The sequence below is a fragment of the Notechis scutatus genome, chromosome 6, assembly GCF_049901735.1.
Source record: "Notechis scutatus isolate UNSWTSFEM ecotype Mainland chromosome 6, rNotScu1.2, whole genome shotgun sequence".
Taxonomy (NCBI): Eukaryota; Metazoa; Chordata; class Lepidosauria; order Squamata; family Elapidae; genus Notechis; species Notechis scutatus.
This window is the reverse complement of record NC_142014.1, coordinates 45,496,995-45,569,083: the sequence shown is the minus strand read 5'-3', so window position 1 is coordinate 45,569,083 and position 72,089 is coordinate 45,496,995. Positions and strand designations below refer to the sequence as shown.

The 72,089-nt window shown below is 36.2% G+C and overlaps 1 long non-coding RNA gene across 1 annotated transcript; it reads right to left on the bottom strand.

The window, feature by feature from the left end:
* Nucleotides 1–36,189: 36,189 nt before the first annotated feature.
* LOC148130198 (uncharacterized) lies at nt 36,190–68,635 on the bottom strand. Its single transcript, XR_015750077.1, has 3 exons — nt 68,509–68,635; nt 45,044–45,144; nt 36,190–36,669 (listed from the first exon to the last, which is right to left on the bottom strand). It is a non-coding gene; the product is annotated as an uncharacterized LOC148130198 (long non-coding RNA).
* Between the last annotated feature and the right edge of the window lie 3,454 nt (nt 68,636–72,089).

The following is a 72,089-nucleotide window of genomic DNA, read 5'->3' as shown; positions in this document are numbered from 1 at the left end:
GATCATTGTAGTTGTCTGTGGTTCGACTAGGAAATACTGGGCATGATCCATTGCTGTTTACAAATACTGAGCCAAAGAATGTGTTAAAGAGGTTGGCTTTAATAGTGTCGTTGTTGCAGTCTTTACCATGAGGTCCTTTCAGGGGTGGGATGGACCTTGAGTCTTTTAGTTTGTTGTTTACAAAATTGTAGGAAGTGCGGGTGGAATTGGTGCATAGAAGGCTTTCTTCTTGTTTAATGTGATAATTGGTGCATTCAGTTTTTATCTGGTGGCATACATTTTTGTATTGGCTTTTGAAGTTAGCAACGTGACCAGATTTGTTTTTCCGCCAAAGTGATTTCTTATTGGATTGAAGCTTCCTTATTGTTATGGGTAATTTGTTTTTTCTGGTTTTGGGAGTTGTTAATGGTACATATAGTTTGATGACTCTTTTGACTTCAAGTAAAAATATGTTGTAATGGTCTTCTACAGTATTGTACCCAGAGAATAGAAATTGCCAATCAAGGGATGAGAGATCGTTGTTTATAAGATCATAGTTGCCTTTTTTGAAGTTATAATTGGGGATTCTGTCATTGTGATGATTTTTGTGTGGACGTATGTTGAGACAAAAGTCAATCATGTTGTGGTCACTGTTGGAAAAGGGTTCTTTAATTTGTATTCTGTAAATTGAATTCAAACTATTGCAGAAGATGAGATCAAGGCTGTTGTTAAGTCTAGTGTTGTTGGTTACTAGTTGGTCTAGTTCCAGATTTGTTACTGCATTGTAGAAGGTTGCATGTGTGGGTTCAGTTGTACATTCATTAAGGGTCCAGTTAGTATGAGATAGATTGAAATCACCAAGAAAGATAAAAGTGTGTGGGCAGGATGCTGCCCATGTTAGTAGTGTATTTAGCTTGTTTGCATGTTCGATGTCATAATCAGGGGTTCTGTAACATAGTAAGAACTGAAATGTGATATTTAAGGACAGTTCACAGACGATGGTCTCAGGAATAGCAAGCTACTGGGTAACTTGGATGTTTTTTAGATGTAGGGACTTTTTATAGAACTTTTATAGGTTCTTTTATAGGACTTTTTAAAATCCTCTACGGATTTCACTATCTGAACTGTGTGGCCTTTTGTAATTGACAGATGGAAATTTTGTCAATGTTTAGATTTTCTAAGTGCTGTACAAGGATTGTTGGTATGGCACCCTGTATGCCAATAATCAGTGGGATCACCACTGTGAGTTGTTATTGTTAATATTATTTTATTACTATTTTGCTAAATGCCATTGCAGTATTCAGTCAGCAGAGGGCACAAGAAATGCGATGGATTTAGTTTCAGAATTCATGTGTAAGACAGACTGTGAGACAGCTCCTTTAGTAATAGCTTAGACATTTTTTTCAAGTGCTGCCTTGTTGCTAAGTTTGTTCCAATATTTTGATCCTCAGATGGACTACAACTCTTATCTTACTCAGCTCTAAGCTACCTGGGGGTGATGACAGCATATCTAGAAAAAGCAGTACCAATACAATAGAGAGAAAACAATACTGAAAACAGAAGCGAATAAGGCCTTCTCCCTTCCTTTCTTTGTTCATCCAATACATGATCTTTCAGCTTGTTTTGATTCATCAGTTTAAATTATTATTATTTTAGACATTCTCCTATGTTATTTTAGGGGCATTAATTAACAGGCACTGAAAATATTTCCATTGGGCTCATACTTTGACGAACTGAAAAATATCAGGAAACTATTTTTTGCTGTGGATTGATGGTGAAAAGAACACTATAGTACCACAGGAAAAACTTGGTTTTCTTTCACCAGCTAAAGGGAGGAAATATATTGATGTCTTGTCTGTTTATTGGATATATATATACAGATTAAGGAGCAGCCAATTAGCCAGGGAGGAAGCACACATCATTGAGTTCAATTGTCAGCTTATATCTAAACTCAAGCGTTTACAGAGCAAACCTTCAAGAGGGCAAAAGATCTATAAGTAGCTACAAAATGTCAGAATGACAAAATGTGTGTTGTGATATCATAATGCAAACCCTGCCCTTTCATATTTACAAGATAACATTACAACTGTGCCAGCAAACAGAATGGAAGGGAAGACTTATAGTTTTTAAACTCTTATCATCATCATCATCATCATCATCATCATCATCATCATCATCATCATCATCATCATCATCATCCCCACATCTCCATCCCCATCCCTTCCCCATCCCATCTCCATCTGCCATCTCTTTTCATTTTAGTAGGAGAAATTTAATTACACTTGCCTTAGTGTAGACCTGATGCTGGTTCTGGAGCATGTCTGAAACTGGGAGTGTTGAGGGTCCTGGAAATCCTTTAGCCTACCTGCTATAGATCTCTGGAAGATCTTTCAATTCTCAAGCTTTAGAAGCAATACAGGTAGGTACAAAAGAAAGGGTCAAGGGTCAAAGTTGTCTGTTTGACATCAATCTTTTTCTACTCTTGAACTAGCAGTTTATGTTCATGCATTCAATGATTTTTAATGTATTTTCATCATTTGCATGTATGTGTTAAAAAGTGAGGTATACATATTGATTTCAGTCAGTGACTAGGCCTTGGGACTGTTTCCTAGAATCATAAACTTTGCAGACTTGGATTCATTTTAATTAATTTAAAAATAAATTAATAAAATAAATCCCACAATGTTAGCTCTTCGGTGTATTAATATGAACTGTTTTAAGTTCAGATGTAATGGCTCAAATAGTTTAAAATTTCTGAATATATTTGCTGAATCAAGGAAGCCCAATAGAACCATGTTATAATTAAATACTGTAATTCATACCCAGAGGTCATGCAGCTGCTTAATAAAGGTAGAGAAACCTCTTGAATTTTTTTGAATCTGCAGAAATGTTTTGCAATCAGAACACTGATTGCTAAAACACTGGAAGTTTTTAAAAAGAGATTAGACAACCATTTGTCTGAAATGGTATAAAGTTTCTTGCCTGAGCAGGGAATTAGACTACAAGACTTCCAAGATCCCTTCCAACTCTGTTATTCTGTATTATGTAATTGGTGAATACTTCAATGAAATTTTGGCAAAAAAGGTGATGGCTAATTGGGAAGAATTAGAAGACATTAATTGTGGAATTTTTAAAGGTGATTCATTATCACCTTTATTTTATGTATAATCACTGATCCCTTTGATAAGAGTATTGTGATAAGAGTAAACTGTGGATATGAATTGGCTTTAAAAGGAGTAAAAAAAAACCACATTTATTCCATAAGGATGATTTAAAATTATTTGGAAAAATGGCTGAATTCGATGCTGCCATAATACAGAGCTGATAAATTAACTTGTAAATTTATGCTTAAAATCAAGATAGACTTGGGTTTGAGTGTGCAGACAAAATTATATGTGAATGCTGCAATAGGATTAATTTCCCTATAACCATTTACAGCAAATGGTTTTAAACTTTTAACATGCCATACTGAATTCTAAGATTGCCATTTTCCTTATAGAAATTCAGACAAGATATCAAGGGCTCTTAACACAGAATGCCAGATGTCTGACTATTTGTAGAAATGCTTTAAAGTTTAATAAGAATATTAAATTATGTGTAACATTTGAAAATAAAAAAGCAATGAAACTGAATAAAAATTCATCACTAATTCAAGATCTTAATCAATCTCCCAAGTTTGTTTCTGTCTAATTATATTGTTTTCAAAAGGCCATACTCTCCATGTGACCATCTCCTTAAGTATTTCATAAGAAATTAACTTTTTCCAAGATTACACCCATTTGTGAAAGGATCAGGTTAGAAAAGATGGAGCATCTTTTGATTATTATAGATTTAGAGTTTAATGTATGGCTCAAATGCTATCAAGGTACTAACACAATTCATTAAAGCCTTGCTAAAAAAATTGGAATGGGTGGACAAAATCTTTGGATTGTCTAAAGAACTTTCTTCATCTTGCAGTTGTGTTGAGCTTGCAATTTCCTCAGTTCTAAGCCAGAACAGCAAATATCCGTGCCAGCTGAGAATTCTGGGACTTTAGTCCTAACCTATTTGGGAAATTCAGGTGGGGAACTGCAAGGAATAGAATGTATTGGTCTATCTGATGGCTTACTTGTATAAAGACAAATATTAATCTCCTCCATAAGCCAAGATGGAATATTATTTGTTTGTTGGCTCCAGCTATTTTAGATATACTCACAGTTGCTATTAGCCATTAAGATTTAACTCCACTAGAGAAAGTGCTGAAGCAGTTTGAAGCTTCCAAGTAAGCATTAATTAGGCACAATATATATGTGTACTTATGGAGAGGAGCAGAGTATTAGTATTTTGTGGCTCAAGAGCCACTGTCATTAAGAAGTAAACTGTTTTGACACCTACACCATAATAATAATAGTATGTTCCTTACTTTAAAATGAGTCCCTTTAGAAATATTTACATCTGAAACCAGCTCCTCCAGATTGAGATTCAGTCCTAGCAGGAAAATCCAGCTACACAAGTTTAATTGGTTGATTTTGTAGAGTCCAAACAATGTAGTTCACTGTAGTTGTTTTCAGAGTTCAGCAGGGGTTCATTGACTCTTATCCATTTGCCTCAAGAAATATCACCAGCAGGCAAAAATGCTTTTGAACAATTAAGATTGTATACATTCTTATCTGAGAATAAGCTAATTATAGAGAATATGGTTTACTTTGGAGTAAACATGCTAAACCATGTCGAGGGGCTTCAAGATAGGAAAAACTGTCCCGCTTAAAATAACAGAGTATATCTGGTCATCATGTCTTAAAAATCTATTATATACAACATTCTGAATCAATAACTAATATTAATACATTGTGAATAGTAATGCCAAAAAAATCCCTGAATGCTATTTTATGAACTTTGGAAGGAAGAATAGCAACTAGGGATGAAGCTTATAAAGGCTCTCCAATGAAAATGCCTAGTTAGATCAAAGTAGCTTGGCATGAGAAATGAGTAATTCACAATGAATAATTCATCAATTGCATTTAGCATTTTATTGGCTTTGCAGAATCACTATGAGCAGATGCCAGCTCTTTAAAACATCTTCATTATTTTCATTTTTACTAACCTTCATGTATATATGCTCATTTTTTTTTTGCATTGCTTAAAATCTGGCAGCAAAAAGAATGGCTTAGGGTTACTGAGTAGGGAAGGAATAGGCTAAGGTAGGTAACAGTTGTCTCATGCCTTCTGATGTTCTGCAGGCAAAACTAGGGGCACTTATTAATAACTCTCCTCTCCTGCCAGGCACCATAGAGTGGGCTTCTATTCTATTTATTACTACTTGAAGGTTTTTATTTGTGTTATTTATTACCCCAAACATTTTCAGTAGCATTTCCTGGGCAGGGTTGCACATGTATGTCAGAAATAACACATGCATGTAGCTGTTGCATCTGTTTCCATCTCAGTCTGAGATGCTTAACCTGCACAAATTGTGAAGATGGAGTGAAAAAAATAACAATTTTACTGATTCATTCAAATGACCTTCTTTAAAGGCAGTTCTCCCCTGTCTTTAAGCTGTCTTAGTGCTGTAGTGAAAATCATTCGGTATATTTCACCTGCTGCTAATGGAGATATCTTCAACATTGGCCAGCTTCCCACTATTTGCATGAGTTTCCCTGAGGAAAAAATTACTTCACTGATGATGAGAAATGGGTTCATATACTTTTTGAATATTCTGGTCCTAATTCATAAAAGGTTTTAAAGATCAACCTTAGTATGTTCTAGTGGGTTGGAAATTCAGTCAATTATTTGTTATTTGTTCACATCCCATCTGTTTTCCAAAACTTCAAGGTCCAAAAGTCTATGATGTAGGTAAAGCATTCTTGTATTTAGGAATAACAAAAATACAAGAATGCTTTACTTACATCAAATGTTATACAAAGGCTTGATGTACGTGTCAAATAATAATAATTCTTAAGCATACCTTTATAATTCTTAGTTTCTTGGTTAGGATTTGAATTATTAAGTTTCCAGTAATCTTAGTCTATGAATCTAACTATAGATTACTCACACATCATAAAAATAATATAACAACAACATTTAAAATGAAGTGTTTGTGTCGTCCATCTGTTGAAACTAACAGGTTATCTTACTAGCCTTGGGTATCTGTGTCAACATGATTGTGGTGACCCAATTGTTACAAATGTGCATGTTTTAATGCTATAAAGGTCATTTTGGGGAGGTGGATTAACTCCAAAAGTTCCTAGTAGTTGATTAATATCCACATATAATTGGTTACATATAGATATTAATAGCAAATGGAGTCAAACAGATTTCTACAAGGCTGTTTGCATAACATGAACCCCAAGGAGTTCAGCTGTTGTTTCTCAATCCACTATTGAAATCAGTTGTGCTAATAGGAATGGAATCAGTGTAACAAAAGTTCCTGAAAGAATTGATTGCACACATGTTACCACAAGTATAACTATCTGTGCTATCTGTAAAGCTACTTTTTTGCATTCAGGATCACATGGAGAGCTGGGATAAGCAAATACAAGAACAGGTCTTTTCTTGCCTGAATATAAGGAGGATGGAGAATGATTGGGATCAAACTTTGTACATGGCATCCCCCTCTTTCAGCTTTATGCTTCCCATGCCAATGCCTGATTATAGCCCTGTGCTTTCAGTTGTTCAGCCAATCTAGTTAGAAAGACACAATATATAATGCAATTTATACGTTCTTTATTCTACTTTCTCCTACTGAAGCTTCTCAAATGTTGGGGTGCACAGAGGATTCCATATTTGGCTATAACGTTTTGAAAAATCTTATTTAGGGATGACCCTATATTAATGTAAAGTCTTCAAACCAGCAACATACAGTTGGGCAAAACGTATATATCATGATTGGGAGGAAACCTGAAGATTTCAAGCTTTGTGACCAATATACTGTTACACCAAAATAATATCAGTTTAACTGCATATACCTAAAATTTAAACTGATCTTTAATTATGCTAGCTGAGATCACTGAATTTGATTAGTCCTCAGTCAGGTCGGGAATTTGGCATGGTGGTTGGTTCAAGATGAAAAATTGCCACAGATGTTCAGACTTGGTGGTTTTTTCCAAATAATACAATTGCAATCATTCATTTTGAAATGTGATTTAATCACGTCTTCTGTTTATTCTTCAGAAAGGGACGTGGTGGCTCAGTGGCTAAGATGCTGAACTTGTAAATCGAAAGGTTGGCAGTTCAGCAGTTTGAATCTCTAGTGCCACATAACGGGGTAAGTTCCTGTTACTTGTCCCAGCTTCTGCCAACCTAGCAGTTCAAAAGCATGTAAAAATGCAAGTAGAAAAATAGGGACTACCTTTGGTGGGAAGGTAACAGAGTTCTGTATGCCTTTGGCATTTAGTCATGCTGGCCACATGACCACAGAGTCATCTTCAGACAGTGCTTGCTCTTCAGCTTTGAAATGGAGATGAGTACCGCCTCCTAGAGTCAGAAACAACTAGCACATATGTGTGAGGGCAACCTTTACCTTTACCCTATTCTTCAGAAGACTTAGGATGTATTAAAGTTTTTTTTCCTACTTGCTTCAGAAGAAGTTTTATCCAGCCTAGTGCCCTCCATATGGTGCTATTTGCACCATAACTTCCATATTTCCCAGGATAGAATAGAAATTTCTAGCACAACTAGAAGGTTTCAGGTTGGTAAATGCTACTAAAGAACCTGGGGCAAAACATTTTTCTCTTCCTAGAAAGTAATCAATTACTTTCCTTCCTAGGTATAGATTGATTCTACAGTACAATTTCATATTCAGATTTTAAATTTCTATCACTATATTTCTGGTGAAAGGAAAGATGATAGATAGATAGTATATTTGATATATTTATTTAAAGAATGCCCACAATATCTCAGCTCTAAGCTGTGAGTTGTAAAATGGGAGATGTCTAGCCTCTGAGAGGAGAGAGTCAATTTGACAGAGTTCCTTCAGGCTGTTAGCAGCTGTTAGCAGTAGAGTCTAAAAAAGAAGTAAAAAAAGTGAAGGATGATATTTCATTTGTGCTGCTGTGACTGTTATTCCCCTTGTGGAACTACCGGCTATTAACCACTACATTGCTTCTTCAGTGTATTGCAGAATTATACTGTGTCTTGTTTCATATTTCAACTTATGAGGTGTCATTCATTTGCTTTATTTAAGAAGCCCATATAGTGAAATCTCTGATGATTAATTAATGATTTTATATGAATACTTTGAAGGGAAAACTAGATGATACAGAAATGATGCATGGCACTGCCCTTTGTCCTGTTGTTATTTCATTAAAAAAACAACAACCCCAAAACATTAACAGTGAATTTATTGGATCAGCAGAATGTGACATTGGATAGGAAAAACAACAACAGCCCCTAACTTTCTTGTAGCCTTAAAAAAACAACAACTAGCAAAGCATAAGTGGGGATTAAATAACTGCATAGGCACACCATGGAGCTGAAAGATACATTTTTAAACACAAATGAGCTGGGAAGGATTAAGATTCCCCTATCAAGTGGTATCCATCTGGACAGAGTTCCAATTTTTTTGACAATAATAACGAGAGGATCAAGAGAGAGAGAAAGAGAGACACAGAGAGAGAAAACTGAAGCAATATTCACTATACATTTTATCCTGTCATTTACTTTGCTTCTACATACAACTTTGAAATTTCTTCTATGTATCGTCTCTATTTTATTAATTTAACTTTTAATCCAAACCCATAAAGAGCTGAAAACTCATCTGTGGCTCTCTAACATATGTTTACATTTATGAGGAAAGGCAAAATGATATCAATTGCTATTGAATTGGCATTCATTTTTTTAAAACCAAAGAAGCAGATACTCTATAGAAACCATAAAATCCCTTGCCTGAGCTGATTGCTTTGAGCTAGGGTCTGAAGTAGCAGCCAATTTCCTAAAGTGTTTTCATATACTAGCAATAGATAACTCAGAATTCAGGGAAATGGTACTAGATCCTTTCAAAACAGACTGCAGTGGTACTGTCTCTGATGCAAATTTCACAATTAAACTTCAATCTCATTTTTCTTGGTGCTTGTATTTTAAAATGGTTTGGATGAAATCTGTAGGTTATTGCCTGTTCTATGGCAAGGCACTATGGATTGGTAGTTTCCTTCATTTTTAAAAAAACATCATATAAAAAGCCAGTGGTGCAATTCAACCGGTATAACAACCGGTTTGGTGCTTTGTGCACATGCACACCATTAAAAAAAGCCCATTTTCAGCTATCATACTTACCTTCTACTGCAGCCCCAGTGAGTAAAACAGCTGAGGTGTTGCAAAACAACTCTGCTGTGTGAATCAGCTGTGCTCCAAGACAAGGAAATAAAGCACAGGAAAGAGCAGGGCTGGGTGCGCAGGCCCAAATGATACCGAACCGGTAGAATCTGTAAAAAGCATGAATTCAATTGATAGAGTGAAACTGAAACAGTGTTAGGACATCTCAGCTTCAATTTTCATCACCATTATAGATTCCCAGAAAGTTCGCATTATAATTTATTTTTATTTCTGTAATGAAATCTTTACCTCAGGCTCCAGGCACTTTTCTGTAATTAATGATATAAAATTTGCTCCAGGGATTTTGTTATCCCTCCAGTAAAAAAGTGTAACATTAATTATATTTAATTACTATATCAAATCAATGACATTTACACTTTAAAACAATGAAATGCTTTTTTATTATAGTTATTATTCTTTTTCTGTTAAGAAACACATACTCTTCAGCAGTACTAATTCTTGGATTTCTTTTCAAAATTTCAATGAAAAATAATACATTTATGTGAATCAGAACTGAAAGTGAGCCACAAATGCAGAACACTCTATACCTAATTGCCATTCAGACCAGGTTACCACAGTCTGTTATCCTGGCATTGCAAATCCCATGAGTTGTTTTATAAATATGCATTCGTTATTATATAGAGTCATTGACTGAATATATAGTGTATGCCTTAAAAATGTGTGGGCCTAAAAAGTGTTTATTTTGGAATGTAAATATTTCCTTTAAATGTAAATTTTCCAAAGTGGAAAATGTACTAAATTATCTAAATTATATCTAAAAATATAAACTAAGAACATCAACCTCACACAGCCTTGCAAACAACTATACAGAAACAATTAAAGGACCTATTAAAATGACCACTAAACATCAAGAACAAAAAAATGTATTCACAATTAACTTTGCAGAACAAATGCAAAAATCTAGATTAAAAGGCAGCAGAGGATAAAAAGGTATTTTTCTACCACTGGAAAACTGAGCTAGGGAAGCCACACATGGAACAGAGCCCTGATTGAAGGCCCTCTTTGAGGCTGCCTTGCAAAGTGACAGCCTCAGCAAAGCAAAGCCACATCAGAGCAGCTGCTTCAAATACCTTCAGATGCCCAGAAAACACCTCCACTGGCACTTTTGGCAAAGTGGCTGGTTGAAGCAAAGCATAAATGAGATAGGCAACACATTATACCTGATTATTATTAGGACTGTTCCATTTCAAAGGAGCGAAGGTGTTTATGAGTATGTGTGGTCATGGACATAGCCTCTGTCAGCAAGTTTTAAATCAAGAACTTTCCTGTTGGGGCGGTATCTATTTTTACATACCACGCTATTCACAGGTTCATTGGATTCTGTGGGCAAATTCTCAATGGATCTTGAATGCTATGTGAGCAATTTTGTAAAATAGCTTCTATTAATGCACAGAAAGCAATACTGAAGAGTATCTGCAAGCCACCATCCTTTTCTGGTCAAAATTGTATAAAAAGATTTATGCTACATATGTCAAAAAGATGAATGCTTGATGGCATATGTCAAAAAGATGAAAGCTGGTGGCAGCTTCTAATCAACTGTTTAAGGTCACAAAATGGAGCTTTTTAACTTGATAGTTAAGACTTTTTAGGGATCCACTGCATAGAAAAGTACCTCAGGAACAGAAATCTTGTTTAAGCAATCTCTCCACACTGCAAGAAAAGGGGAAGGAAAAACAGGACAATGGGTGCTTACTCAAATAATGCTGAATATGTCACTGAGAAGGAGAACTATGAAAGTTGTAAATGTGTGCACTGAATACAAAGTTACTTCATCATCATCATCATCATCATCATCATCATCATCATCATCATCATCATCATCATCATCATTGTCTGAGGCAGTTGCTAAAGGAAGATTACCTGTGAATAGCTTGCACTGTTTAGGTACAATTCAGATGAACTTTTATTTTGATGAAATATTGAGAGTTAAGATATGCCACCAGGTCAGAAGGTGTAATCCTACATGAGAAAAGGCTACTGTGAACTGAATTGCATAAAACGATAATAAAGAGTATTATGGCATCTGAAAGATTGTTGTGCTGCAGTAGACAACCATGGCTGCTCCTCTGTTAACCATCTGCATAGGAGTTATATACAGGGGTGCGATTCAACTGGTATAAAAACCGGCTCGGCGACAGCGTGCTCTGCATGCGTGCTCCGCATTAAAAAAAAAGCTAATACTTACCTTCAACAAGGAAATAAAGCACAGGAAGAAAACAGCTGAAGAAAACAAACTGCTCTGCTGTGCAAATCAGTTGTGCTCTAGCAAAAAGACATAAAGCACAGGAAAGAGCAGGGGCGGGTGGGTGGACCCACATGCTTGTCAGAGAGATAACAGATAACAGATAATCAGAATTGGAAGGGACCTTGTAGGTCATCTAGTCCAATCCCCGCCCAAGCAGGAGTCCCTACACCATTTCTGACAAATGGCAGTCCAATCTCTTCTTGAAAGTCTCAAGTGATGGCACGCCCACAACTTCCGAGGGCAAGCTGTTCCATTGGTTGATTGTTCTCAGTGTCAGAAAGTTTCTCCTTATTTTCAGGTTAGATCTCTCCTTGTTCAGTTTCCATCCATTATTCCTTGTCTGGCCTACAGGCGCTTTAGAAAATAGCTTGACCCCGGACTTCCGGTTTGAAGGGCTTTGGCGAAAGACAGAAATCCACGATCGTGAACGGTTTCTGTCTGGGCTCGCCGCTGGAGCGCCCTGAGCCGGCTGGTTTCAGGGCTAAGCCACCCCATAGAGGTGGTGAAGAGGGGGGAGACCACCAGCAGGGTTGAGGAGAGCCGCATCTCTCCTCCTCAGTTGGCCATTACTCCCTTTCCCGAAGGTGGTTGCAGCGGTGGTCAGAAATGGCCACCACAAAAGAGAACTCGACCGGAAAAGAATGTGCAGGAGGAAGATAAGAAGTGAAAGTTTTGGCTGACCGGGTTAAATTGTAAAAGCAACAACTAAGGTACCCTGGAATTTAAACTTACAAAAAATAACATCGCTCCCAAAGAAGAGTTGGAAGCAGCGAAGGAAAGTGAAACTGACAACTATACTGACAACTAAGGGACTTAAATAAGAAATTGGAAAAATCCGCTTTGACATCAATAGGCAATTAAGCTGAAAACAAAACAAAATGCCAAAGGGATAATAAAGATTTCTGGACATTAAACTTCCGGTTTGTCGGCTTTGCTAGCGGCAGGGATTTGCGATCCTGCGTGATCCCTGCCGCGCTAGCCGCTTTGGTGCCTCCGATCCACGGATCTGGAGGCTAAGGCTGCCACGAAGAGGCAGCCGAAGATAGGAGGGATCCGGACAGGGGGTTGGGGTTTTCGCAGACCCCTTCCCCACCCGGCTTAACCCTCTTTTCTCAAGGCAGTGGAGCGGCGGTCAGCAATGGCCGCCACAAAGAAGCTGACAGCTGGACAAGATTGTGCTGGAGGAAGAAGGAGAAAGTTTTGAAGCGAAAGTTTTTTGGCTGAACTGGGACTATAAGATACAAGTAATATCCTGAAAATTCTGATTTTTTGAAAGATACTTTGTTTCCAGAAGAGATTTACAAGCGGCGAGTGAAAGTGTTTAAAGAGAAAGTTTACTCTCCTTCCACATGGATTTAACAAATGGATATTGAAAATCCTGCTATTTTACAGAAGGTAAAAATTTAAAGCTTTCTGTTATAAGTGGGAAGGGAGAGGACAAAAAGAAAATTTTCATTAAGATTTTGTTGGAGGAGATGCCTGGAAGATTTTGAGATTGGAAGTTAATTGTAATAAGACTTTAAAATACAGATTGGCTTTTTTTCCCCTTGCCAATTGATATTACCCCAGGAAGGAAAAGTGTGAAGAACTTTGTGTTCTGTTTGGATTGTTTGATGACTTTGGGATTTTGGGGAATTGTTTCAAGCTTTGAATTATCTTGGTTGTTTTAAGAAGAAGAAGAAGAGAAAAAAGAAGAAGAAAAGGTTTATAATGGCTTTATCTGTTGATGAACTGAGAGAGGAATATGGTAAAATAAAAAAAGAAGGTAAAGACGGTGTGAGAGAATTTTTTTGCTTTTTAGAAATGGCGCTTGCCACTTATCAACAAACACAACAATTAATGAAGGATGAAGAAGAAGAAGAAGAAGAAGAAGAAGAAGAAGAAGAAGAAGAAGAAGAAGAAGAAGAAGAAGAAGAAGAAGAAGAAGAAGAAGAAGAAGAAGCAGCCATCTTTAATGAGTCTACAAAGTTGATCAAGAAAGGAAGGAAAAAGAGAGGAAGGAAAAAGGACATAAGACTTAAAAAAACATCCAAGAAAGAGAAAAATAAGATGCAAAATCAGTACAATGTTAGAAAGCAAAAGAAAAGAGAAATACAACAGAGAGGGGAAGCGAAGGGGGTAAAAAGACCAGATGGGACAAGATAGGAAGGAAGAAGGGGGGAAAAAGCCACAAAGGTATGAAACAAGATGTGGAAAAGAAATCTTTTTTTAGGGATAATGGGTAATGCATAACTTTGTTCCAAAATGTTTCTGCAAGGTACATGATAGCATTGTAGTATTTGTATTAGAAATAGAAAATTAGAATTTAATAAGGCTTAAGTAAAGATTAAAACATTAAAGGTTTAATAATGATAGATTTTAAGATTTAATAAAATATTAAAAGGAATGTTTAAAATATTTAGTTTAAGTATAGAGTTTAATTGACTATTGTGTGGATGTTTGTATGAACTTATTATTATGGTATTTGTTTTTGAAATAGGTAATTGGAATGCTATGAGATTTAATGTTTAATTTTATATTTAATTACTTTATGGATTTACTATTTTAGTAAGTAGAATGTACTAAGCAGAATTAGATAGGGAATTAGGTGTTACCTTAAATGTTAATTTAGGGGAGCGATGGAAAGGCATCATACTTCGATTAGTGATTTCAGGAGAAATATTTTTTTTCTAATATGAATGAGATAAATGGATAATTGGAAAAGAATGGACAAAAGATACAAATATAATGATTTAAATTAAGATGAAATAAATAAAATAGAATTAAGAAGAGTGGAAAGCGGGGAGAAGTTATAATGAAGATATAGAAAGGTAATAAGATAGGTAATGGCATATAAGCTGAACACGAATCTAATTGAAGTCCATACAAAGAGAGGTAATCCGGGGCCAAGCTACTTTTTAAAAAGAAGTTTTATGTTTTTGTGTTTTGTGTCTGTATCTTTGATTGAGATTTAATAAAACCTTGGGAGAAAGCGAGAGGAATATTTGTAAACAAGGCAGAGGGAAATATGAATATGATGAGTATAAAATGGATAAATATAGAAGAAATGTAATTGAATAAGAGCAAAGAGAAATAATGAGAAATCTGCTAAAAATATTTAAATGGAAATGGGATATATTAGAATTATATTGTATACAACAATGTTTTATCTGCCTTGTAAAAATTTATAATGGAAAGAGGTTTAATGTCTTTAATGTCTAATGATGCTTTGTTTGTCTGTAAAATTAATAAAATTTGTTTAAAAAAAAAAGATTTCTGGACATTACAATTTTTCTTTTTCATAAGCAGGAAGGGAGAGAAAAAGAATAAGGGCAGGATCTGGAAGAGGGAGGAGACTGCCTGGAATTAAAAAGAATCTACCGTAAAACTTCAACAAGACTTCTAAAAGATAAATTTTAACTGGAAACTTTGCAACTAAATAGTAACCCCAGGAAGAGAAAGTGAAAAAAAAGAGCAAAAAAGAAACAGCTTGCGTGTATTTGGATTATTTGGTGATCTTTGGATTCTTGGTTATTATATCTGAATGACTAAAATCAATCAGGGGGTTGTTTAAAAATTTATACAATGGCACCACTTCTGGATGAATTGAAAATGGAACTTAAAAAGTACAAAGAAGATACACAAGAAGGGAAGGGTTCTTTTGGCTTCGTTTTTCAATTCTTAGAAATGGAGATTTGGAACTATGAGAAACAACAAGAAACGACTACAAAACAAGAAGACTGGGACAAAGAAGAAGCCATTTTTAATGAACAAGCAATTTTATGTGGGGAAGAAAAAGGAAAGGGGGGAAAGAGAATGGAGAATTTAAGACTTAAAAAAACAACCAAAGAAAATAAAAATAATTCAAAAAATAAGTATAATACTGGAAAGCAACAGAAAAGGGGAATACAGAAGAGAGAAATAGAGGTAGAGAGACAAGGGGGTAAAAGGGGGAGAGAGAAGAAGAGAGGGAAGAAGGAAAGGAAAATAAGTTACAAAGGACCGGAGCAAGATATAGAGAAACAGGACCTATTTAGAGATAATGGGTGAAAATCTAACTGAAAAAGGGATTCTGTAAAGGTACATAATATTGTATTGTTATATTAGTAATAAAAATAACTTTAGAAAATTGGAAACAACATATGATTAAAATGAGGGATAAAATAGTGTAATTTAGTGAAATGTTTGCCCCTCAAATATTGGAAGGCTGCTATCATGTCTCCCCTGGTCCTTCTCTTCACTAGACTAGCCAAGCTAAACCTGTAGCCTGATTTTTGATTTTATATTTCTTGTCTTCAAAGGTAAGTTAGGAAGACAAATGCAAACATTCTGGAGTCATTTGCCTGGCCTTAAACTGGATGGTTCCAGAAATGATAGTATTTTCAAAATTTAGGTGGTGTTTAAAATGGAATTAGGAGTCTCATAGTAAACAGAAAATTCTAATCCACATGCTTATGTAGGAGTGGTAGCATTTGTTCTAGGGAATCAACAAGTAAGGGTCGTTTAATGTTTTCTGATGATAATTGATACTTCTCTACAGATCATGAATCTTCATCTGATGTGATTTTTTCTAAGCCAGATTCTTAAAATGAAAAAGAACCCCACACGGAAAGAATAAAATGCCAGAATGAGTCAATTAAAGGAAGAATCAGCTATCCTCCCATTCTCAAATCTCTAGACTCGTGTCACCATTAACCAGAAAAAAAAACAAAATATTTTTGTCTTTTATATGAGCTTACCTCATTCAGTGTGACTGAGCTCAGGATTTAGAAACATGTTCTGTTTCATTTTCCATTAGGGCTTTAGGAAAACCTTTTCTTTATCCTCCCAACAATAACTCTATGAGGTAGGTTTGGCTAAGAGATAATATCAGTCCCAAATATTTATTTAAGCTTCATGGTCAAGGGGGGATTTCAACCTGCTCTTCCTCGGTACCAATCTAGTACCTTCACTGTTATACCATTCTGACATTCTATGCTATGCTTCACTTTTTCTTGAATCTTTAAGATGGACTGTATAAAATAAATACATTATTTATACTGTTCTGTTTGACTCTTATTGATATCTTCTGATTTTTCTTTTCTAAACACTCATCACTTAAGGAAAACATATTTGATTAATGTTATTTCCCAACTTCACAGAAATGCAATAATTATATTTCCTGGAGACACTTTAAGAAGCCCTAAGCTACAACTTGTTTCATCAGGATTACGTGTGATGGCTCAGGCTTTGTTGCAATCTGCTTGAGTACATAGTGATTCCTATCAGGCAATTTACTCAAAACTGTCTCAGATCAAGTTTCAAGTTTTGCAGCCTGGAACAGATGTGATTTTCCATGCAGCATCACTGATTTAAAGAAACTTATGAAAGGGGTTCAAAATGCTTTGAAAACAACTCCAACCCACAAATGAAGCAACACTTCAAGTCTAGATGCTGATCAGTTTCAGGCACATTAACCAAAAATGTTGCCTCAGCTGGTTGTTAAATAGCATCAAGATAAAAGAAAGAGAAGAAAACTTGATAGATATATATCAAGCAAGCCTGCTGTCCTAAAAAGTGTGGCAAATTAAATACATAGGCATATACAGTACAGTAGGTATATGCAATGAAGAAGCTATCAGTTCTGTCTTCAGCTATTTTTATAAACCAAGGAACACAAACTTTCCTTGCCAAAGACAGTGCTTGGACTTCAAGTAACATGATTTGGTACTATACTCTAAAAAATAAGGGATAGTGCCAGGCCAAATATTAAATTTCATTTCCTTTACTTAATTAAAATTAAAAATAGTTAATATATCAATTCCTCATTCAGGAACATAATAGTTTTTGCCCTAACTGGCAAAAAATAAGATATCTAGCTGCACAAGGGATATTTTAAGAATAGATTTAGCCCCAGGGTCTTAAGTTGTCCACTTTTGTTTTGGGCCAATGAGAGAAATCAAAACCCTCTTATTAACCAACGTTTCATGAATGAAACTCTCTTTGTTAAACAATAAGGTGCCAAGCAGCATGCTTTAAAATCTGCATTGTATATACAGAACTTCTCTCATTACTGAAATTAAAATTATTTAGATTTGGAGGATGAATGGCTATCTCTAATGCCTAAATTTACTTGCATAAAGTAGGACCTAGCATCTTGTCATCTGAAGAAATCTTCATTTATTTTGTTCCACCTATTTTGCTTGGTTGATGGATAAATGTTCCTGCTTATATTCTGCACTTTTTCACCATTTCAGTTCAGTCTCCTCTTATTTTACATTCACTCAATATCCATTCTTTGAAGAACTTTTGTTTATTCATATTACTTTGGGATTCTGCTTTGAATTCTGCTCATCATCTGCCTATGTTCAAACAGATTCTTTTGTTAAATTGGAGGAATCATTTTTGCAAGTCTGGAGTTGTTCTGTTCTGAAATAAGATCCCTGGGGTTTGATTTTGGAAGAATCTAAAATATGAATTAAGCTCTGATCAACCCAAGACGTCAAGTATCAAGCTGACCCATAGCATTTACTTTTAGAGTTCCATATTCTTTATTTTCCAGATCACTCCCATCAGTAGATATGTCTTCAGCATCTACATTTCAAAAGGCATGTGTCTTTGCTTTTATTTCATAATTTATCTCAATACCTTTGAACATAAGCATCAATTCCTCACTGCAGTGAAGCCAAAATGGTGAAAAATACATTGTGATGTCACACCATAAGCTTTGCTCTTTCATATCTGCATTACAACATGACATGCAAACATATGAGGGGTAGGTTAGGGCTGTGATGTCACAGTGCACATTTCATCACTTCTATCCTTTGCTTCTTCTGTCTGTGGTTATTTTGTTGAGCAAATGCAAACAGTAAGAACATGTCAATCCTTGTGGCCTATAGAACAATTGGTATGTCTTCTATGAATAGGAAGATAATAGGCTAAATCAGGGTTGAGCTTTTCTGGTTGCCTGTAGGCAATTGGAACACAATTGCAATAATCCCTTACTATATAAGCTTGGGTTGATGTGAATACCAGTCCAAAATATCTACATATTGTTTATCCCTGGAAAAGGTGGATTTCCAATTTAATCCAGAACAATCAAAGGCAGGCTGGATTACAGTTCTGATATATTTGGAGAGTATCAGGTTAGAGAATACAACTATAAATTGCTTTTTTTTTCTTGTTTCTTAACATTCTGAGCATGACTGTACTTCAAATGGTGAAATAAACTTATATTCTTTTTTCAACAGAGCTTTGGGAAATATGACGCTGTTTCCAGCTTCATATGAAAATTTGGCCAGTGTCACAGCTGCTGCTGGTTATCACGTCTTCATGGCTATGAGTCATCCAGAATCAGTTCTAAATTCTTATGCATTGTGGGAATGTGGTATACAAAGGGGCTGAGACAGCAGATCCAGCAGGAAGCCACTGAGAACATATTCACAATTATATCTGTGTAATTTGATGGCTTTTTAACAGAAAGAATATTGTTGGTAAAAATCCAAGAAACCTAATCTGCTAACCGACATCTTCTGTTCTCTTAGATGGTTCTTGATTTAGGAGTTATGAAACAAGATGCAGCCATTAGTCTCTTTTAACCAACTTGATGAAGGGGATATTACGAACTGATTTTGAACTGGCTTGATTTCAAGTATGTTATATACCAACTATGATTTAGTTGACTTCCAGCTGCTGAACATTTTTCAATCACTTTGGATTTAGCATAATCCCAGATGTTATTTTGTCCTCTTGTATATTACAAACAATAACATTCTAAGATCTTCTGTTTTTCTCTGTAGGACATTCCATCACAATAGACCTCTTGTCTGGGCTACTGCTTGGCCCTGAAAAGATTCATCTAGTGTTTGCTTGTTATGTTCACATAATAGGTCTAATGTAAAGCTATCCATGAGAGAGTTCTCTCAATCTAGTCTCAGGAGAATTAAAAAAAAGAAAGAAAGCCAAGGAATACACTTAAAGGTTTCATTAAAGATTAATTTGGAAATGAATTAAAGCTTTTGGTAGCTTATGTTAAGCCCCTGTAAACAAACGTTATATGGAAAAATACATGGAATAGTGTTAGCTTAGGGAAATTTTCCTGACTGATGCTGAGGTGTTGAATTTCAGCTTTTATAATTTTGCATTGACCAATATACAGATGTTACTGAGTATGCCACAATACTATTTTGCATTAAGATAAAATGCAGAAATACACAAACAAATACACAGAAGTAAAAATGTATGGACCAGGTTGGGGAACTCTGCTATAAAGGAAAAAGCAAGTCTCACTAAAGAAGGAAAGACAAAATTTAGTTGTGGTTTGTTTTCCCATTTACTCCAGTGCTGCCTTGACCTTTCCTAACAAAAACAAAATGAGGTTGGCTGCACTGAGAGAGTTTTGTAGAGTTTTCTTGTAGCAGACATGCTGACTCAAACAGAACCAGACTTGTGCTGCTCTGTACTGGCCACATAATAGCTCCTTTGAGAAGCACAACCGAAATAGCACAAGAAGCCATGGACTCTTAATTGCCACTTGCAGTGAGAAACTGGAAGCAAAGTATGACAGGACACAGGAATATGTGGTTTAGTAGTAAAATTACTAAAGGAGCTGGGAAATGAAGCTGTGGGATGTTTTAAATGCAATATTCTTGCACATCTGTCACAGGTAAAACTCTTAAAAACATCACTGGCTTCAGCAAACCTCCTTCCCAGGCAGAAAGAAATCAACAACTAGCAGATGACCTTAATGTGTTTTACTGCAGGTTTGAAGGGGAAACTACAGCCACCTATCTCCACAACCCCCATCTCAAACACACCAACAACAGCCAAGCCTTCTACAACTGGCCCCAATCCATTAGGTTCACAACCTCTGGTGATTACAGAAAAAGAAGCGCAAGAGCTATTTCAAGGACAAAATCCAGGAAAAGCACCAGGGCCAGACAAGATAACTACTTCTTGCTTAAAAGTCTGACCAATTGGCCCCCATATTCACCCAAATCTTCAATAGATTACTAGAAATGTGCTATGTTCCTTCTTGCTTCAAATCCTCTACTATTATCCCAGTGCCAAAGAAGCCCTCCATCAAGGAACTGAATGACTACAGACCAGTTCCTCTAACATCTGTAGTTATGAAAATCTTTAAAAGGCTAGTGCTATCTGACCTGAAAACCATCAGGGATCTGCTGTTAGATCCCATGCAGTTTGCATACCAAGCAAATAGATTGACAGATGATGCTGTTAATATGGCTCTGCATTACATCCTACAACATCTTGAATCTCTAAATATCTACGCAAGGGTCCTCTTTGTAGATTTCAGTTCAGCATTCAATACCATCATTCCAGACATTCTTCTAACTAAATTAAACCAACTAGCGGTACCTGAATACACTTGTAAGTGGATCATAAGCTTCCTAACAGACAGGAAGCAGCAGGTGAAACTGATACCTGTACAGCCCCCCACCCACAAGGCTGTGTGCTTTCTCCACTTCTCTTCTCCCTATATACCAATGACTACATCTCAAATGATCCATCTGTTAAAATACTGAAGTTTGCAGCTGACACAACAGTGACTGGTCTTATTCAAGACAACAATGAATCCGCATACAAACAGGAGGTTGTACAACTTGCCTCATGGTGTAACCAGAACAATCTGGAACTGAACACACTCAAAACCGTAGAAATGGTGGTAGACTTTAGAAGAAACCCTCCTATACTACTACCTCTTACAATACTGAACAACACAGTATCAACAGTAGAGACCTTCAAATTTCTAGGTTCTACTATATCACATGACCTGAAATGGACACCTAACATGAAAAACATCATCAAAAAAGCACAACAAAGAATGTTCTTTCTGCGCCAACTCAGAAAGCTCAAGCTGCTGATCCAGTTCTACAGAGGAATTATTGAGTCTATCATCTGCACCTCTATAACTGTCTGGTTTGGTTCTGCAACCCAACAGGACAGACACAGACTTCAGAGGATAATTAGGACTGCAGAAAAAACAATTACTACCAACCTGCCTTCATTTGAGGACCTGTATACTGCATGAGTCAAAAAGAGGATTGTGAAAATATTTACAGATCCCTCACATCCCGGACATAAACTGTTTCAACTCCTTCCCTCAAAACAATAATATAGAGCAGGGGTCACCAACCTTTTGGACCTCAGGAACCACCAAACTCATAATTTTAGATCCCAGGGACCACTAACCGGTTCTGTGGGCATGGCCTAATTTGTGGGTGTGGCTTGGTGGTCATGTGACTGGCTGGGCATGGCTTGTATGTAAATATTATAAATATTTATATAAATATTGAATTTTTTTATAAAAAAAGAGCAACTTTTACCCAAAATTAGGCAAAGCAGGCAGATTGAGTTGGTCACAGAATCACAGATTCATTCAGAGATCTATCTATCTGCCATTGGCTAGCTCAGTCTGTCACATAAACTTTGCTTGCAAGCAAACTCATAAAATTTGCTAGCAAGCAAACTCACAAAATTAACTCACAACACACCATGCATGTAAATATTGATTTTTTTTTAATAAAAAAGAGCAACTTTTACCCAAAATCAGGCAAAGCAGGCAGATTGAGTTGCCCACAGAATCGTTCAGTGATCTATTTATCTGCCATCGGCTAGCTCAGTCTCTCAAATTTGCTTGCCATAAGTCTGCACTGAATTTGCTTGCAAGCAAACCTTCAGTCCTAAGAGAGGTTTAGCTGTGCAAAGCTGAAGATCTAAACACTAGCTAGAAAGCAAGAAATCCAACCATTTCCTGCTTCCTAGCTAAGCTAAATCTCCCGGCACAGCAGAACAGATGATGGTCGGAAAAAGGAAAAATAGCAATTTAGCAGGTAAGTTTACCGGGTAAGGAGTGAGTGGGCAGGGAGGGTTCCTGTGGGCCATGTGGGCCATGTGGGCCATGCAGCCTTGTGTTTCTGCGCAGCCTGGATTAATTGCTTTGTGGGGTGCTCTGGGGGTGAGATTTCTCTGCGCCCACCAAAATTTTCTCATAGCCCACCAGTGGGCTGCGGCCCACCAGTTGGTGACCACTGCTATAGAGCACTGCACACCAGAACAACTAGACACAAGAACAGTTTTTTTCCCCAAAAGCCATTACTCTGCTAAACAAATAATTCCCTCAACACTGTTCAACTATTTACAAAGTCTGCACTACTATTACTGTTAATCTTCTCATCACTCCTTATCACCCATCCCCTCCCACTTGTGATTGTATGACTGTAACTGTGTTGCTTGTATCCTTATGATTTATATTGACTGTTTCCTAGTATGATTTAATTGCTTATTGTACCCTATGACTATTATTAAGTGTTGTACCTGATGATTCTTGACTCTTGACAAATGTATATTTTCATTTATGTGCACTGAGAGTATTTGCACCAAGACAAATTCCTTGTGTGTCCAATCACACTAAAGAATTCTATTCTATTCAATAAATTCTATTCTATTCTATTCTATTCTATTCTATTCTATTCTATTCTATTCTATTCTATTCTATTAATTTTTGAGTGAAAAATTTTGATCTTCTGAACTGGTTTGAACTATGGTAGCAAAATAGAGCTCAGGGACTTTACATTCATTGTACTTTCCCAGAAACTTATAATAAGCCCACTGTTTATTTAAAGAAGTTAGCGTATGTATGAAAAAGTATCCATTACTGAACATTGCACACATATCAAGGTATGTTAGTTTCCATACAGAAATGAACTTCATAATTTATGGATACTTATTTAGATTTCATACCAAAATCAAAGCTGTATAATATGAGGAAGCACATATTCATAGTCCATTTGTAGAGTTAGATTTGATTTTCTTTTTAAAAATATAAAATGGAATATATGTAACACTAAATATGTGATATATATTGATTTGTACAGATCTATTGCTTGTAAACACTTTAGAATGTGCATAAAACTATATGTATTTGATATAATGCTTATATATTTACACTAATAAGGACATTTATTCTAGGTCAAGGCTGCCTGACTTTTTGCAAGATTACTATCAACTATATATTGAGATCTGAGCTTAGAAAGAACTAATGAACACCGTATGTATACCCAACATAAAAATGAACATTAACAGTCTAAAACATCAAGGATGAAACCAGTAATTTAAAAGCCAGTATCGTTCTCGCTACAATCATCTCACCTAAACTTGAAGGATGCAATTGATACAGCTAAAACCATGTAGTCCCTTTGGAGGCCATTTCATGGGCCATGGGCCATCAAATAAGGCTCTATATTTATTCCCATTCAGGTGTCGTATTGTCTTGAATGCTTAGTGTGTGACATTTCAAATTAAAATATCTTCTGTCATATTTCTCCAATAACATGTGCAGAAGAAAGATATGGCACATACAGTTGTGCATGTGTAGCTTTCCATGTATACTAGGGTATATTTCTAAGTGTGCACAATGCAGAAAATGCAGACAACCAACCACATTTGAATAATGTTGACGGGAGGGAAATTTTACTGAAATACTCACATAGGATCATTCAGGCTTCCATAATGTGTGAGTGGAACCAATTACATCTACCAAGCTAAATAATGTTCAGACCAAACTTCCAATTACAATCTTCAGCTCTAAGGGTACAAGCAAATCCAAATAGGTATAAATAGTTGTTAAAATAGTATTTAGCAGTTTAGAACTTTATTGAATAAAACTAGAAGTTTGCACTTAATTGAAAACCCTGGAAATCAATTTTTACTGTTGAGAACTGTGTGTTCTATAATCTATCTTGGTCATGCTTATTAGCCTACTGGCCCTTAATGTGGATGGAGCCAGCTCAGAAAGAGCAGAAGCCTAGGCTAGCTCTCAACTGTCAACAAAAGATTTTTTAGCCTAGCAGAAAATGTGGGTGGAAAAATACTTGCTTCAGTATTTTGCCGTTTCCCTGATATTCTGCATTTAGTAAATCAGAAAGCAAATGGCCTCAGAGTTTCTCTGCTGTAAAGCAGAAAGGTAGAAACTGATAAAGGCAGAAGAGAAAGAGCTGAAAGACTACCTCAACTGTCTTGTATCCAAGCAGTTTTCAGGGACTGCAAATTGGGCAAACGTTTTGAAACACAATCATTTCTCAAAGCTCGTTGAAAAAGGAGTGTTTCTACATGCTTCTTGTATATATGAACAGGTGCAAGCTGAATCCCAGGCAGTAAGATATTCCATAATTTGGAGACTGTCACAGAGAGGGGCTGTCATCTTACTCAAGTTCCTGGAGAACCCAGAGAAATTTCTTAGCAAGCCTTCTCAAGATACCTGGATAAAATTGGCTAAGGTCACTATCTCAACTATGTACTGATATAACCAGTTACTGTACTATAATAAGGCTTTGTAAGTATTGGCCAGCATATTCAGTTGGGCTTTATAGTAGTAGAAAGTCAGTGTAGTGTATCAGAATTGGTATTACTTTGCAGCGGTGAGATTATCTCAACAGCAGTTGGGACTAATTCCTCTCCAAAAGTTAACTCACATAAAGTGTATTGCAGTAGGCAATTATTCAATTAGACATGACTTATTATTGCCAGAGCATCTTGGCTGAGGTGTCCAGAACTGGGCGAAGGTTCTTATGGCCATATATTCCATCTGTTGTTTAAGCAAGAATCAAGAGTCCAGAATGACCTTGAAGTCACAGATCAACTCTGTCAAAGTTGGTGTGATTCCGTTTAGAATTACAACCAGAATTGTTTTTAACTAGATCATCACAATGTTTATTGAGAAAAATAACCTGATTAGGAGGATTTAATTTGAATTTGTTGTACTCCATCTGGATTTAAGAGCATTCATATCTTATTTTATCCATGGTGTTTCCAGCAGTCCATACTGAATTATGCCAGTACGGAAGACTAGAGGGAAATTATGAATAATGACATATTCACTCTGTGCTAGAATGAATAGGGCATGCAACTGTTCACATCTCTTTTCTTGTGTTTTTAGGACATAAAACTTTTGGAGTCCTCATCTATAATAATCGTCAACAAGGACAATGGGCAAAAAAAACCCCAAACCCAAAACAAGAATTGGATCCAGTTGGATCCAGAGCCATGGTGGTGCAGTGGTTAGAATTCAGTATTGCAAGCTAACTCTGTCCACAGCCAAGAGTTTGATCCTAACCAGCTCAAGGTTGACACACCCTTCCAAATGAGGACCCAGATTGTTGGGAGTGCTGTAAGTCACTCAGAGGGTGCTCTAGGCACCATGGAACAGTAAATGCTATTGCTATTGCACTTGGGTGACTGCCTTCATTTTTTTCTCTGGATACCAGGAGTTTTTCACCATGTTAAAAACAAATAAAAATATAGAAATTGATGTACACTTCAAATACCTTTTTGTTTGTTTGCTTTTTAACATTTAAAGCATTGGGCTATCTTGCAATGTAATCAAACTATGCCAGGAACTAAGAGGAACTTACATCAGACAGATATTTCACCAAACCCTCTGTATAGGGTTTGCACAAGATGGAGTACCCTGCAGCTGGTTCCTAAGAATGCAGTGATTCATCCATACATTTCATAATGGCTGTATATATTTCTAAATCACTTTAAATCTAGGAAGGTGTCTTGGAAAATGGGAAAAACATTGCCATCTAACTACGTCAAGATCAATTCTCAGACATAACAAAAGAATCTGCAGTCCCAGTAATTCTTTACTCCTATATAATACTTTCAATCATATCTTGAGACTTATTTATTAAATTTTATTAAATAATATTAAATTTATTTGCTGCCCATCTTGTAACAGAATGATTCTGAGCTGGATGATCTACACTCTAAATGCTGGACAGTTTCCAAGTACAATGTCTTTGGATCAAAGAAGATAATTTTTCTGCATGTACACAGGTGTTGCCTTTTCTCATTATTCCTTATATATTGTTCACCCGAGAATAAACACCTTCTGAAATCTCAAGGCCAATTTTATATATCCATAAGGCAGTCTTCCCACTGTAATACACTTCAAATGTTTGGAGTCCAGCTCCCATTTTTCTGAAAATGGCAGGCCTGGGATTATAGTTCACCCCATATAGACTAAGTGGTGGCTGCTTTAAGACACATCTTGTTTTATAATTCCTATGCTTATGAGGGGCCCTTGGTGCTTTCTGAGCTTGGTTGTTTTCTTGCCAATGTTACACTACCATGCTCAGCATTGCTGAGCACTGATGATGTTACCTAATTCGGGTAATGAAATGTCTGCAAGAAAACAACCAAGCTCAGGGAGCACCAAGAACCCCTCATTCCAACCAGAGCTACAAATATTTTCCTTTATTGGTCTTGTTGGACTTCTGCCGTATTTAGCATCAAATGGTAAATAAAATTTGTCCCCATCTATTTTATTTATTTGTTCTGTGTGCCTTTTCCACTTCTCTTGATCTAGTACCTTTTGCCTTGCCGTATTTTCTTAACAGTATTAGTTCTGTCAAAAATTTGGCAGGCGTATATGCAAATAAAGTACTGTAGTAATCAAAATGTCACCATGAACCTCTGTTACTGCTGTGTGACAAGATTGTATAATGGGCTTGTACTATATGGGGAGATTTCATTTGATTTTTGATTTTTGATTTGTTTATAAAGATTCAGCCCACGGGCAATCAATGAAAGCATATTGAATGAAAAGAGATGCTGGTTGTGTGTATCTAATCATCATCTATTTTCCATGATATAGAAGGGAAGGGAAAAAGTGTGTGTGTGTGTGTGTGTGTGTGTGTGTGTGTGTGAGAGAGAGAGGGAGAGAGAGAGAGAGAGAGAGAGAGAGAGAGAGAGAGAGAGAGAGAATTCAGGCAAAAAAGAAGTCAGGTGGGAAGGGGCTGATCTTTCAGCAAAGTTGATGAAATGAATAAGTTTCCATATTATCTCTCTTGGATATTCAGTGATTATATCACTCTTCTCCCCACCTGGTCTATTGCAATTGGAGAAGATTTGCCCTCCTATTCATGCTATCTAGATCACCAGGCTGCTGAATAGAAGCTTGTGCCAAAAGCGATAAAGGCTCAGCCTTTGTCCTGACACATATGTTGGCAGAAGTTATGGAAATATGTTTTGTACATTGAACTGTCATGTGTACTGAATTCACTTGGTTAAGGATTTAGCTTCTGGTTTGTATTTGATTTTGGTTTTTTTCTGCCTCAGATTCACTTGAAATATGTTTTGTTCAAGGTGAAGCTTAATTTTGTATATCTGATTTTTAAAATCTAACTTTCTAGTAAATTTTGAGACTGTGATAGTTCTTTCTTAATAGGAATTTTATTTCACTTTGTCCCACAAAATTATATTTTTTTGCACGTTAGACTTTCTGGTGATAGTAAAAAATGTTGAGGTGGTAGATGCAAGTATATGATTGATGCCTACTCCTTTTCTACATATATTTTTGACATAGCTGTATTATTTATTTTTGTATTTATCATATTGATATAGCTCCCTATCTCACATGAAAGTGACCTTGGGGGCATAAAACACTTAATTAAAAAAGATTACTTCTACTATTAGGGGAAAGGAAACATTCTAACTTAAAAAGATTGCTGAATTTTGCCAAACAGTATAATGGTAAAATACAGCATATCTTTAGCTACTCCCATTTTTGACATATTTTTAATGATCCAAATTTCTTCTCCCCCATTTATTTATTCAGGTTTAAAATTTATATGGGATTTGCTTACAAGGAAAGGTGGGGTGGGGGGTGGGGTCTCATGTTGCCTAGTACTTAAATAACCACTTATACGGTACAGTAGCTGCCCACCTATTCCATGAAACAAAATCCTAAATTTACAAGTAATTTCTAGTCGAATGATGAACCTGAACTCTCTCTGAACTTGGCAAATACTGAAACAACAAACAGTCAAGAACTGGGGAAGGAAAATATGAAGAAATTAAGCAAGAGGGCAGAAGTCTTACAACACAGCCCAGTTCATAGTCGCTTCCTTTCATTGCTAGTCTTGTTGATATTTGCTGAGTGTCAGCAGATCAAGTTAAAAAAGAACTTTGATATTTTATAGGTGAGAAAACAAGAAACTGAAAGAGGTGTTATTTTTCTTTTTCTTAACACACAGCAGGTAAAAGTTGATGGTGATTTCCTTCTGTTGGTATTACAACCTGCAAATATCATACTTTTGGCATTGTGTGAGATGGTAACAATAAACAAGTATATCAAAGCACATTCCAAGCTGTGCAGTATAAAAAAGATGATACTCCTGACTAAAATACTTTAATAAACTGTTGGGAGGTGAGAATGAGCTGTGCCATTCTTGACACCTAAGATACCTCATGTATTAGCAGTTTTGCCAGCTGTTTGTAGTGTGATTGTATAAGATTTGTAAGATCTGCTAAAACCAAGAATTTCCAAAAATTGTTAGAACTCCCATGGCTCCAATTTGTTTGAAAGATTTATGATGAACATTATTTATTCATACCATGCAATATTACAGTCCTGTTGGTTATACTGGTGGGAATTGGCACAATGTTGATGTAATCAAAATGCTATGTTTACCACCCACAGTATAACAGAATTTCAATTTATATGTAATGGGGCAATATGATCAGATCATACCCCATTCTTATTTCAGGAGTCATGGAGACATTGATGACATCGTTATTAACTGCAGAAGCAACCAGGAAGATTTTTTCAATACTAAGAAAGTATTTCCAAGATTGGAATGAATCTGTGTTTAAAACAGTGATAAGCATGGCTCCTGGATCCTATAAAATGAAATTGTTTAATTATTGCAACTTAGAATATAGAATCTTGTCTGATGTTTTGGGACAAAAATAATTGGAGATAGATAGCTCCACAGGTATCTAGGGTATGTGTAATGTAGAGTTTTGTATATAGCCATCAGCACCTTGAATTCCACCCAGGAATCCATATGTCTTACCATGAGTTTTTTAGATTCTTCTTGTCAGCCTTTCAAAAGACCCCAACGAAGAAACATGACCAGGACTCCAAGAAAGACAGAATCTTGAAAATAAATGAGAATTTGGAAGATGTACATGAGCAGGAAAGGGAAAATAATTAATCTTTCCTTATAATCAACTCAACAGCAGGTAAAGAAACCACAAATTTAGCACAAAGATACCATACATTTTGGTTCCACTCCATTTACTTCTGTTATAATTTAGTTATATCAGTCATTTTAATGTTACAGAATATAAATATCCAAGCTGTGTGCTCCTTATTTAATCAGGTGAATAAGAAATTTTGCTGTTTAAACGGACAAAATTTGGTAGTTAAAACATTTTGATCTTACTGACTAAAAGATTTAGAGGAATTACTAATTTATGTTTCATTGGACTGTAAATTGGCTAGGACTCAATGACTAAGAAGTCATACGTACTAAAGACTTTGACCTTGCTAGCAAATGCCCAGAATGGCACATATGGTAAAACTGTTATTTCCCCTCACCCGACTGATATGAAATTAAAGTTCTCTTCTTATCAGGGGTGGAATTCAGTCAGTACAGACTGGTTCGGGAGAACTGGTAGTTCTGGCGATCAGTTGGTCCTGCCCACCCACTCCTGCCCTTGCCTGTCCTTTATTTCCTTGTTTTGAAGCCTGGCTGATTTGCACAGCACAACAGATTGCCATGCATCAGCTGTTTTACTCACCGGGGCTGCAGCATAAAAAATAATATAGTAGAATCAGTTGCATGCTAAATTATATTTTTAATTTATATTAACCAGATGCCCTGAGAAATAGAAGAATTATGTGGGGAAAAAAGGCAAGAGAAATAATAGTGTTATTTAAATTGATTATTATCTTCCATTTAAAATTTGTCTTCCTCACCTGAATTGGAAGAGGAATTCTAAGCTGGCAGTGTGAAGATATGAGCATGACACATTGCAGGGCAGTGGTATGAAAGGGTCAGGGGTGTCAAACTTGCAGCCTGTGGGCCAGATGCGCCATGCCTTGGCCATGATCACCCCCAGTTTAGCAAAGGAGAAAAAAGTTGCGATACATCATGTGATGTGTTGTCATGAGTTTGACATTCCTGGTTTAGATCAATGTTTCTCAGCCCTCAGTGATTTTAAATTGTGTGGATTTCAACTCCCATAATTGAAGTCCTCATGTCTTTAAGATGCTGATGTTGAAGAACACTGGTTTATATACTGAAGAAGAGTTGTCATGTTTTTTTCCACAGCAGAATTTTGATGGCCATAATTGTTACTAGGGAGTGAGAAATTCAGTATGTGAATATTGAAATATCATGAAATCAGTACCTTGAATTTCAGCCTGTCAGGAAGCTTGGTGGCCCTGTTGGTTGGAGGATAGTAGCATGAGTTTAAAAAGTACACTAGATTGGAAACAGCTGACATATAATCAATTCATTCTTCATTGCTAAAGCTATAACTATTTTGTTTTTTAAGTTCCCTGTGCTAAAACTTGATGATGAAATAACCTGGGGCAGAAAAAAGCCCCATGGTTATTTGATTCATTGAAAACAACAGTGATGTGCTAGTTAATCTCCGACTCTGAAAGATATAAAAACATGCCACATAGATGAGAAAGAGAGAGGGTGATTTCCACTATTTCCATACCAGCTGTTGCATTTGTATTAACTGGTCGATGCCACTGATATCTAGAAGCAGAACCAGGCAGAAGTATGGAAAATACCCTAATAAATAGCTCTTTTATATGTAATCACGCAATTTTTATGTTGGCATTTCTACTGCTTCTACCTGGATAAAAGTAGCAACTGTTTTCGCCCTGAGGAGAATATCAGAGAGGTGTATTTTGTTCCCTCCACCCTTTCTTTCCCCACTTCTCTTACCAACTGTGGCTCAGTTCAACAGCTGTCTTGATAAATACTGTCAGTCAGGATTTAAATAACTTTACATAATCTGCAATAGAGGGAGGAAATGAATCTAGGCATTTTGTTGGTCAAGTGGAAGGTGGGGAATTTTAAGTTTTTATACTAGCAAAATACAGTCTCTGCTCCAACAAGGATTTTATTTTCCTGTCTATTGATTTATTATAAAGCCTTGGATTACAAAAGGGAAGGTCAGAGAAGCAGAAGGCAAGAAATGTCAGCTGGAAAAACTGAAGTATTAAGGACAAGAGGACTATGATTGTTACAGCATCTATCAGCAGAAAAAAAATCTTTGTCATTTCAATATGATGAGGCTAATATTAGTTACCCCTGAATTTTCAGAGAACTCTCCCATCTTGTTCTGCATAATTTCATGAGGGCTTAAATAATTTTTTTTTCCCAATACAAAATCCATCTTCTTTCTGTGACATCCCTTTACCCAACACCAGAATAAGAATACAAAACAATACTCCAGGTTTGGGAGAGATTTGCTCTTCACACCTTTAATTTCAGATGTGTTAACAAATCAAAATAAACAAAATATGATTCTAGCCAAGATCTTTTGCCTTGCTCTGAAAATATATTCACCTATTTACAGTCAGAATTAAATGAAATAGCTGTTCTGAAATAGATTTTGCACCAAATAAATCTTCATTCAAAAGAACAAGGGTAGCACATCTCTTGATATGATGTATACCAATATGCCGAGGAACATATTTTTACCTATATATTTAAATAAAATGCCATTAACATTATTATGTTCAATATATAATTATCATTTGCAATTTATCCAGAAGATGGCAGCATTTATATTATTATTTTTTTAAATTAAGCAGGCTGAGACTTGGTAGAACTTGGAGAGAAGACCAACAGGAAATACCTTAAAAATTTTCTAGAAAACAATAAGAGTTCTATATGTCTGCCATAAAAGACTAAATGGGAATATCTGTGTAGTCAGTCTAAATGCAATGTTTTTGTAATTCTAGACTTGCATAGTTTTATATTTGCATCTCCTCCTTTTGGCTTGCAGTCTCCAGAACCCTGAGCTGCCTTTTGGGAGAATTGAGAAAAAGGAACTAAATATTATTCTTGCTCCCTTGCTGTAGCTCTCATTACATTCAATCCATTGCATTTGTTCATCGTCTGTTGCTATGTCACATTACTGTGATGTTAAACATGGTTTTTTATTGTTGCTTTTGTTTTTGTTTTTCTGACAATTAATAGATTTAGTAGTTATTTCATCACTGATCAGCAGATGTAACTTGATGATAGATTTGGACTGTGAAATATTGAAGAGGTGCAATATAATTTATAGCATTTTTTTTAAAAAAAATTATTAAGTTCTGAGGGCCTTTTCCCACTTGTACCAAACAACATGCCCTGGCAAGTTTTCTGACTTGCTTCCATCTTTTCTCCAACCCAAAGTGAAACAGGTTTAAACTGTAGCGATATGTTTTCCCTTTCTTCTGACAACCTCCACAGTCAGTCGGAAACCTGGATGACCATAACCAGAAATAAATCACATAACTCAGGGACAGAGAACAGAGGCAAGAGAGGCAGAAGAGGATCAGCACAATAGATGTCACACTAATGTAGTTTCTGCTGACTCAGGATGAGTGGATCACTGGTCAACTCAACCACAGGAAAGGCCCAGAGATAAAAGCATTTTTTAAATTCTTTAATATGGGAATATAAGAGAAGCAAAACAGCCTTAAAAATTAAAATGTGGATGACTTTTAACCTCAAAGCACATGTAATGCAAGCTGAAAGGGGATTTTGCCCTCAAAGAAAAGAGCATTTTACAAAGCACCTGACATCTGTTGTGCATGATGGGAGTTTTAGTTCAACGTATCTGAAGGATTCTGTTTTGGAACAATTTGCCTCAAGCCAAGAAATCAACCAAGTAAGCAAGTAGACCTATTTCACTACTTGAGATTCCATACCTACCCCCGCAATGAGCCAAGCTAAACAGCTGGCCTGGCTTACTCCAGGGACATCACTATGGAAATACTGTGCACTTGATATACTTCAAAGATTGAAAAAAAAAACCTCACAAAGAAATAAAAGTCACTTCGAGAGTGCAATAGGCAGCATATATATTTAATAAATAAATAATAAAAACAAAAGTGTAGTCCAGCTTTAAAAAATAATAGTTACTTCTATTTAGTTAATTTTATAATTATGATGACTGTACTGTAGGACTGGATATTTGTGGAGATTCTCAGTCATCCTGGTCATAGTTGTCCCAAAGGTGCTCTTTCAAGAGGCAACTGGATTTTTTTGGTTTTCTTTGAAGACGTTTCACTTCTCATCCAAGAAACTTCTTCAGCTCTGACTGAATGGTGGAGAAATGAAAGGATTTATACTCCTTGCAGACAGTTGGTCATTTACATTCTTTTAGAGAATTGTTGAGGCCACCTGGAACTTCAACCATGTCGTCAGGGTCACCTGAGTAGTGCAAATGGGTATGGAGTCTTCTTGGAACTGTTGAAAGGACTGTGTTGTTGTTGTAGCAATGAACTGGAGTAGCTCCGTGGAAGAATTATCATTTCAGTCACTGCTAGAAATTAGGGCAACTTCTACATTAATGCAGTCACAAAATTTGCCCTATTGGGTTTTCCCAGGAGAGCCATTTATTCAAACAGAGCAGCTGTTTTATATATATATGTCTATATGAGACATTGCTGATTTCCAGCAGAATATCAGCAGTATTAATAGCTACATGAGCATTTTCACTGATCAGCTTTTGTTATCTGGAGCTCTACTAAACCACAAAAGAAACTGCTGTTGAATTTGCCTGTTTTTTCTACAAGATTCCAGACTGCCAGATCCCTGTGCCAGATATGGGATACATATGCTTCCCTTTGAATGTAAACCTCCACAAGGTAAAGATGCAAGTGAGATCTTGCCCTGCTCCTCTACCTCAGCTGTAGAAAAAGTAATTTTGATCAAGGAGAAGCTAGGTATTGTGGTTATAAAAAGTAGAGAATTGACATTTGAGCATTTGATTTAAGGTTGGAATTGGAAAGAAGCTGAAAAAATCCAAATAAGAAAGGATTTTTATTTCAGCAATTGGAGCAGCCAGAAATTGTTAGAATTTTGATATTTAATTTTCTTCTAATTAAACCTTATTTTTTATTTTATGTTTATTTTATCTGTACAAATACAGAATTCTGGAAATCTTAATCTTTTTATTGTACTTGTGTCCAAGAAGTTTTAATTTTCTCTTTATCAACTTCTTCCTGAATTGAAGTATAATTTAACACTGTTTCTTCCATTCCTTCCTACATCTTTCCTGCACTACTATTGGGTGCATGACGCAATGAAACACTTGACTTGGGACTAACAGACAGTCCCTTCCCTTCCCCTCCCCTTCTTCCACAACCAGACTTCTAGCCAGGGGTGCGATTCAACCGGTATAACAACCGGTTTGGTGAACGGGTGCTTGTGGCCATGAAAAAGGAGCTACAACAGAAGTAGCAAATGCAGGAATGCATATAAAGAAGATCCTAACACACCTTTATATATAATTTATGTACTATCTTACAAGTGCTATACTATCTTTTTATGACTATGCATTATTTATTTATTTATTTATTTTACTTTCATAATTATTTTGAACACAAATATTTATTTTATATTCTGCAATGTTTGGCCCTTTGCTAATGGATACTTTTGACAAACTATCTTAGAATTATAAACCAAGAGGTAAATCATTATACCCCCAGAATAATCTCTTTACACAAGTCTGACAAAATAGAAAGCATAAAAGCTGCAAACCTGCATAAATAAACTTGCAAATAAAGATTCAGGTAAGCGACAGGGGTTGAGTATCAGGTTGCACCAGTTTCTGGCATCTCCAGTTGGAAGTATTCAAGTAGCAGGTGGGAAAAAAAACATAGCCTGAAAAAAATAAATAAAGATACAAGCAATATGGGGCAATTTAAGTTAGTGCTCTGAGCCATCAGAGACTGTTGTAGATGAAGATTTTGGATAATTCATTTTCCATTAGCCAACTTGTCTAATGCTCTGCTGAAAAGAAAAAAAAATAGTAAACAAGAATGTATGGCTTCTGCAGGCTGCTCAGATAGATTTTGCTACCATATTTGATAATACAAAGAAATATTTTCCCCCAATTACACTGGCATATTTTCCCCCAATTGGCAAATTGGAGAAACCGATTATCTGTCTTTGTGAAGGACTGACTTCCAGATCTTCATTTTTGTCTTATATATTGATTGGGTATGGAGGAATAATAGCAGCTGATGTGTCTTTCCATCTTTCAACTTATTTTGCAGTCGTGTCTGTGCCATCTTTATTTTGTTGTCATAGCAGAAAAATAAACAGAACTACCCACTTTGGCAATGAACTTTGCCCACTTCACTGTTATCACTTACCTATAAAAGAGAACTTTGAAGCGCTCTTCCTATGTAGCTGACATCCAGTTATCTTTTATACTAGACTGTTGTATTATAGTGGGAGGATCATTTATTTGACATTTTGTGACTGTTGTGTTTTTTATTTGATATATAAAATTGAGACACAATTAGTGGTGATAAAATAGTAGACTCTTGGACTTTGGTAAACAGACATTGCATTTGGTCTCTTGACTGCAGGTCAGAATGCCTTCCCAAACCACCATCTTCTAATGACAGCAGACTCATGTTGCTAAATATTGTTTATTTGCTTTCACTAAGAGCAAATACTCTGGTTGGTGGTACAAATGGAAAGGTAAGCCTGATTAGTCAGTTTGTTTGGGCTTAATTCCCCAAACATCTAGCACTGACAATTAAAAAAAAATCAAACAGAGATACACTGTAGGAAGTTAGTACCCACCCCTCTCCTAGAAAATTGAAATATCCTAGGAAATATTAAAATGGCAGAATATTTCCCCTAAAAAGAGTAGAATCTCACCTCAGAAGTAGAAGCTCACCCCACCTTTGTTAATGGGTGGACCATTAAGGCCTGGGCCAGAATATTTTACATAATAAAGATCTCCAGGTAAAGCTATAGTAATTGTCCAAAGCCCTTTTCATTGCATCATTATCCAGCAAGGCTCAACCAAGCCTGGAACTCAGGACAGCCTACAGAGTTACCCCTTCACGGCCCCATGGGAGTCTGACAACCAACCAGAATACAAGCTCTAATTCAAATCTCAACAGAGGGTATAAAACCAGGCACTTTCAGCCCTCCTCCTTCCTCTTGATCTTTTCCTTCACCTTGAAGCATGTGATCATCCCTTTCACTTTGGAGCTCCAAGCCATGTGGTCCTGTCCACCATTAAACCATCTTTCCAAACAGCCTCCATGTTTCCAGTGTCTTTTTCCCTCTTGGAACTGAACCAGAAGGATATTTCTTCCAACAACACTTAGATAAAAAAGAACAAAAAGAATATATCAAAGAATGGTCAATCATTAATCACTGAGCAAGCCTAGAATAAAAGCTAGCTAATACTTTCCTTCTTCCATCTCAATTCCACTGATAGAATCCAGTGCCAATCATGTGTGAGTCAACCCACATATCATGCATGTGTCTGGAATATATATGAAAAAGAATGACTCTATGACTGTTTTTAGATAATGATTATGCCAATTTTCTTTCAAGGTTAAAGTTTTCACAGAATAGTGTGACTCTTTAAAAGGAAATAATGTAGTGCAATTCTGCACTGATATTACTGCATGAGAGTGGATTTAGCAGGGTGACTTCAGGTCACAGTTCATGTGACTTTCTGCAAAAACAAATTTCATGGAAGAGTAGCAATTCAGAAAGCAGATGGAGAATGGTGACCCATTTAAACAGCAATCATAGCAAACTTTCCTGAAGACAAGAGAAAGCAATGAGATTCTAGCTTTCTGGTGTTATGAGCACGGGGATACCCAAACATGATGCCTTCCTTGCTTTTAGAACTGACAACTGCAGCACTTATCTCTAATTTCTGAATGTTTTAAATTGTTCTAAGGAACAGTTAATTATTCTTAGGAGATGTGGGTATAGCATTTATACCAGCGTTATCTGCAAAGGAGTGGAAAGGGTGCAGTTCCCCCAATTAGAGAGACTTAGGCCATCAAAGCTTGCTGAAGGGAAACACTGATTTTAATGTTTTCAGCCCTCAACTCAAGTAGGGGCTTTTCTCCCCTCTCTCATCAAAGATAAGCTGAGGATGGCAAGGAAAAAGAAAGGTGTTTTATTATATCAATTTGGAATTTCTCCTTAATATATTCTGAGCTCAATACTTTTTTAGAATCAAGTTCAAGTTGATTTGTCCCCCAAGTCCTTTTACATGGCTTTTCTTTATGCTGATATTTGCTTATGCTTTGTTCATGTGTATTGATTTTTATAAGGTACAGGTAGTCTTGACCTGATCACAACTGAGCCCCAAATTTATGTGGCTAAGTGAGGCAGTTGTTAAGTGAGTTTTGCCCCATTTCATTATTTCTTTCTTTATTTATTGAATTTATATTGCCACCTATTCGCCCACGGCAACTCAAGGCGGCTTACAGAATATTAAACCACATTTAAAGTAATAAAAACTAACCAAAAGAATCAAATAAATTAATATAGTATAATATAACAAAATCACCCTCCCAATTCCCCCACCCTCACCCCCGACAACAGCAGATCACACAAATCATTTAATGGGTTCTATCCAGCTCTGGGTTCCCAAGGCCCGCTGGCAGACCCAGGTCTTCAGCATCTTCCAGAAGAGTATTAGAGTGGGGGTCATTCTAATCTCTGGGGGAATGATGTTCCAGAGAGGGGGAGCCACCAAGGAGAAGGCCCTTCTTCTGGGTCCCACCAGGCATATCTCCCTTGGGAATGGAACCCACAACATTCCCTGCCTCCCTGCTCTGATGGGTCAGGTAGATGTGACCAGCAAGAGATGGTCCCTCAGATAACCTGGTCCCAAGCCATGAAGGACTTTAAAGGTGACAACCAGCACCTTGAATTACATCTGTAAGCAAATCGGCAATCAATGCAGCTCCCGCAGGAGAGGTGATACAGTATGTTCACCGGGGTCTGCACAAAACTATGAGGGCCGCTGCATTTTGTACCAACTGGAGCTTCTGGATCTTTTATGACCTTTTATTTTATGACCTTTCTTGCCACAGTTGTTAAGTGAATCACTGCAGTTGTTAAGTTAGTAACATGCTTGAGTGAATCTGCCTTCTCCATTGACTTTGCTTGTCTGAAGGCTGCAAAAGATAATCGCATGACCCTTATGCACCTGTCATAAGTATGAGTCAGTTGCCAAACGTCTGAATTTTGATCACATTGGGGATGCTACAATGCTTGTAAGTGTGAAAAACAATCATAAATCACTTTTTTAGTGGCATTGTAACTTCGAACGGTCACTAAATGAATTGTTGTAAGTTGAGGACTACCTGTATTTTATTGATTTTACTATTTATGGCTTTTTTCCTTTTTTGCTAAATAATTTTCAAAATCTTTTTATATAAAAAGCTACAAGAGCCTTTTATTATTTAAAAGGGAAAATGGAAAACAGAAGAAAAATGAAATGCAAATGTAAAATTGCCACAGGATACCAAATGAATGAGAAATGTTTTAGCAAATTAAACTAATTCTGGGTAGCTAAGCAAGGAAGTGTAGTGAGTGACTATCACCTTTTTCTACTAATTTTGGAGTAAACTCCAAAGTACTTAACAGGGTTTTCTTCTAACAAGGTTTATAAAAATTATTTGGTTGAAAACAGCATACAATGGCGTGCTATTGAATAAATTTGTTTAAGTCGGAAATAAAGATCAGGTATACATATAGCTAACTTGAGTTAACGACACTTTGTTTTGAAGGCATTGTATTTTATTGTGAAATTCTAATCTTCAGGAAAGAACAAGGCAAGTTTCTTTAAATGTACTGTATGCCTCCTTTCACATTTTAGTTCAGAAAACTTAACCTTAAACCAGACTTATGAGGAAAGAGGATGGGGAAGGGAAACTTTCTCTGTGTATTCATTTTTCTTCTCTTCTGAAGTTGAGATTTTAAAAAGATTTCTTCATCCTGACAATGGCTTGTTATTCACTTCTGTTTGGTGGTGGATTTTGATGTGCTTTTCTCTTTTAGCAAGTAATGAGAGCATTAGATTAAATGCTACTTTCATTCAATGCTTCTATTCTGGCAGTGTTATTTTCTCCTTCATTTGCTGGAAACCAAGCAACCTTTGCTTTCTAAGTTTTTTTCCTATCTCATTTTCTTTTACTCTGAGAAAAACTGTCCCCTCCTTCCCATATCTGAAGTATATTAACTTGACCCACACATGTTATCTTCCTAGCAAATTCCCCAAGAGGCTTCTAAGGATAAAGTTGACTATTAGCTGTTTCATACTCCCTAGGCTCTTCTTTATGCAGATAGCATGGAGGTTCAGTCAGGCTTGGAAGCCTTTATCTGTGCACTAAAATTAAATAGCATTTTACTTCTCAGGGATATAGCCAACACTGTACATGGTGGTCATTTGTTATGCTGCAGTAGCTAGCTTCTAAAACATACATTTTATTCATGTAATCTATCTGGTTAGCAGAGGCTATGTTAATCAATTTTGATAAATAAGGTTCATCATATTATATTGGGAGGTTTGAGGAAAAGCAAGAGACATATTTGGCCATATATCCCAAGTGTTTTAAGTCTGCTATAGGTATTATTGCTACTGTTTTCATAAATTTCCTCCTTCTGGCCATCCCTAGACATTGCAGCTTGCTTTAATCTCTCTTTCTTGAAGTTATTCCTCATAAACCAATAGTTTAGCAATAGCAATAGCACTTAGACTTATATACCACTTTAGAATGCCTTACAGCCCTCTCTAGGTGGTTTACAAAGTCAGCATATTGCCTGTAACAATTTGGGCCTCATTTTACCGACCTTGGAAGCATGGAAGGTTGAGTCAAACTTGAGCCTGGTGGGATTTGAACTGCCAAATTACAGGCAGCCAGCAGAAGTAGCCTGCAGTACTTGCACTCTAACCACTGCACCACTGTGGCTCAGTTTACTTAACCCTATGCCTCTGGATGGGAGATTAGGGACCATAGACTCAGGAGGTCTCATGTCACCAGAGATATGAGGCAAATGACAGCTTGGCAATAGCACCTGGCCTTGACCAAGATAAGGATGCAGGTACCTCTGATGCAACCCACTGAATCTTTTTCTTTTCAAAAACATTTTATATTCATCTATATGCGTATGTGATTTCACACATTTTATTCATATCATTATTTGAAAATATGCCACTCTTTTCAATGTGGTGCTTCTCTCTAAGTTAATTGTATTTTATAAATAAATACATAGCCATCTAAAGCCAATGCCAAAAAAAAACTATTATCATCAAGGTTCAATACTGTTCAGCTAACCAATTGATAAAAGTTCTCAGAGCTGCAAGAGTGGACTGTAATTCAGTGACTGAGTTTATACATCATGTTAAACTATGGCTTGCTTAATAACCATTTATTGCATAAGCCATATAATATACTACTCTAATGTTAAACTAAACCTAAGCAAATCACATACTGACTAAATATCATATGTTAACTCAATTGATGACAGCACACATGCTTTTCAGGAAGAAGGCCCTAGGTGAAATCTATGCATCTACGGCTAAAAAGGGAGCAGGTGTTTCGAAAGACGGCATCTGAAACCATGGAGAGAATTGTTGTTGTCAGGCAAAGCTCAGCTAGGAAGTGGAATCACCTGATCAGGTGTAAGGCATTCTACAATTCCCAAACTGCTCTAGCTAATTTACACTTACACAGCCCCAAGTAAACCTGTTTGTGTGTGAAGACGTCCCTGGAACAGCTCTGATAAATATTAATGGCCCTCAGCAAGAATCCCATTATTTTTACTGGCTCTCAAGGATATTTTGCTGCTGAGTACATGACCATGTGAGACCACAGAGGTAATTCATGGAAGAACCAAAATTAGCTTTTATCAGGTTGTTAGATAAACGGAGGACTTAGAAAGAAGAAAACTGTTTTGGCTCTTGATTCTTCTGCTATGCACAGGATTTCACAAAAATTGCCTTCATGGATGAGAAATTTAGCCTGGTGTGTTGGAAAAGCTTACTTTATTTTTCTTCCCTGTTAGATTCTGTTCCTTAATTCCTTCCAATCTTAGAATAAAAGCTTTGTGAATATAAGCCATTCATTCTCCTCATGCTTAATTGAATAGCTAAAGCTTTCACTTATTCCCTCCACATTTATCCTTCATGTTTTGCAGTCCTTGCTGAGAATGTGATTTGGGCACATTGTAGAACAAGAGAAGGCCATATGTACACACTCAATGGGGTGTTTGCGTCATCTATTTAAATTAGAAAAGAGATTTGCCCTTGTCATTGTTGCTGTAATTGTGTCACTCAGTGGCGCTTTTATCTACAGAAAGGGCTTATAATTAAAATGATGAATTAATCATAATGTAGGCATCTGGTCAAAAAGTCTAATCTTTCCCTATTGGCCACAAAGTGTTTTGATGTTCATAAATTCACAGTGAGCACCATTCACACTAAGTCTTCTACTGAAACTCTACCAAAACAAATGAGACTAATAGCATAAGAGCAAAACTGTGTTTTTGCACAGCATCAAATACCAGTGGAACTTTGGAAAGAATAGTTCCAATTAATAAATATAAAAATGACGTCAGGGAAAGATGCTTCAGATGTTTTGTTAGCCCAGATTTTAAAGCAGCTTTCTTCACCCTTATGCCTTGGGACTTGTTGAGAAGAAGAACCAGCCAACAAGGCTTTAGTGGCTGAACATTCTGCTGATTAACCATGTTTCAACCATGTTTTAGGCATCATAGTGGGTAATATCATTTTCATAATGCAGTGTTGATTTTATTATTTTTCTTAATTACTAGTATGACATACTAGTATGTATGTTTTCTACAATAAAACAGGAAGATTGAATATAATCATCTAGTACTTAAAATCCACCATTCAGAATTTCAAATTCCCTTTCCTAGCCACCCTAAAGTCAGTTGGGTAATCAATATTTTTTTTCTGGCAGTATAAAAGTAGAGAGAGGACTAAGTTGATTGTTCAGGTACCAGATAAGAGTCTTGCATTTTTATCGACCCAATACCTTAGTCAGCCCCACTATGGTATATAACTGCTGGACTTGTAACCCACTAGAGATGTAATTTTTATTAATTGCAGTTGGTCTGGCAATCTTGTGTAATGTAAGAAAAGAAAGAACAAAAATGATGTATCCTGAGTGGCTGCTATTCAATTTTGGTGGGATTCAATTTTTTTTTACTACTGGTTCTGTGGCTTGGTGGAAGTGGCAGGGGAAGGATACTGTAAAATCTCCAGTCAGAGATGGTATTTGCTGGTTCTCCGAACTACCCACAATTTCCACTATTGGTTCTCCAGAACTGGTCAGAACCTGCTGAATACCACCTCTGCTGCTAATGTTAATTGTCATTCTGTTCTGTTCCAAGATAAGCTTCCTATAAATGTATGTCAGCTTGTTCCATCACTTCAGTGTAATAGTGTAACAAAGACATATAGCATTGAGGTTGTCTTGTCTGAGAGAGCTTTCTAAGATAGCAGGGAAAGGTGAATATTTTATGAAGGAAATAAATGACTTGATTTGTTGCAATGGTGCAACAATTATACAATTTTTATATTTCTTTATAAGGAGTTCATGTAGATAATTTTGCTAAGTTTATTTATTAAACAAGGATGCCTGGGAAATGAACAAAATAAAAACAAGACGTTAAACTATCAATTTAAAACAACAAACTGCATTGTTTGGGGTTGTTTTGTGCCATTGAGATTCCTGGCAGCTGCCTGGGGAAGTCCCTGTAGATTTCAGAAGTGGCTTGCTATTGTGTCCTTGATCCTCTTTTAGATCAAATTCCAACTTAAGTATTGCGTCTAATTCTAGACATAATTTTGAAAAACAATTCAGAGAAATTAAAACAGATTTACATAACAAGGACAACAAGGGTAGTTGAGGAACCATAAATTAGAGTTCTATGGGCATATTTAGCATTAAATGGGTATGTATTGTTTAGTCTTGAGAAGAAAGCAGGAATATGGGAAAACACTTTTGAAATATTTGGAAGGCAGTTCAAGACTTGTGGATTCAGGTCCATTCAATTAACTTTTCAAGCATTGATGAGACAGATACTGCATATGCTAGAGGTTCTTTAGTTTGGATTCCTGCACTCAGCAAGTGCCTGGGCTCAATGGCTTAGATGGGAAGAAAGGAATCACCTGAGATGAAATATAGTAAGTGAATTCCAGTGATCAATCAGATTAATGAAATATCATTCATAAAGTATCATAATGAGTGAGCTTATAGTGACTTTGTAAAGGAAGAATAAAGTTGAAAATAAACAGATGTGCAATGTTGACTGAGAAGAAAAGGGAGCTAGGATGGAACTGGTTGAAAGGCTAAATGTGAAGGATTTTAAAATATAAAAACCTCAAAACATTGCGTGGCTAGGGCACATAAAGTGTGTGCATGTGTGTTTTAAATTTTTACTCCTCCTGTGCTTATCATAAAGTTAAATGAAGAACTATCAGATTCATATATAGTGCAGAATGGCCATTAAAAAAAATCCGTAGGAGGATAGTGATTCTAAAAAAGTATATGAAGAAAGAGGATAGATGAGGAATGTTTTTTTAAAACTAATAAATGCATTTCCAACTTTAAAAAAAAAGATTAATACGTGTAGCTACCAAATTAATGTTTCTTTATGCCCTTTATATTAATGTCCACTACTTAGTAATTCTGTGTTGACTAGAAAAATTTTGAACAATTACTTTTTTCTTAGGTTCTCCGCAAGGTGTTTGTGTTCACATCACAGATACCTTCAGTGTAGAATGACCAACTCTTTTGTATTTATTTAAAATCATTCTAAATTTATTTGTGTATTTATTTCCAGTCATCCTAAATTAGATCAAGGCAGTGTTTGGCATTTTGGTTAAGTTGGCTAAGCAGCTTATCCCATTTTTGCTGTGTCTAGCCCAGTGTTTCTCAACCTTGGTGACTTTATGATGTGTGGACTTCAACTCCCAGAATTCTGGGAGTTGAAGTCAGTACATTGTAAAGTTGCCAAGTTTGAGAAACACCAGGCTAGACACAGCAAAAATGGGATAAGCTGCTTAGCCAACATAACCAAAATGCCAAACACTGCCTTGTACCAATTTGACTTGGTACTCTGGAAAAATTCTACAATGCACCTTTCTCTTTATATTCAATCTCTGGGTTTATCCATGTTGCTCAGTTATCCATGGCCAGAGTAGGCCAGTAATGAAAAATTTGCCCTAGACTTGTACCACTTCCATTGTACAAGGTATCTTTTTACACTGCAGTTTTAAAGTACTCTTTCCTTGTCAGCTATGCTCAAGCATTCATTTCCATTTTGGTTGGAATGCTTTACTTGGTTACAGGCTAATTTGCACATGCTGGCTGGGAAATTTTGGAGGTTGAAGTCCACACATCTTAAAATTGCTAAGTTTGAAAAACCCTGGACTAATCTGTGGTTTATTGACTGCTTCACAGAAGTAGGAAGTTCTCAGTATGACAGTATGACAGAATGGATATTTTATGTCTAAAGTCTTCTAGAGCTATTTTCACCAAAAATGTTGTGATCTAGTATTTCCTTTGTCAATAGAGCATTGCTGGTTCAAAACCTGGCAGTGACTGTCCCCCGCTTAACTATTTTTTCCTGGGCTTTTTTTTTTTTGAAACTCAATCACAACCTCAGTTCCTACCTCCACCCCCATTATCACCTGAGATAGAAGACTTGATCCCTGGGGTAAAACTCTTCTCCTGGAGGAGAATGGTTGGAAAACTGATGAAATCTTGCATTACTGGGTTTAGTTAACTGCATCTGCAACAACAACAAAAGTATAAGTGTCTTTGACCAGCAAGACTTTCCTGCAGGAATTAAAGTGATTGATTTCATAGTCAGAAAAACAGGAGGGCACAGAACTCCTATTGGGACAATTCATCAGGGAATTATTCAATAGGAAGACATGATAATCTGCTGACTAGACTGAATACTTGCAAGCTTCTGCCAAAGCATCTCAGTTGGGACAAGATTTTCTTAGGGGGGCTTAGAACCTAACCAGCATCAGCACAAGGGAGGAGCTGCTTAAGAGTTCAATGCATACAAGTTCTAAGGGAACAGAAGGCTTTTCTTTGCTACAGATCACTTTATTTTCTCCCTTCATCTTTCGCATGCACTTTTCTTTCGCGCATATAAACATCCTCCCAGTTTGCTCTCAGCTCCTCCCTTGATCAGTCATACACAAGAGTTTGGCCATAATTTCGAAACCAGGAATATCATATCTGGAATGTAAAAATCTGGACAACCAAGAGATGGCACCAGGTTTCTTCACTATTTTTCTTGTTACTTAGTGAGTGTCCAAATGCTTCTAGCTTAGATGGAATAATCCTAGCCATCAAGATGCATTGCCAGAGGAGACAGAAACAGAACAGATGAAAAAGGGGGAGAAACCCAAGTCTGCCAAAAACTGGTTAGAAGATAAGTATTTTTTTTAAAAAAAAAACCTGGACTGCCCAGCATAATTTCAGACATCTGGCTATTCTCCATAATATTATTTGTATGTTTTTGTTTTTCAGTTCCAAATGATAGCAAGGTCATTTTAAAAAGTCTAAAGAGCTTCTAAAAAGTAAATTAAAGCTTATTCAAGAAATACTTATTCCTATATTTTGATTTTACACATTTACAGTTTGCCATCATTTGTATTCTGTTCATGGGCTTCTGAGAGCTGATGAAATCTATGTGCTATTATGAATAAAAATAGCTCTACCATTAGCAAACTTTCTACTTATCATGGAGCAAAACTACACAAAGGGGGTCTGCAGATAGTGCCTGCTTAATGGGTATGTTCAAGGCTAGCTTTAATCAGGGTTATCATTTACAGTTCACAGGTGCATTGTTATGATACACATCTTTGTCACTTTAGGTGAAAATCTGTCTTTGAAAATAAAAGTGATAGGAACCATTAAATCATACAAATGTGCCAATAACACATGGCGTTTCTTTGCAACATCCTTTTTTTGTTTTTATAATTATAAAATTGAGGGAATATTCTAAATAGAACATCCAAGTGGAACAAGTATGCTTTAAAATTATTTAAGATAAAGAAAAGAAATTTCCAATGTACTTTTTCTGGTCTGGCCACTAATTTGTAAGCAAAACAAAGATGTTGCCATATTATATTGCATTTTCCACAAAAATTACCAGCTTGATTTCTCAGTATTTGAAGTGACACCTCCTTCATTTTTCTCAACTAGAATAGATAATACATCCTGTGACAATATCTTTAATACTGTAGAAATTTAGCACCTACCCTTCTCCTAGAAGAATGAAATATTCTAGGAAATATTAAAAAGGCAGAATATTATACCTCCCTGGATGAGAAAAGGAGAAACATGCTCTTGGAAAGCAACTCCCACCTTTGTTAATAGCCCCAGAAAGACTGGTGCCAACCTATCAAAAGGCTGGGCCAGCTTATCTACAAAACAAAAGACCTTCACCCTCAGGACATAATAGGATTAGCCATCTACGTATCTCACCACATGGCACCTGGGAAGATTGTATCACCAGCAAGGTTCAACCAAGCCTGGGACTCAAGACAACATAAAAAGTTACCCCTGCATGGCCCCATGGGAGCCTGACAACCAATCAGAATACACGCCCTTGCCACAGGAACAGGAAGAAAGTTCAAAGCCCAAGAAAGGGTATCTCTCTCTCTCTCTCTCTCTCTCTCTCTCTCCCCCATGTGCTCAATTGCCCAGGACTTCAAACCATGTGGTCCTGTCCACCATTAAACCATCTTTCCAAACAGCCTCCATGTTTCCAGTGTCTTTCTCCCCACTTGGAACTGAACCCAGATGGACTAATCCCAGGTTCTTGAAAAGATGGATAAAAATTCCAAATTCAGTCTAAATAAACCATAATTTAACTTGTATGTTGCCAGATTCTCAAAGAATCTGGGTTGCTCACAACAATAAAATAAATTCCAATAATATCAATTAAAAAAGGTGGCAAAATCTTTCATCTACTAATACTAAATACATTTGTCTGGCTGATGATTTTATAAAATAATTTTAAATACTGTTTTGCATGATAATATATGTGTGCAAAATTAGTCATGTGGATCATACAATTGAGAGTTATTGTGTTCAATTAACATATTGGATTTGAACTAGGGAAAGCTGGATTCAAACTCCACTTGACCGTGAATGACTTTGGATCAATTAACACCTGCATTCTGAGCATGTAACAGACAGTCTCAAGGAGTGGCCGACAAATTGAACAAATCCTTATTTTGTTTCCTTTTTTAAAAAGTGTCCAGTATTCCAGGGCATTATTGGCAACTAGAGATGGAATAAAAGCTACATTAAAAAATGACATAGGAAAATATATAAAATTGCTTTTTAATAGCAATATTAATTTAGGAAATTAATTTAGGGAAAAAAATGTCTCCTGAGAAATTTCCACTCAACTCTTATTGTGAGTATTTAAACCAGATTCTATAACCAAGATTTAAAGATTGTTAAGAGTGAGGTACATCTATCTACAGTATAAATCCTTGACTTATAACCATATGTTTAGTGACCATTCAAAGTTAAAACAGCACTGAGACAAAAGTGACTTATGACTTTCCTTCTATTACATATTAAAAGTAATGTGTGATCCAGCTGTTCCACATAGATGTTTATCTGGATATCCACATTGTATAATCTCTTCCTTTATTTCCAGAAAGAGAGAGAGAGATTTTTTTTTTTTGCAAAAAACAAAACTAGGCTTATGGAGCTCATTCATTATTTGATTTCCCCAATAACTGGAATTAAATAACATACTTTATTTTAGATGGTATATGGTAAAGGAGAAAGCAATGTTGCAGTTCTATTACCAGATAAAGATGTATGCCAAAGTTCTGGATTTTTATTAAAGGGTTTAGTTATGACAAACAATATTGTGCCCATAAAATATACCAAATGTCTTCTCCAATATTCTTTTCTCCTACTACAAAAATAGGAAAGCTATGGCCCTCTGTTCATTCCCACAATTGCTTTGCTGCTGGTTTTACTGGCTATGGTTACTGGGAGTTCTAAACTAGCAAGTTTTGGGAGACCACAGATTCCCTAGCTTTAATATAACTCATTGTTTCTGCACGAACCTGTTCAACCACACCACACATTTAAATTCATGCTTAGTTGAAAGGCTGCAATATCCCGAATATCCCCAAATTCAACAGTTAACAACTGATGTTTGTCATATTGAAAAACAGATCTACATGTGTTTTCATGAACATGAGAATTCTGCCATATTAAGGACGGTTGTTTCCTTGACCACAGAGTGAAGTAAAGTCAGTGTATCTATTTCAGATGTTTATTTATTTATTTATTTTTTTTATTTATTTTGTCAAGCGATTATAAGATAACAGATATAAGTGTAAACATAATTATGAATACATGAAATGGATACATATAAGAAAAATAAAAAAAAACAATAGGAAAAGGATGGTAGCCATGTTGGTGCACTTATGCATGCCCCCTACAGACCTCTTAGGAAAGTGGTGAGGTCAATAGTAGACAATCTAAGGTTAAAGTTTTTGGGGTTTGGAGAAGAAACCACAGAGTCAGGTAGAGTATTCCAGACGTTGACCACTCTGTTGCTGAAGTCATATTTCCTGCAATCAAGTTTGGTGCGGTTTACCTTGAGTTTGTATGTATTGTGTTGCCATTTAATAATAAAATTTAAGTATTAATTGTATAGGATCATCATAAGCATGTTCCTTATACAATTTTAAATAATCTCATGTTTAGCTTAAACAGCTGTTTGAGAATTTCTTCTATTATTAATCTGTAAAAAGTTTCTAGTTTTAGCAAATCATAACTGTAGATGCCTTATTTAAATTTATAAGAAAGACCTGTGTGGGCTTTCTAAACCCTTTAATGCATTCACTTCCATTTATTTGAATGAAAATCTGTTGTGGTATATAGAAGATCTTTCTTTGTGCAGAACCAATCAGAGAAGTGGAATATGTTCTTGAAGCAAATGGGGAGAACGGATGTGGTTTCATCTAAACAGGATTTATTTAAGGTTTAAGCAGACTTTTCTCCCTTGGGGAATTAAGCTGCCATTTAAATGTTTATTTCTGAATATTTTACACATCACTAAAATCACTTTCAGATGACTTAAACATATGCATGGTATTATTGTTTATGCTTTCTGTCATATCATACATTTTTCTTCAGCTGTTCTTTATTTTGAAATCTCTTTGATGTCTCTTGATTTAGGATTTGCCAAAATGGGAAATCTTAATCAAGGCAGCCACTACTTCAGAAGAGGTTTTTTGGCATTCAATCAGAGATTTAATTCTTTTTAAAAGTAAAGATGGGTAAAGAACTATAAATGCTGATCTCAGCTGTGTTATCATTTGATCTTTCCACAGTTGCACTCATTAATACATACAGTATGTACTTTGACAGATTCACTTAATAGAAATTCTCAGTTGTTTTGCTAGAATTCTTGCTCTTACATGCTACTACATAAGGGCCATTCTTCAGTATTTTGCAAGCTTTGGCTTGCAGAAGATAAAGTGGGAATTTTTCCACAGCAGGAGTGAAGATTGGAAAGATACTTCTCAAAGTCATTCTCAGTTGGTTTGTTAAACCATACTCAACCGTATGCCTTTGGGTATTTTTGCTTAAATGTAAACAAATAGTTAATGAAATTTTCTTTGTTTATGATGACCATTCTTGTCTTTGTAAAGACATTTTAATTTAACTGTACAACATACCTTGCTTATTATGTTATTCACTCTAACATTGCTTCTGATAGATTACAGCAAATCTCACAAGATTTGGATAATACAGTAGATATATTTGTGCAAAGAAAAACATTTTTTATGATAACTTATGATCCACATTTTTCCTTTTATTTTGCTTACAGTAATAAGATTTAAATCTGGCCCCTTGGATTTTTGAAATTAAAAGTAACCCCCCAGCCCTCTCATTTCGTGAGAATGACTGACTATATTGGGAATTTATTTGTATTGTTTATGGAAAGCGTTCTGTCAGAAGCTTGGTGTATGGCATGCCATTGTTTCTTTAGAAAAGATTAACCTCTCTCTTTTCAGATTTTCTGACATTTTGCTTATATTTACCACTGCACATTAAAGGAACTTCATGAGGATCATACTGTTGCATAAGGAACTCTGACAAAACAAATATCACCAAGGTTTGCTGCAGCATTATTTCATAAAGAAAGCCACCCATTTTAGTCATTGGTCTACACCATTCTATGAGATTTGGGGTTGAACTTTCAAAACATTGAGTTTGTTCTTTATTCATTCTGTTGTAATCTGTTTTCTAATCTTTTAGACCAGGGCTGTCAAACTCACGGTCCGGATGTGTCATAGGCTGGCCATGCCCACGCCCGGTTTAGCGAAGGGGAAAAAGTCCTGATATGTCATGTGATACTGCTGTGATGACATGAGTTTGACACCCCTGTTTTAAATCATTTCTTGCTTTACAATAATCCATTTGTGTTTCATTTTCAGTTGATGGACAGATAATCTGGTGTTTTTTTGTATAATTCTGATATAAGTCAAACTGATTCTTCTTTCACTTGATGGCAAATCATCCATGTCCTGACATAACAAAAAAATCTCTTAGCCATTTTTTTCTGTCCATAGAACTTTCCTCATTATGGCAAACTTGGGTTGAACATCGGTGGTCTTCCTAGTATTATCTCATGAATTTCATTTTTACTCATTTTTACACCAGCTTTTCTGATGATGGAGACATGACCATTGACTTTAGCTAAGGCTAGAGGGGCCTACAGATTCTAGAAATTGCGAGCAAGTTCTTTAGGACTTCTTGGACAATTTGGTGCTACATTCTTAGAGTGATGTTAACAAATCAGCCCCTCTTGGAAAAACATAATATTTCTCAAATCTTCTTCCTTACAAAACAGTGTCATTGATTAGGAACAGTATAAAGTTCCAGCGGTTTAAAGAAGTATTTGTACTATTTTCCAGACTAATAGGACTCAGAATCTTTGATATAGAGATCTTTAGAAACCTCTAGTCATAATGTGTTCTTAGAATCTCTGTGGTGAGACCTTCACTGTGATAATGGCAAATGAAGTTTGAGATACAGGTAGTCCTTGATTTAGGATTATTTATTTAACAACCATTCAGAAGTTACAATGACCTCATAAAAATGACTTATGCCTGTCCTTGGAGTTATTACAGTCACACTACCCCTACAGTCATCTGATTGCAATTCAGGTGCTTGGCAACTGGCTCACATTTACCAACTGTTGCAGCATCCCATGGTCAAGTAATCATGATTTGTGACCTTCCCAGCTGGTTTCTGACAAACAACATCAATTGGGGAAGTTGGATTTGCTTAATGACTGCATTAATTATTTAACTACCACATGATTTACTTAATGATTACTGTAAAAATGATTGTAAAATCAGATCCAGTCATGTGATAACTCATTGAACAACTGCACTGCTTAGCAATGGAAATTCCTGTCCCAATTGTGATTGTAAATTGAGGACTACCTATATTTACGTAGGCAGACTGGTCCAAATAAGCCCTTATTGTTTAATGAAGTATTTAGACAACTAGTCCCCTTTAATTCAATTAATCAGGGATTTTAAAACACTATCAGTTTAGGATACTATTATGAGTTTCTATCTTTCATCTATTTCACAATCAATTACCAATCAGGTCAGTAAGATTCATCAGTTGTTAATCTTCTCTGGAACATAACATTTTCCTAAGTAATGTACAGTTTTTGTATCCATGTATATATGCATGCATACATGGATATATTAATTGCAAGAATGCATTTGGGTCCTGAAAAAGGCCAATTTTCTCTCATATTACCTTGACCATCTCTGATCCTTCTCAAAATGTCTCTTGTCTCTCTACTTCTGGATTCTAGGGTCAGGTGCTGACATTCCAAGTAGGGAACATTGTTCATATCCTTTGTTCAGCTGATACTGATAATAAGTGATGTTCATCTTCCTTCTTACCCCCCTAATAGTATTTGAAGTCAGCCTCAGGTGCCAGATTTGTAAACTGCTATAGTTGTGCTGTAATGATTACACAGTGGAAAGTATCCTTGTCCTCAGGTTTGTTGAAGAACATGGGAGATTTTAAACATAGCATTGGAGAGGATCATCATTTTATCCTTTACTTTAGACAGTAAACTATCTTAGTCCTGCATTGATTGTATTTATTATCTCTCAACTGGCTTGTTGTTACTTAATTGATCTTACTGTTTTTGAGGCATAGTTTTGCTGCTGCTTATTTTTTTTTCACTTAAGAACATTCCACTCAAATATTGATGTAGAAATGCCATCTGTGAATAAATAATAAACAGCACATATAAAGTTTATAGGCAATTAATACAAAAGAGGTTCCTAGCATTTTAAGAACCCCAAAATTGGTGACCCTTCTAAATTTCAGAAACAGGTGTGAAGTTTCTCAGAGAAGGTCATACAGCACTATGAAGAATGATCACTCTTCATTTTACAAGTTACATCTTTATACTATATTTCTCAACATGACATAAATCAGCATTTCCCTTTTATATCCCCTGTATTAAAACAGCAGCCCTTATGTTTGAAAGCTCTGAAAAATAATTTAAGACATCAGACTCAAGAAAACTTGATACATTTCTTATCTCATGGTGAGAGGACTACATCAGACCCTGTCTCATGTTGTGATTTCATTGATGCGACATTTGATTACATCTAAAAGAAAATTTGGGATGTTATAGCCAATATGAGGTGAATCATCAGAAAATAATTGAAAAGATTATGGTTATTTTCTTAGTTTCGAAGAACACATTAGAGAAAATACCTTTGTTAGCTCTTACCTTATTAATTTATACAGCACCACAGAATGTTCTTAGCTGGATAAGAAAATAAATACTTATGAAAATCCTAGCTATTAATCTCTCTCACACACAGTCTGCAGAAAAGGATAAGTCTACTCTAGCCCCCAGTCAGTGTCTGGAAGATAAGGGTAATAATTACAAATCCTCAGTTTTCATGATGGTGAAAAGAACATCTGTATCATTTAAGCACACACAGCTTTTTAAAATTTTATAATTTTTGATCTTACGAATATCCAATAAGATTGTTAAATTTTTTGACTACAACATCCTTGAAGAAAGTCAGCTATTTCTAATCTTCCTCCTCACTGAGTAGGTTGAACAGTTTACTTGCCTCATGAGAGACTTTCTGTCATGTTGACATTAGTATGATTTTTTCTACTTCTGTTTTTTTTTTTTGAGAAGGAATACATCTCCAAAATATCCATGGGGGATGGCTCTTTGAATTAAAAGTTGACTAAAATTTGTTCAAAAGCTTTGGAAAACTTTCTTATTAAACTTTCTTATTAATTTCTTATTAAACAAAGAGTTCAAGTGCTAGTTTCTGAAACCACGGTGCTGTTTGAGCTTGGTTGTTTGCTTGCAGACACAGTGATGGTGCTATCTAGTTGGGTACTGAAATATCTGCCAGCAAACAATCAAGCTTAAAGAGACCAAAAATCCAAAGGCTGCATCTGTACCTGATCATTGGAAAAATATTATTGTTTGTCCTTTGTGGAAAGGGAAAGGCAGCAAGAGTAATGCAAAAACTACAGGGAGATTAATTTGTTAAGGAAATTAGTAGAGCTCATACTACAAAAGTATAAGATATGCAAGAATAATATTTGGGAAGAGCATATGGCTTTATGGAAGCAGGATGTACAGACAACACATTTGAAAAATGTATGAAGGATTTTGAATATTTGTTAACTAAATTCACTAGGCTTGAATTATTGAATATTTTATGTAAATATGTTATTTATTTATCAAATTTTTATCTTACCTATTGTACCTAAGTGACTCTGGGTGATTTACAAACAATATCAGAATATTATATAAAAACTTGATGAAAATATGAAGTAGAAGGTCAGTTGCTGAATGCAATAAGATCAATCTACAAAAATTGAAATAAAGCATGGGTGATTGATGGAATATTTGGTTCAACACTATTCAGGGAACCAGAAGAGGTTGCATGATGCTCCTTGGTTATTTAATCTATTCATGGATAAATGTATGAAATGATTGTGATGATGTTAGGAGTGTTTTTTTTTGCGGGTGTGGAAGCATGGAGACTTCTTTATGCAGTAGACGCTCTATTGTTAATTGAGAATCTGAATGATTTTTAGCAAATGTTAGAAAAATTGTATGATGCAACAAATAATGATTAATTGCACCTAATATATCAATGGGAAAAATTAGTAATTTTTTTGAAAGATGGAAAAGTAGAAAAAGAAATTATGAGATGTGCAAATGCTACAATGTAGTCTAAGAAGTTTTATAGAAAAGAGCAAAAACTGTTCTTTCAGTCAAGCTAGTAAATTTGGCCATACACACTTTAGTTTTTTTTAATCTGCATAGGAAAAATAAATAAATGACTGTTCTATTTGTACGGTATACATTTTTCTAGTTCATTTGCTGTATAGTTTTCTCTTTGACAAATCAGATCCTCTTTTAAACCTTCACTGAAAGCTTCTATGTTACAGAGTTCTGCTTAGAACTATTTGGCTCAGGCTTCAAAAATCTCTCTTTTGCTAATATGTGTATAAAAGTTGATGTCAGACCAAGACTTCCTTTGAGGGTCTGCGCTCAGATTGGATGGTGATAGTCCAGCAACCTTGAAAGAGCTGCAGGAGAACCTACAGTCAAGGGGCTCTTATAACTGATATTCTTCCAGAAAAAGAAATCCTCAGCACAGAATGTCAGAGAGAAGACGATTACATAGAGGTGTTTTTTTTAAAAAACAAACATGAGCAGTGCATGCAACCATTTTGACCTCATGTACAATTTGGCATATTCCAAACAAGATAAGCTTTGCTAGCACGGGGGAATCAAGGTCTTCAAGGGGGAGAATGCAGTGTTGTGATCAAAAGTCACCTTCACTTTTGTACATCCTGAAACATCACAGCATGCACAAAAGATGTGGGGCTTTGTGGGGCTTCATTCACTTTCTTGCACATTTTGACACAACCTTCCCTAAATGTTGCTTTTGCTACTTTAGTAAGGCCTAGCTGTTCTAGTTGTCTAATAGTACAAGAAGAAGATGATGGTGGCTAAGGAAACAGAAGCTATGACTTTGATAGAGATAGTTTTCATGGCAATTTTAAGCCTCAATTTTTTTTTACTTTTGTGAATTCCTGAAACCCAGTGAGTTGAAAGCATTAGAGTAAGAAAGCATCATTTCTGTTGCCCTACCTATAACATTTTGTAATTTTTGAAACATTTTGTAAATGGAAATACTGTTTAAATAAATTGCAGCCAACTTGGTTATGAAGTGTAGAACATTTTAGCTCAATACCTCTGGAGAGGTGGTGATAGAATTACTTCAAGAAATGTTTCTCTTATATTATATATTCCCAATAAAAATGTGCATGCTTGTAGGCTCAAATATATAGCATTTTTTGAGCAGCAATTTGCTTCAATATATTCAATAGCTTTACCTGATAAATTCCCTTTCATCATCTCTTCACAAATATTTTTCCATAAAAGAACTGTACTTGCATTGGCAACTACATTTATATAAACTCATGATGTGTTATTGCTTTCTCAGATTTCTTTAAAAAATCAATTTTTAAAATGTCTTATTCAAATGCACACATGGTGAAGAATAAACATATTATGGACTGATGCTTCATTGAAACTTACAGAAATTCAAAATCTATAATTGCTACTATTCAATGAAAGTTAAAATAGTGAATAAAATATCCAGTGTCACTCTCTGATACACACTTGAGTTTCTGCTAACAGATTTGTTGAATCTCCACTCTCCATGGACACTTTTCTTAGTGAAAAAACTAACTTGGGAACAGGTTGAATCCCAAAATTTGGTTTGAGTCATTAATACAGTGCATGTTTTGTGAAGAAAAATGCTCAATGGAAAAGCCACAGGATTTGTGAGAATATTGGAACTATTAGAAAACAATATGTTTCTTTTGGACCAACTATCAGATGTACTCCATAATTAATCCATTAAGGGGAATTCTCTAAGGAAAGAAGTGAGTTGCATTTGATGAAAGAGATGCTTAAAGGACTTTAAAGAATTCCCAAGCATTTGTATATGTATGCAGGAGTATGTGGGAAACATTCAATAAGCAATGTATTAAAGAAAAATGTGGGTGGGAAGAGAGAATTGGCCTTTCATCCTATCAAACCACATAACATAAACTTTGCTTTGCCTTCAGGATTTTGCCTTTGCTTGTCTGTCTCCACTTATGATGTACATACTGAAACATAAAATATACTATAGCTTTTCCATACTATAGCTTTACCATGTTAGTTCCATAGGGTTATAATCTTCAGTGCATGCAACACTGAACTACCCAAGACTATCATTCCCCTTTGGTATAGTTGCTCAATTTTTAAATTGGTATTTCCCCCCCTAAAAACAGTTTAATCAAGTTTAATCACATGGTAACAGCAAATGAGAGGGATACCGACATCTTTCAATAGGATCACAAAATTCTGCTTAAAGGAAGTGCTTAGCATTTCATAAGATCACCAACTTGAGATTTCAACATTTTTAGTATGAGGTTAGTATGAGATTCCACTAAGAATAAATAAAATGACATTTGATGCAAATTCACATTATTTTTACATTTGGGTAGGTAGGCCTGAACCATCTGTGAGATATATCATGGTTGCCCCAATGTTAACATAATAAGTGGAGGAGATTGTTTTACGTTCACTGAAGTCATCTTCAGTGAACTCTCTCATTGATACAGGCATACCTGGATTTACATTTAGACTGCTTTCAAGTTATATTTATGCTCTGCAGTGATGTCTGTCAAGTACTCTTCAGAAGCACTCAAAATTATGCCATCTGAGAGATGGCCCCATAGCAGCTCTTCTGTCTTCAGGCAGTATTTTGTTTATACATGCTGAGAAAAAAGTATAGACAGGTCTTCACCAACAGGATAATGGTATAATATACATAGAATATAAAGGTGTCTGTTTATTGCTGAACTTGCATTTCAGTGTTTCTTATAAATACATTTGATATATTTGATGCTGCTTCTTCCCACCATAGCTTGACTTCTTTTTCAATATCAACTTTTAAAAGTCTGCCATACTGAACTCTTTCTCTCTGATAAATAGATGACATTCAATGGACTATTTTTCAGGACAGTCACAGAAATGTGACTAATGAACACTATGGTCCTTGCCATGAAATATAAACAGTGAATCAGAAAAGACAAAAAGCCTGAGGATTTTAACCAGGAGCAGGTTATGTAGATTGATTTCTGTGAACTACTGTAGCCAAATCTTCTGCTCTACACAGATCAGAATAAAATAATTATTTTATCTGATTAATGTCTGTGAATTTTCTGTAGAGCCTACCAGGTTCTGAATAAGACATTTAGATTCTGCACAGCCTAGACTAGAACAAGACCAGAACAGGATGTAAAGTCTGACAATATCAATACATTTCATGTACAACTAGAATATTGAGGTGAATCATCATACAGGGCATTATTCAAGCATAAATGTTTTAGTAACCCATAAAGCCTAGTTTATGGCTTTTGAAATCTGGACTGTGTTTAAATAAAACCTTCAGAAATTCAGTTCTTGCTTTGGTATTAATACCAGCTGAGCAGCATAAAAAACATAAAAACACAGGCTGGATCAGATTAAAGCCCGTCAGTCTAATGCTTTGTGTCACACAGTGGCCATCACTTGCATCCTGGAAACTTACATGCAAAACACAATGGAGATAAATTCCATTTCCTAGGGAGCCACAATAGGCTAATTACATGTGTGAGAAGTAATACTATTTAAAATGCATCCATATGAATGCAGAATGAATAATGCAGCCTGAGAAAGTAAAATATGAATTTTCAGATAGGGATCATATTTAACAACAGACCACTTACGTATATTCTGAAAGATATCATGGTCAGATTACGAAATATCATATATAGCTGCTGCTGTTAACTATAATAAACAAATGCATTTTAGGATATAAAGTAAATTTATACGGCCATATGCAGCAGTTAATTTTGTATACAAACCTGAAACCATTTATACTTATCCCCCTTTTTAGAGAAACACTCTAAGAATTGGTGCCTACAGAGTGCTCAGTGATATTTTTATAAATAATGATGAAGCAGAATACTGGTTCTTTTGTTTCTGGGATATCATCTTCCAATTTATTTTTATTTAACAAAAATAATAAAAATTAATAGATTAATTTCTGGTTCTGGATACGAAAATGAACCTAGGCTAGAGATCTAATTTCTTAAGAGGATAAACTCATCAGGAGCATTGTATCTCTCTTACAGCAAAGCACAGATCATATAACTGGCACCTTCTCTTTTTAAACCCTGAAGAAAGGCCAGTCTGCTCATCTGGCTAATTATGGATAGCCCTCAGATATTGTTGGTTTTAACTATATTATTCCTACTTTTGCTTTTAATTTTATTAAACCAAATTTTACATTTTTTGCTCTTAATTTCTAAAATCTTTTGGAATCAAAACAGATTATAAATACTGTAAAACAAATACTAAATACAAGGAAGGAAGGAAGGAAGGAAGGAAGGAAGGAAGGAAGGAAGGAAGGAAGGAAGGAAGGAAGGAAGGAAGGAAGGAAGGAAGGAAGGAAGGAAGGAAGGAAGGAAGGAAGGAAGGAAGGAAAGATTTCACAGAGGTCAGAAATTATTCAATTATTCAAATAGCTCTTGAATGATAACCTACTTAAGACCACCTACCTAAGATTTAATCAAGGTTTAATTCCCTTCTATTGTGTCATTAATGACTGAAATATAATGACTTAGCTAGACTGCCAAATCCAAGAAGTTCAAGACAGCATATATAACTTCTCCTTTTATCTTCTTGTTGATTCTGCAAGATTGGTTTGGCTTCAGGAGAATGCCTGATCAAGGATCACTCATGGCTGAATGGAGATTTGACTCTCTAACCCTTTAAGATGAATGAAACTTCTTTAAAAAGAAGCACATGAATTAAATAGAGTGTAATGGTATGGATTGTACTACTAAATTGAACAGCATTTTATTTCGCAGAACTGCCAAAATTAAAAGAAAAAAACCCTTGGTCAAATATTACAGGTATTTGGTAGTAAAAACAGATGCTTCATGATTCACAAATGAGTCAAGCAGAAGGTCATTTGTACAGTAGCTTTTTTAAAAAATAATGGTTTCATCTGAACTATACTACTCCAATTGAGAACATATTAGGAATAACAAGACCAGACACTTGCTGTTGAATTACCAAAATTCACCTATTTATTTAATTTTATTATAACATATTTGTATTGACTGGTGTCTGAGATGTTATGGGCAGAGGTCAATTTAAAGTCAGTGAATTAGCCTTCATTTTTTTTATTTTCAGTGGTGCTGTAACTGAACTATTTGTGGAAACACAAACAAGTGGTGGTTTTATGTTAGGATGCATTGAAGAGTCTATAGAATTGGTTGGAGGGTTTTGAGTATTTGAAAAAGTGAACTCTGCCCACTTCCCAGTTAAGAGTGGACAATGTTGGAACCTCAAGTGAGGAGTTTACCATTGATATTTAAGGATAGTTGATAGTTTTTTTCTGTTGCAGTGGATTTGGAGCAGCCTGGAGTTAATGGCTGCCATGAAAACTATAGCCCTGACCCAATTAATTGAGGGCCCAAAGCATGTGACATGGTTATTTGGTTCTTTACTTGGGGGCAAATTAATGTTAATCTGATGGAGTTTCTAGTCACCATTGGAATGATGAGGTTACCAGGGCACTTGACCAGACTGCATTGCAACACACTGTATCCTCTCATAGATCTGCTGCAGCTACTTGGTTTACTGAGAAGCTCAAGGAGACACAGCAGTCAAGGAGTGTCATGGAAGAAGACTTAAATCTCACAGGGCAACTAGTTCAAGTCTATTCAGTGGTGAGTCAAGTGACGAAAAGGATGCAATTTGCTACTCTGATTTCATTCTCTGGGTGCTGCTCTGTGGCTCTTTAGGGCAAGTGGTTCTTTTTAGGAAAAGATGAATTCTAAGAATTTCTGAAGGGCAGCTGTGAAGAATTCTCTCAGCATTTGGCAGTATGTTTGCTCAGCTGACCTGACCAGTGCCAATAAAGATGAGCGTGCCTTACCAAGTGATCTGTGAGTCCTGTGGAAGTAGACAGGACTCTTTGTAGTGTAACCTCTGCTACTTCCTGCTTGGATCTCTGCCACAAATGCCTGGGTAAAGCCTCCTGTGTGGTAGTAGGAAGCTGGATTTGAGCAGTAGTCAATGCTTCTTTGTAAAAAGGATGTCTATGGAGATTCTCATCATTCAGGTCATGGTTGTCCCAAAGGTGCTTTTTCCAAAAAAGGCAACTGGACTTTCTTGGTTTTTTTCTTTGAAAACATTTCACTTCTCATCCAAGAAACTTCATGGATAAGAAGTAAAATGTCTTCAAAGAAAAAACCAAGATAGTTCAGTTGCCTTTTGGAAAAAGCACCTTTGGGATTGTAAAATGGACATTTGTTTTCTCAGAAAGAGTTTCTGGTGTATTCATGGCACCAGAAGAAGCTCTGGCTCAGTCTGGTTTGAATAATTTTAGGCCTATCTCTAAGTAAGAAAATATTGTAGAGGGGATGGTTCTGCAACTCCAGAAACCCCAGAGGAATTGAATTATTTGGACCTTTGGCAGTCAGATTTCAAACTTAGGTATTGTACTTAAATTGTATTTGTGGATAATCTTTGGAGAGGATCTTCTTGGTCCTATTTGATCTCTCAGTGTCTTTTGATCATATATCCTTCTGGACAGTGGTGCGATTCAACTGGTGTAATGACTGGTTTGGTGAGCATGTGCTTCACGTGCTTTGTTTGCTTTGTGCGCATTATGAGGGTGCTCTACATTTTAAAAAAGCCCATTTTCAACTTACCTTACTTACCTTCTACTGCAGCCCCTGGGACTAAAACAGCTGAGGCACGCAAACCACTCTACCACGCGAATCAGCTGTGCTAAACAATCAGGAAATAAAGCACAGGAAAGAGCAGGGGTGGGTGGGTGCAGCCAAATGCTCACCAGAACTAACAGTTCGCCTGAACTGGTCTGAACCGGTAGAATCCTACCTCTGCTTCTGGACCATCTCCAAAAGATGGTAGGGAAAGGGAAACTGTTCTGCAGTAGTTTTTCCTAAAGAGTTGTTCAAGTCAGAGCAGTGGGAGAAATTTGCCAAGAAATATCTATGCTGGGGAGACCAGGGTTAAGCATTAATATACTGATAAGTTACAAATTTTAGCCCTGAAACAAATAGGCAATGTACTAGAAATGCCTGGAGGCTGTTAACTGAATGGGGAGGCACATATTGCTCTGAGTTGTTGGATTTATAATTCCAGAGAATCTTTGACCCTGAATGGAATTGTGTTCCTGTTTTCAGAAGTGATTGTAGTCTGGGCATGCCTGTAGACTCATAGCTTCTTAATGAACAGGAGGCAGCTGTGATTAGGAGAACTTGTGCATCAATTACATCTTGCACACCAGTGCTGGACATTCTTAGATCAGGAAGTCCTCCTCGCAGGCATTCATCTTTAATTACCTTCTGTTTTGATTATTGAAATGCACCTTTTGTTGGGCTACCCTTGACGAACATTCATTCAGAAGCTATACTGTAACTAATACAGACTACAGAGGCCTGAATAGTGATAGCTATATCTCAATACAGATAGGTGGTCCTGCTGCTTCGGGATCTATGGATGTCATTCAAGGTCCTGGTTGTCATAGTCATTGGGACTTATGCAGAATATAAATTTAAATAATAATAATAAGACAAAAATGCCAAATCCATCTGAACATCTGACTGATTGTGCAATAAAAAATAACAATAACAATAAGGTTGCCCTACATAGTTTTGGATGTGCTTATCCAAGTGACTACTTTATCCTCTATTCATCTGCTTGGTCATCTGTCTGACCAGATTGAATAGGACCAGCTCCCTCCTTATGATGCTGCCTCCTAGATTTTTTGATTGCTTCCTCCTTCCTGTGGACATTCAGTCACCTGCATTCCTTCTACGTCTTATGAGAGCTATCAAAACTTATCTGTTCTGTCTAGCATATGGATGTAGCTTATTATGACTGAAGGTGGAGTTTGTGAGTACATTTTCTGGTTTTTCATTTTGAGTTTGATATTTTAATATATACAGTACTTAGAGTTATTTTTTCCTCTTTCTTTGAGAATACAATTTTATTTTATAATGAAATTGATAGCCACTTAGAGCTTTTGGGATTGACCAGCATACAAATGAAGCAAATAAAGTAAAATAAATAAACACTTTCTTAATGGGACTGGAAATAATGAGGAAATTATTCCATCTCTCCACAGGTCTTGTAATTTTCTGTGCGTGTGACAGATAGTTATACCTCAACTCATTGAGACCCCAACGGCCCTGAGGAGCACATTGTAGAATTCCCTAGCACCTTAAAGGTACCCCAGAGAGTTCATGAATCTTCTCAACAGAATTATTTTTCCTTCACACAGAGCCATTGTGATTGCAAAGCCTGCCTAAGAGATTTAAACATCTTCTCAACATCAATTTTCATACAGCCATCATAATTGGGGGGTGGGGGGAACCTGATACAACCTTAGGAAATAAATAAAATATTTTTTCCCCCCCAAAATAAATAAAATTAAATTAATATTTTTTTTTAAAAAAAAAATACATCAAACCCTCCCCCCCCCCCCCCCCCACAAAAAAACATTCCTCTTTAAAAAAAAAAATTAAAAAAAATTTTTTTTTTTAAAAAAACTACCCAAAACCCCCCCTCCCCCCCCCCCCCCCCCCCCCCCCCCCAACCACCACCCCCCCCCAACCACCAACCCCACCCCCCACAACCAACACCCCCCCCCCCCCCCCCCAACCCCCCAAAACCCACCAACCACACACTCCCACCCCCACCCCCTCCCCCCCCCCCCCCCCCCCCTCCAAACAAAAAATCCAAACAAAATCTTAAACAACTCCCCCCCCCCCCCCACCCCCCCCCCCCCCCACCCCAACAAACCCCCAAAACCCCACCCCCCACCACCCCCACCAAAAAAACCCCCAAACACACAAAAAACACCAATCCCCATCCCCCCTCCCTCTCCTCAACCCCAAACCCCCCCCCCCCTCCCCCCCCCCCCCCCCCCCTCCCCTCCCTCTCCCCCCCCAACACACACCACACCAACACCCCACACCCCTCCTCATATACCCCCCCCATCTGAAAATTAAGCAAAAGTTAAAAAAGGAGCCAGTTAAACCTACATTGTAAACTTTTGATAGAAGAGTGATATTTTGATAAAAAGTAAAACAATGTTTTGGGTAGATTGAAATAGATCCTTTCAGCTCTGTCTTTCCGATATCTGAAAAAAAGTTAGAAGTATTGTGCCCCTGTTTTAAGTTGACTGTAAATTCTTTCCTAATCAGAACCTACTGAAAACGGATAGAAAGAATATTATTTTTTTAGATTCTCCCTTTAAGAAAAAACTACTTACAACTGCAGTTCACATTATTTCTTTTGCTCCAATCTACTATACAGATACCATTGCCATTACGATGTCCAAATAATTACTGTCTCATCACCAGTGATAAATAATATGAATTTATATTGTGCTGAACTTCTACTAAAGATCAGCCCAAATATGTAACTAATAAAGATAATGTGTAACCCTCCAGCTTTTTCAGAGTGCAGTTCTCACTATCTCTCACTACTAACCATATTGATTGGACTAGCGAGAGAATAGAAATTATAGAAATTAAAATCAGAAGTTAGGAATAATAGGAAGCTTCCCCCGCATTGTATACCTGTCCTATAAAGCCTCTTTATAGATTTATACTCAGTGAGATACTCTTGATTGACTCCTGGCAGCAAGGCTTATATTCTAGTTATTCCCCAGACCTATTTTAAAACTTTTTTTTTTCACTGTTGGGCACAGACTTTATCAGGCTGAACATAATTCCAGTATCAATCTATGGCACAGATTTGTTTTGACTTACAAATTAATTTTGAAAGTGAATTAACTCTAAATTCAATCATTCATTTTTAATCATTTCAGTAGGACAGATTTGTTTTAGACAAAAAGTGATCACCATCACTTGTTTTAAAATAAAAGCAACTTGTTTAATTATGTTTTCTCAATCCATGTGCAACAGAATGCTCTGATGAGACTGAGCATTTTTCTGCATGTATAAAGACACATGGTATCATATTTCAAATAGTATTGATTAGATTGTGGAAATGGCTCGGACAACTTTTTCCTTTTCCCACAATAACTTTCCAAGAAGACAGAGCATTTTGCTGTCTGAACATGTTAGACATTCAGATGAAGTAATATGAACATATTTCTGCTACTTTAATTTTTTACTTGTGCATGTTTTTCCTGGCTCAGAATCAGTGACCCAGTTCTTGTCAGTGCTTAGATCTTGTATTCCTTCCAAAGTATTTTGTTAATCTTTGTGTGTTTGAGTCTGTGTGCACACATATTTTCCCTCTCCCCCTTTACCTCTTGCATTATATCTTAGAGAGTAGCAAGCCTTAGCTGATGTTATTTATTAACAAAGTAATGAACTATTGGAAAGGACAATGAATGTATGGGTCTTGGAAACAAGTCTGATCTTATCATTGCTCAATGACCATTTTTAAATTTGTGCCCTCATATGGTCATTCTGTTGTCTGAGTTAAGATGTAGAAAGCAATTTCCTACATATTTTATATCTGTCAGAAATGAACTGAATTTAATTCAGAAATGTGTAATATATGGCAAATGTTTTGTTCCAGGCAGATAGTTCGAAAGAATATAGGAAAAAATCCATAATCATACAGCCAGGATGTTTTTCAGAATGTCTACTTAATAGTCAATAGGTTAAAAACAGGACAGTTAAGATAGTCAGTAGTTGATTAGAATAACATAATTGCAAATCACACAGAAAAATAAATGGCAACCCAGGAAGATACAGACTCATAAGTTGATCAAGGTGTTATCCTGAACAGGGATAAAATAGATAAAATAGATTTTGAAATTAATTCAAAGTCTAGGAAATCAGTCAAAGGGTATCTAGGAAATTTCATAGATCATTATAGAGAGAACCATTAAAAACTGATGGATTCTTACACTCTCTGTGTAATCTTTATGCATAGCCTGCCTGAACATCTTCTGCATAGAGATTAATACCAGAAATGTCAGATCTAGAACTATTTATATAATCTCTTCTTGAAGTATAAATATAATATTGAGATGCTTTTCTTTCCCACAGATCTGCGACTTCTTTGAAGTGTGTGCCTTAAATTTGATAATGGCTTGCCCATTCAAAGCTTGTTTTTCTCCTGGAAAGATTTTACTCAAGAGCTTTGGAGGGCCCACCTATCCCAAGGTAGATTTGGTGATCCACTACCAGTTTTTCCTAATTATTGAGTTAAAGCTTTCTTTATTTATCTTCCAGTTAGCTGAAATAATGCTGGTATAAAATTTGCTGTCCACAGTGCCAGTCCCCTATCCTGCCTACTTTGTCTGTTCCAAGTCACTTCTTATTTTCTTTTCTTTTGCTGCCATTACCTTTCAGCAAATGATCAGGCTCAAGCAAAACATTCACCAATCATGCAGCAGCAAAGGGTTGGGCTAATTTCAGGACTTGTTGGGTAATCTTACTTCAATAGAGGATATAGATGGAGTAAGGATGCAGGTGACTGACAAATAAAGGGGAAGTGGTGTAATAAACCAATACATCCTTTTTTCTTTCTAAATGAAGCAATGAAATATAATGTCCTGTCTTCTACTTTGCTGTTCATATTATTTCTATATTAGCACAGCTACTGAGACTTAATCGTGTTAATGATAAGAAATGTAATCCAGGTTGATGAAGGCTTGCTTCTGGATAATGTATGATTCCCAGCAATAATGTATGAAATATACTATAAGTTTCCCTGAGCAAAAGTATAATATTCAGTATGTATTTCCTTTAACTGTAGAAAAGCAATAGTTGGTTAAAAATAAGTAAGGAAATATGATGATATCTGATTAATAATGTCTCAGCAGCAAAAACATTTTATACAGTCTCATTGTATAAAAGTGCAGCATGCAACAAAGAAATTATGGTAGCCTTGAATTAAATAATTTTGGTGCTAGATATGAATTAGTTAAAGACAGGCAAACTTCCTCTTCTCCTGGAATGAAGGAATACAAAAACTTGCTGTGGTTTCTTACAGTAAATATAAACTGTAAGTGTGTTTATAGTTCTCCTATAGTATGATAATAAGAGGGATATGCTGACAATTAACATGAAGACCAGAAAGTTAAAGTTCTTTGTTTTTCAGAAGCAAAGCATTCCAAGACTAGTAGGTACATGTTATCCACTCAGTAGTGGAACATGCTTGGACCAATCACAGATAAAGAATAATGTGGATGAGGAAATACCCCCATCTGTCTTTCATATTTTTCAATTATTCTGTTCAAGTACATGCATGAACTTTTGAAAGGAACCTATAAAAAGAATTTACGAATGGTTATGATTATACATCAGTGTCAGGTTCCAGCACAAATCACTGCATGATGGGCAGCAAATTCTGTCATTCTTTTACAATTAATTGACACTAATGAAGATTATATAGTTTAATGCATTCTACTGTCTGGGTGGTCTAGTCAAAAGCATGGCCACACACTGCAAGCTGTACCATCCAAACCATAATATGCCACAAACCAAGAGAAAATCATGACACTAAAAAAATAAACAAGTCAAGTAGCTTCAGATGGGTCAATAGCAAGTCAAGTGACATAACTACAATGTACCTCTCACATCAGACCATATCCATGTCAAGAGAAACTCTGCTCTGGAACATGTTTTGATTATCAACCTGCTATCTTAATTACTCATGAGAATAATATTAAAGTCTCAATAGTAGATAGCAGCCAGGTTTAGATTTATTTATGTATAAAAAATAATTGGGAAGAAATTAATGCAGAGGCATGCTTGAGAACAAATAGGCAGACTTATTTATATATAGCCAGCAATACATCTTAATACTCACTATAGTAGGGCTGTCAAACTCCCGGCCTGTGGGCCAGATGTGTCATGTGCTGGCCACATCCATGCCTGGTTTAGTGAAGGGGAAAAAAGTCCCGGTACATCACGTGATGCCACTGTGACAACATGAGTTTGACATCCCTGCTCTATATGATACATTTTTTTGTTTTTGATACTTCTATGCTTATTCTTCCTCAGTGCTGGAAAACAAATTTATATTGCATTGGAAAATCAACAAAGATCCAATTATATTTGTATGGTTCATTTTTACTGTACCATTAGTACCCCATGCAGAGAGAGAGGAAAATAAATTTTAAGTGCAGGAATAAACCTTTAAGGATTTGTATAGCTTCACTTCCTCTGCTAGTGCTGGTGGAGGCTGATGATTGCTTAACTATTCTGAGAATTCTATTCTATTCATAGTCTATTTAAGTCTTGGAACAGAATTGCTTTGGAATAAAATTTAATCATTATATGTTACCATTCCCAAGCATAATCTTGGGAAAGTTATAGAGTTGTCATGAGAAAGGTAGAAAATGGCTGAATCCGAGAAAATGTTGGAAGGAACAGTTTCTCTCTCTCTCCCTCTCTCCCTCCCTCCCTCTCTCTCTCCTTCCACCCTCTTCCCCCTTCTCTCCCCCCTCCCCTCTCTCTATGTACTGTATGTGTGCATGCCTTTGAGTCAGATTTTAACTCCGAGGGAGGGACTGCCTGGACTTGTCCCTGCAGTTTCTTGGCAAGGTTTTTTTAAATAAGTGATTTACCTTTACCTGCTTCCCAGGGCTGAAGAAGAATGATTGGGTGAAGGTCATCAAACTAACTTTGTGTTGAAGGTGGCTCTAGACCTTATAGTCTTCCAGTTTCTATCCTAGTGCCTTAACCACTACACCAAACTGGTGTATCATCAAACAGTTTACTTGAGAAGAAGTGATTCCTGATTTACTTTTCTTAAGAAAAATAAGTTCTTTAGATAAAAACAGAAAAGGGCTAGGCAGCACAAGTAAATAATAGGAAACAACTTTAAAGCCAGCCATCAGCACATACCCCATCTCAATCAACATCTAAAAAGCCACATACAACAGGCAAAATAAATAGCACACACAGAACAGCTCACACTCTGCTTGAGAGAATTTCCCTGAAAATGGGCTCCAGCATGAGTCTGAAAGCTCAGAATGCAAAACCTCTGGTCCCAGTGACTGACCCAGATTGGATCCAGAAACAGAAAAGATTTGCAGAACCTGTGAATAAATAGAAACTGAGATCATTGCCTGGTTGTATTGATATCTGTGTGACCACATAAGAAAGAATGGTTTAATACCCCACCAATTTTTTGAGCAGCATTACTTCTAAAATACTGAAAAGATCTGAACATCATTTATATATATAAAAAAATTATATATATAATTTCAATTTTTTCATGCATTGTATAATCAATAAATAATAAATCAATTGCATATATCACTTCCCTCTTCATGGTTTTTCTTATGAAAACATATGCTTCCTTCTCAGTTCTTTGGAACAGAACGTGTCAGGTGTAATCATCATTGCTCTGGGAAGGCAGCTTTCCTTTGGTGGTTTTAGCATTCGTTTCATCTAGTCTCTTTTATACAGAACAATTTCCTTCCCAGAACACTTCAGAGAATGTGATGCAATAAGAACTTTTGGTTCCTATTTTTCCATCAAATATCAGATGACCTTTTAGCACATTCTTTCTGCTCTAGAAAGGTATGCACATTGTTTATAAAGCCCTGGATCTGCTCTCTACTCAGTGGAAACCATAGCGACAGTATTGCCATAAAATGGCAAATAATTATTTGGGTCACAGTAGTACATAAAAAAGAGAGCAGATGTTAGCTGTAAGTTTATTAAAGGTCATTGATCTATAGTATCAATAGTAGAAGCACAGAGAGGGGAAAGAGGACAGAACTATTTCTTTTTAAAAGCATTCCCTAATAACTTTCTATCAGTGGAAATGTATCTTTGAGATATTGGTAGTGAACAAGAATATCCTCCAGTTTTTAATCTCCCAGTTTTGAGGAGAACACAACAACATCCCAGTGGATGTTGGATTTAAGTACTTTGCAGTGGTGTTATGCTTTCCCAACTTGCCTTTATCTAGCACAAGAGATAAACATGAACAGACCTGGATGTTTGGGGCAGGAGAAGAAATTAATGAACAGACTAATAGCTATTTAGCGTGGACCAGGATTGGAGATTCTAAACAGTCGATGAAGCCCTTTGGAAATTGTGCTGCCCCATGATATTACATTGTAATATCTAATTTGATTGATCAGTGGGACTCTAATATGCAGCAAGAGTGAATGGATGAACCAATTAGAAAAAGAGAGAATGTGGAAAAGGTCAGAAGTGGTGGAGCCCTTCACTTTCTCTCTGAAAGATATCGGGTATTAAACGTCAACTGCAATCTTTGTCATGAAAATAAGGTAACAAAGCCTGGTGCAATTGTACCCTTTAAATAATAGCTGCGTCATTCATTCTTGTCAAGGCTCAAATAGAAAAGAGGACGGGAAAGAAATGTCTCATATTTCATTCAGTTATTTAAATGAACACATTAATTTAGTGAGGAGGGCTAGAATGAAATTTTTCTGCCTTGTATTCTGGTTATTGCAGTGTGCAAAGGAAATAAAAAAGTTAAGAATACAATACGGGGAGATTACTTTAAGATTTTGCCTTATTCATTCTGGTGCTCCAACCCTAGTAATTTTTGCTTTTCTCTTCACTTTTAGATATAGGATTGTGATTGGGCTGAGTCCCAATACCATAAGGAGGGACATGGGCCAGAGTCATCTTCTCTACCCTCTATCTTAAATCTGGTTTAGGTTGTTGTTCTAGATCAGGGCTGTCAAACTCCCAGGCTGTGCTGGCTACACCCATGTCCGGTTTACTGAAGGGAAAAAAAGTCCTGATACATCACATGACACTGTTGTGATGATGTGAGTTTGACACCCCTGTTCTAGATCTAGAAATAAGAAAAATGATTTCTCTACTTTAGAAAATGTGATGTTTCTATCCCAATGTTTATCAGCAACAAATTAGTGTCAGTACAGCACAGAGAGCAACAGGGGAACAGTCCAGTTATCTAAGCCAGAAGTGGCAATCATGCCTGTGGCACAATCAGGCCCATAATTCCAACCCCACTGGTCTATGTGACCTGACAGTGAGCATCTGTCCCAACTCTTTCAACTGTTGTTTGTTACAACCAAGTTCATCTGCTTCATCCTTTACTGAAGAAGGATGGATGAATGAAGGTATTCCATGCTGTTTTTTTCCCCATCATTTCATTCATAAGTCTGTTTCTGCCTGTTCCTACATCTTTTTGGAATCAGATCAAAACAAATTAAAGCAAACTACCTTATCACTTTTATTTTTATAAAGAACTTTTTTTTATATTTTATGAATTTGTGTGTGGGCTTTTTTCCCCAGCCAAGAATTGCATTAATATAATCAAAGAATATATGATTCCAGACATGATTTTATAATATGGCTATTTGTTCAGAAAATATAAATCTGTATAACGGAAGTGGAGGACCAGACAAAGTTCTTCACCCATTGCAAGAACTCATCTTTAATTTATGATGATCTGGCCCATAGCTATATAAAGCATACAGCTTTTGTCTGACTAAACTTTTACCTATACTTATTGACTTCTGTTAAAGAAAACATGTTTTTTTTAAAAATTGCATTAACTAAGTAAAACAAATAGGCTTTGAATATTGTCGATCATGAATTAATCTATGAAATTTGAAAGAACCTAGTACCACCTTTTCTAAATTACATATTTTATTAAAAGGCCCAAACGTTTATGAGCTAGTATATGCTCATAAAAAATAAAATGAGTCAGAAAAAGTGCTATTAGAATCCTGTTACATTTCTGTTCCCATTGACTAACATAGACTTGTTTTTCAGAAAGTTCATTATACTGATTAAGATAATATTTTTAATTAACTAGAGCTTTCTCAGCCTGTTGCCTTCTAAACATTATGAAAATTTTAAAACATGAGTCCTAACATATTTGGGGCCAGTGGATTGGAGATGGCTGGTCTGATAGGTAAGAGAAAATAAGCTGGCATCTGGAATCCACTGAAGAGAGTTTTGCTAACCTATACTAAAGAAATGTCTGGCTCTCACAATAATTGACACCTAGAATGGCTTTATCTCTCCCAGGACTCCCAGAAGTTTTTCTCAATTTGTCATCCATTAATTGTCCATCTCCTTGTCAATTCCTCAGGAGAAAAAGTACCAAATCCTCCTCTCATCATTCTGACTGAAAAGCACTTCACAGTTACATCAGAGAGATGTAAATAACAGCTCAAGGAGCCAGTTTTAGTCTAATGATTAAGCATCAAGTTAGAAACCAGGAGACTGTTTTAGTCCCGCCATAGGCACAAAGCCAGCTGGGTGACCTTGGGACAGTCATCTCTCTCAGTCCTAGGAAGTAGGTAATGGAAAATCACTTTTGAAAAGTCTTGGCAAGAAAACTGCAGGGATTTGTCCAGGCAGTCTCCAGGAATAAAAAATAAATAAAAAATAAACTGAAGGCAAACACAGAGCTTTCAGGAAAAGGCTGTAATGTTGGTAAAGCTGGAAGGAAAGAGAAGAAAAGGACAATCTATTGGGAAACACCCAGCCAGCAGGGTGAGTCAAGTGGGGGGTTAGCCTTATATAATTGCGAAG